The sequence below is a fragment of the Triticum aestivum genome, chromosome 1D (assembly GCF_018294505.1).
Source record: "Triticum aestivum cultivar Chinese Spring chromosome 1D, IWGSC CS RefSeq v2.1, whole genome shotgun sequence".
Classification (NCBI taxonomy): Eukaryota; Viridiplantae; Streptophyta; class Magnoliopsida; order Poales; family Poaceae; genus Triticum; species Triticum aestivum.
In genome coordinates this window covers 208,168,210-208,219,956 of record NC_057796.1, presented here as the reverse complement: position 1 = coordinate 208,219,956, position 51,747 = coordinate 208,168,210, and the positions used below count along the sequence as shown (strand labels likewise).

Sequence of the window (51,747 nt, the reverse complement as noted above, 5' to 3'; positions counted from 1 at the left end):
GGTGATGACGGCGTGGCGTGCCTTCGGCTCGCTTCAGTGATTGTAGTCGTCCCTAGATGGTCTACGGATTTGAATGTAATTTTTATTATTTCTGGTATTCGTTCTACTGTTATGATTGAAGATGAATAGATTGAAAGTTTTCTGTAAAAACATGACATTATTCCGATGAGTTTTTTCCCGGTGAGTTAAGTTTTTTTTAGGAAAAAGGGTAGTGATAATATGGAGGGTTAAATTTTACAACTTTTTTTGAAGGGAAAAACCTCTTGGCACTTTATTGCGAAAATGACAGAGTTACATCATTCAGTACATGGGTAATCAAAAACGTAGGTGGATCATTATCCCACAAATACATTGTATTATTGTCATAAGCATATCTAGCTAAAAAAATATGCCAAGCCATTGGCTTCCCTAGGACAATATTGAAATCGAATCGATGATATTCCATGAGTAATTTGGAAGCAATCTGCCATGATGGCTAAATATGGTGCCAAAACATTATTGACTCCATTACATGCATTGATGATCTCCAAACTATCAGCTTCCACGATAACTCTGGAGTAAGCAATATCCTGTAATAGTTGGAGGCCCCTCCGAATTCGCCATAGCCTCCGCCGCTGCAGGGTTAGATGCGTGATCAAACACTTCGGCTACCCCCGCCAAAGCTTCTCCCCTACTGTTCCGAAGAACAGCCGCAATGGCCCCGGTGCCATCTTCAAAGTACGCAGCATCTGTGTTCATTTTGTACGTGCCTACAGGAGGTTTCTCCAAATGGAATTTGCACTCCTAATGGTGAGGGGTCTTCACAGCGGAATTTGCTGTTATCACACTGATTGCAAAAGCTGTGCTTGATGGAGGTTTAACCCTAATTCCCTTCTTTATCTCTCTTCTCTCCCACCAAATATACCATGCAGCGACCGCCACAGTTTCTTGTAGCCCCAACTGCCCCAGCACCAGCGATTTCTGTCTAGGCCATCTTAGAATCTCTTCTAGGACAACTGACCCTCACCAATCAACTAGCAAAGCTTTCTGTATTTCATGTTCTAATCCCAGTGCTTTCCAAACACTTCTTGCTGTCACATGTAAACAATAAGTGGCGCATATCTTCAGTCCCAGAAGTACAGACCGGACAGTGTGACGACACCTTGATGTGTCTGTTAGCTAGTACACACGTACCAGGAACAACCCCTCGCAGTGCACGCCACACATATATCTTGATCTTACTTGGCACTTCGAGCTTCCATAGTGCAGACCAAACATGGTTTATATTAGATGTTCCTTCCTCTACAATAATTCTTGCACCGAATTGATGCTCCCATTCAGAATAATAAGCTGATCGGATTAAGAACACATATGTTTTTGTTTTATGCCACGCCATGAAATCCTCAGTAAGATGTTCAGAGAGGGGTATTGCCAGAATCCTCAGTAATATGTTTTTGTTTTACACGTTAAATTTAGCAGAAGGGCCCAAAGATGCTCTTACCGTCTCAAACTAAAGATCTTCTGTTCATCCTCGATCCAACGGCGGTGGTCAGTCCTTATTTTAAAGCTTACTAACCCCACACCACCACTCTCCATCCCCCAGGTCTCCGGCGAAGTCTCCTCGCCCCTCGCGCTCTGCATCTCGTCGGCGACGAACCCAAAACCCTCACAAATCCTTTCCTGATGTGCGGTTCACAGTCCGAATCCCCTGTCGTGTAGCAACTCCGATCGAAGCGGCGGGAGGGCCTCGGGTCGAAGCGCGCCTCCCCCATGGCGACGGCAGGAGGGTCCCGATCTGGGGTTTCGCGGGCGGCGTTCGCTCTGGTAGCGGTGGTGCTCGTGGGATGCCTCGGTGGGGGCGTCTCGGTTGCCGAGATCAGGCGACAGAAGAACGTGCAGGTGGCGCTCCGGGCCAAGTGGGCCGGCACACCGCTGCTGCTCGAAGCCAGGTGAGTGGTTTCCGGCACGATATGTTGGTATACTTGTCCTTGTTTGATGGAGATTTTTCGTTTTGCACCGATTTAGTAGTCCTCAGTAAGTTCACTCTGTGGTTTACTGGTTCCACTGGGACCTGTCGATCCTGGAAACTGGTAGCGAGCCATTCTGCCGATGCCTAGTCAATATGTTTAGCTAATTGTGCTAAGAATTCAGTCGTTTCCTTCTAATTGCTAGAAACTGATTAGTATAGTATGTTGTCGAACAGTCATGCACACTATGCAACACACTAGAATTACCGAAAAAGGCTTTCGCTCCGCTTTATAAATAAAGCAAATGGCCAAGAGCACATACAAGGACTAGTTCAGAACACACACACCCAAGTCTCACAACCATAAATCCAGAGGTACTGCTGAGGGCACAGCTCAACAAGCCCAAAACACACACGAAATAAGAGACAGGCTCAGCCGGGGCCAAGGCCGGAGAGCAAACAGACGACTAATCAGGCTCAGGCGGCGGCGCCGGTGGTGGCGGCGACAGGCGGACGGCCATCGAGCGGAGGTCGGCGATGAAGGCGGAGATGGCGTCCCGGTCCCACTCACCAGAATACCACTAGAATACCACTCACCAGTCAGTAATATGCACTCGTGGTTCAGTAACACACATTCACCAGATGAATTATGGTGTTTATAATAAACCGGATCCTACCAAATTACAAAATTATTGCAGTGAGAGATGAATGAGGTTTTATGTTTCATAAACTATTAGACTCTAATGTGACAGATAAGAGAATCATGTCTCTTCTGTTCACTTGAAGGCTGACACATTTGCTTTCGCTGCGACACTTGAAGGCTGGTAGTAAATTTATTTTATCGTTCTTGACTCAAGACTATCTTTGTGTGCTATTGTAGCCAAATTTATTATATGTAGCCAGATGCTGTACTGGTACATTTTAGATCTAATCGAGAAATATCTTTCCATGAGGAAACAGAGATAAATGTAGTACATGCTAATGAATATTTGCACCACTGTTGTTGTTGGCCAATGTTACTTGTTATTTTTTCTGGAAATACCTAATCCTGTCCGTTTACTACTTTGATTAGTGAACTGCTTTCAAAAGAACGGAGGGATTATTTTTGGGAGTTTATTGGCCATTGGAAGGAACTGGACAAAGGATCTGAATGTCTGACAGCTAAATGTTGTGCCCAGAAGATTGTTGAGGATGTTCGCTCATTTCTCAGCGAGCCACTGGCTTCAATTTTTGAGTTTTCTCTTACACTTAGATCAGCATCGCCAAGATTAGTGCTTTATAAGCAGCTTGCAGAGGAATCTTTATCTTCAGTTCCTGTCAAAGATGATGCACTAGAGCAAATTTCTGGCAGCGGTGCTGTGGAAGGAACTTGCTGCTGGGTAGATACAGGAAACACTCTGTTTTTCAACTCAGATGATCTACATAAATGGCTCGAGGGATCAGGCAAAGGGTAAGCATCTTCATCTTTTATTTCTTAGTCACTTTGTTTAGGGCTTCTGGCTACAGGGTTGAAACTCAGAACTTATGTTGAACAGAGCTACGGACTCCACTGGACAACCTGAACTATTTGACTTTGACCATGTATATCCTCGCTCAAATATTACTGCTCCAGTTGCTATATTTTATGGCGCTGTTGGGACAAAATGCTTCAAAGAGTTGCATGTTCATCTGGCAGAAGCATCAAAGCAGGTGACATACTCTTGACTTGTTTTCTAGTATATTTCAAGGCATCCGAGGTCTTGAGAAAACAATGAACCATGGAAAGTAAGATACAAGGTCTTATACAGGGGCATTGTATATCAAATACCCATCAATATATATGGTGTTAGAGCTATACTTTTAATGAGTGCTTAGCTACCATGTCAACATATGGACTTTTTGGATTGGAGCCCAAGTGCGCTATGCTAGATTTTGGTATTACCAGCCACTTTTTGCTAGGTTTTGCTCTTAAGTCATCATTCAAGCCGAATATTTAATTGTGCAGCTTCAGTTGAATCAAGGAACAGAGAATTATCTTCCACCAGCCTTTTTTTGCTTCCATGTCGGACCTTAAATTCCTTTCCACCTTCTCTTTAATTTGCTCTGTAGCTTCAGATGTAGCTGCCATTCTTTTAGTTGCATGTACCTCGTTGATTTCCTTGCTATTCACACATCACTAACATAGATAATAGAGAGTAGAGAATAACTGTGGTTGTTTTAAGTCCCAGAGTATCTTCGGCTCGTTCATGATTCTATGTTGTAACATGCATGTTGATGCATGGAAATGTTTGTAATCTATTGCTTTCCAAACCAGTAGCCTATGCAACTTTGCCAAGTACATCTAATTACCAAAATACATGGCTTGCCAATAGTTTGTCATGGCAACTTGGGGGTGAACAAACCAAACAGCCTCGTAATCACTGATAGCCTATTGCTTCTTGCTGTTTCTAGTTGATAGTCCTAATAACTGGAAGTTCATCTTCCACATGGTAATAGAACTTAGATGAATGTAGTCATATCAATTGTAATATTTGTGAGCAACTGAACATATATTGTTTTAATGAATCATGTCAAACCTCTGCGTGATAGTACTTGGTTACCCTACTATTTGGATCCTGTATAATTTGTATATGTATTAACCTCTTCATGGACAGCAACCACATATGTAATGGTTTTAACTTTGAACATGTCTGTATATAGTCAAATGTGTCTTATTCTAATGGTGAAATTGATTCTGTTTTTATTAATCTAGTTTTCTTTGCCATCATATTACATTTTATGTCTTCTTTTGCTTCTCTAATTTTGCTGCATTGGCTGTAAGCTGCAAATGTCTAATATAGTATATGTTGTATTCAGGGAAAAGTCAGATATGCACTGCGCCCTGTTCTGCCATCTGGATGTCAGGCTACATCTAGCTTTTGTGGTTCCATTGGTGCTGCAGATGCAGTCACTTTGAGTGGTTATGGGGTGGAACTCGCCCTAAAAAACATGGAATACAAAGCCATGGATGACACTGCTATAAAGAAGGGTAACTCTGCTTGTGCTAGGTGTTTTATTTGCACCGAACATGCACTCATCTCCACTCAGCTCTTAATAAGCAAGAATTCCAATATGTGATTCTAGTAAATCTGCTGCATCCCCTTGAAAATGACCAAGTAAAAATAACTTACACACACCTCTTTGTCTGAAATAAATCAGTTGGGAAGACGAGTTCAACCCTTTTGTCTTTTGGCTGCTTGATGCTGTGTGCGTACGGGTGGGTGGCTGAGCTGGGCATCGTAGCTGGCAGCTATATATGTTCTCTCTTCTTGTAAGGTGTGAGATTCAGCATGTAGGAGTAACTACACCGGGTTAAAACCTTTGTCCTACAACCGAGTGTAGGTACTCCCACATGCCAAACCTTAGGGAGTAACTACACTCCATTGAAACCTTTTTCCTACAACCAGGTGTAGTTATATTGACATGCTGAATGTCACAACTTAGAGAGTCTGTAGCGGTTGTATGTAAGATCACCTAACCACACTCATTTGTAAGTGCATTTTCCGTATATGTTCGAACATAAAAAGGAGTATGTCCAAAAGAATGCATACCACTTAACTATATACTACCTAGGTGGCCTTACATACTTTGTATTGTGGCCCGCACTCCACAGTGTGCTATATACTCTCTAGTCTCTACATTGTTAGAGTCGTATCGTGGGCGCGCACTCTACAGTGCGCTATATACTCTCTACATTGTTAGAGTTGGCACGTGAGAGTAGGCACACCTGGCTGTAGAAAAAACATTTCATATATATGTATACATATTTCAAATCTTAATGATCTTTATTATGTTCTTCCGTAATACACACACACACACACACTCACAAATTTCATACCTTAATGATCCTTACTATGTTTTTCCAGGTGTTGCACTGGAAGATCCTAAAACTGAGGACCTCAGTCAAGAAGTCAGAGGGTTCATATTTTCCAAGATTTTGGTTCGTTTAGTTTAGTCATAACAATAACTATGGTGACTATTTATTGCATACGGAGAAAGTATTCATCTTTTTTTATCCTCGTCTGTTGTTCTCTAGGAACGCAAGCCAGAGCTAAATGCTGAGATAATGTCCTTCAGGGATTATCTATTGTCATCAACAGTATCAGACACACTTGAAGTTTGGGAACTCAAAGGTATTGTTGGCCATTGTCTTGATTCTATCTGTCCTACAAGTTATAACTGTGCATCATGTGATGACATAGAAGCACCTCTTTTATATATGTTCTTCTCCACACTACAGATTTGGGTCATCAAACAGCACAGAGGATCCTTCATGCATCAGATCCTTTACAGTCAATGCAGGAAATCAATCAAAATTTCCCAAGTGTAGTTTCTTCACTATCACGAATGAAGGTAAGTGCCATATCTCGAGCTCCCTTTTAACCTTCAGCTATGCACACAAGTAATGGCATTGCAAGAAAGTGAGTTTGTAAAGGTGTTGTTTGTAAGGAAGTTCATATGAACTACTTCCACTGTTCCAGGTTTAGATTATTAACAACTTTTTAATATTGTACAGGTTGACGATTCAATCAAAGATGAAATCATAGCAAACCAGCGAATGGTGCCACCTGGCAAGTCATTGATGGCTTTGAACGGTGCTTTGATTAATATCGAGGATCTTGATCTCTACCTGTATGTTCTACCATACTTCCTGGATAATGGTGTTTCTGATTATTTAATTTGTTTCCTCACCTTGATGAGCTAACGTCAACTTAATTTGCCTTTGTGTTACGCCCAACGTGGATTTTAATCAGTGTATCCTGACAACAACTGGCAACTAATTTTTTGCTTCTACTTGTCATTAGAAACCTGGCAACAGAGCATGCATTATCACAAGTGACAGTTTCGAAATCATAATGAAAGAAGATTGTACAAATAATAGTGTCTTGGCTCTTCAAGCTACTCAAAGAGAAAAATGTCGTGTTTTCTCCCAAAGCGTGGCATACACCATTTATCCTGTGTTTGATAAGCCCCTCGCCAACTGCAAAAACACTCAGCTATAACCAAACAAGAAAGAAAGAGCACGCGCGCAACCAACTGATTAGAGAATTAAACCAACTGATTAGAGAATTTTAGTCAAGAAGATTATAACAAATATCGCCAACTGCAACAACACTCAGCTATAACCAAACAAGAAAGAAAGAGCAAGTGCGCAACCAACTGATTAGAGAATTGAACCAACTGATTAGAGAATTTTAGTCAAGAAGATCATAACAAATATGGCTTTTATTCCTATGATTTTGGGAGTATATGAAGACAATGTGATTTGCTAGTTGCAATTCCGGTTCACTTATGTAGCATATAGGGATTTGCTAGGTTTTGCAGTGGGGTTGGCATAACCGTATAATAGTTATTATTATTGAAGCAGATCAATTTGGGATTCATTTCATTTCTCTACTGGTCTACTTCCTTCTCCATCAGCTCTTTGTATTTCCTAACTCTGGTCCTTTCTCTTTCTTTCTTTGCTCTGGTTTTGGGCTCTAATTGACATTACATCACTAGCTTCAAAAGTTTGTTTGTGTTAGAATGCTCATTGATTTTACAGTTTGACATAAATATATTATATATAATAACTAGCAAAATAGATATTTAACTATGATTTATCTGGCAGGTTAATGGACATGGTCCGTGAGGAATTGTCTTTAGCTGATCAGTTCATCCGATTAAAGGTGAATTTTATTTAAATATACTATTAAATGTGTTACCTGGCTAGTTCTTTTTGTTTGTTAGTATTAGTAATGGAGAGCGCATCAGCACCTATCTGTATATTATTAGAGAAGCTAGTTGAATCTCGTTGTTGAAAAAAGGAAATCTAGTTTGGGCAACTTGATTAGGGCATCTCCAACGTTATCCCCCAGCAGACAACCCCTAATTGTCTACGGACACGTCAACTGCTAGGAGTGCAGTTACCCAACGCTAAACCAATTTTTTTTACCCGGTATCCGGACATTTAAACGATTTCAAACTAGATTCAGACATAGTTCGGATATCTTACATCAAACTTAGTTCAAATTTACATAAAACTTAGCTAAGCCACTCTAATCTACCTAATGAACTGAACTTGGATCTCCAACACCATCTGGGTTCTACCGTTGCCGCCAACGCTGCCGTCGTCGTTGCTCCAGTCGCTGCAGCATCCGTCCTGGGCTGCGGCGACACGCTCGTGGCGGAGCGCCTTGGCTTTCTCCTCCGTCCGCCGGCCGGCCTCGCGCTCGGAGATGAGGATCCCCTCCCGCAGCGCCTCGGTGTTGAGCCGCCGGTGGCGACGTGCGTCCTATTCCTTGGTCATCTTCGAGTGGTCGAGCGCCCACTCGATAGCACGCTGCGGGTCGGCGAGGATGTACGGCGGCGCTACCTGCCACATCGCTAAGGATATCGAGCGTTGCGAGGATGACACCGCTCCGCGCGACGAGTTGCTTGAGCCGTCGAGGACTAGCTCGCGGCGGCGGGGAGGGTAGGCGCTGACTCCGAGGAGGTGGGGGGCGTGGCGGCTGGGACGACAACGCACGAGAGGAGCCGCGGCCCTATGGGGGCGGCGTGTTGAGCAGTGAGGCCTGTAGCGCCTCCGAGAGCTGCTCGCTGACCTCCCTCTCGATGTCCGACCAGTTGATGTTGTCCTCCTCCTCGCCGGAGCTTGATTCAGCCCCGTCCAGGGACGCGGGCGCCACCTGGAGGAGGATGCCTGCGGGATAAGGACAACGATCGTGCGGACGAGAAGGGTCCCGGCGACGGGCGGCGGCGTAGGGGCGCGGACAGGGCCAACCATGTTGGGAGCCCGATCCGCTGTCGCGTCGGGGCGGCAGCTGATCGGACGGGAAGGTGCCGAGCAGCCACGCCATCCGGCAGCGCTCCCGCAACTCCTTGGTTATCCGGCGGCCCATCGCAGCGGTACACGGGGTGGTGGTTGGCCGCTAGGGTTTGGGTGGGCGGTGGAGAGTTGAGAATGGGAGTGAGGGAGAGGGGCCGGGTTAAAGAAAGGGGGGAGGGGACTGTGCTTTGAATGTCATTTTTTGTCCGGACCGGGCAAATAGGGGCGGAATGGGGGAGCCTGTTGGAGATGCTCTTATAGTTTTCTTGTGACTTGTGAAGCCTTCACATGAGATGCCGAGTAGAAATGCAGAATGAAATATGTGGGTTATATACTTACACCTTTGTTGCTCATTCTAGAACCTTTATACCACAAATACTTTTTAGCATTGCTGTTTATATACATTTTCTTATCGTAGCTTCTGGCTTTTGATTTTGAGTTTTTGACTAAATAAAAGGCTATCAGAGCATTTCTGCTCCACAGTTAGGTTGTATGGAGTATTTCTTGGCGATATCCGAATGACACTTTTATTTCAGCAGCTGTCCTTTCATAACCAATATTTACCAAATGCTAATACATTCAACTTTTTAGATTATTACCATGTTATGGGTCAACAGAATTATATTATCTAGCTAATGATTAAATAGATGTGCCATATCCCTCTATTCTGAACATGTGATTGTTCGGCTGGTGCCTGGGGACTCCGTGAGCTGGGCATGTATATTTGTGTGTGTGTGACAATCCTTTACTAGCTTATTTCAGTATGTGTGGGTGTGGCGTGTGTGTTTGAGGCGAGGGTCTTTATGCCCTCTCCTCTGTACATTTCCTTCAACTTATGAAATAACAGGCAGCTCTCCTGCATGTTCTATTATTTACTTTGCTATTGTTATCAAATGCCTGCCAGTTGCCTCAAAGTGCTGCCCACAAGATCCTGTCAGCAGCGCCACCAGCAGAATCTAATTCATTCCGCGTTGACTTCCGGTCTTCACATGTTCACTACCTTAATAACTTGGAGGAAGATGCCTTGTATAAAAGGTGGCGAAGCAACCTCAATGAGGTCTGTTCACTTATCTTTTATCAACATATTGAACGGAGATTGTCATTTGACCGTTGCTTCCGTGGCAAGTCAAATGAGGAACTTGAACTCAAATATATTATTTTCATGCTTTAGGGGCATAAGGGAATTGCATGTATGTCTTTAAATCTTGTCCATAAGATATCTTAAACAGCAGTATCGCCATGGTTTCACTTATTGTCATTTTTTTCTAGCATGGTTGCTATTGGTTTGTTGCAATGCTGTTACTTTTTTAGTTTTCTCTATCATCTATGGAAAAGTTCATTGACCATCTCTGTTGGGGGTCTAACTATGCAATACACCATTTATTTGGCTGTTCCTCTCCATACCCTGGTTAAATTGTATCACATAACTACTTGCAATCTTTAATGATTATCTCTCCTTTTTTACTTCTTTCTTTGTAGCTATTGATGCCAGTGTACCCTGGTCAGATGCGTTACATCCGTAAAAATTTGTTCCATGCTGTGTATGTGTTCGATCCAGCTTCAGCCTGTGGTGCAGAGGCTAGTCTCTTTCTTACCTTTTCTCTTAGTATGCATTTGTTTTTCACACACTCTTTATGCTGTGCTCATTTATTGGCTTGGTATTTCCATTTCACTTGAAACTTTACAGACCATTGACACAATCCTGTCTCTACACCAAGATAGTGTCCCTGTAAGGTTTGGTATCATAATGTACTCTTCTAGACTCATAAATGTTATTGAAGAAAATGATGGATCCAAGAGCGATGAAGACACTTCCACTTTGGTAATCATGTTTTCTGTATTTCATTACTGTGATTTGTTGGGAGCTCTTTGCTTGGATGTATACAACAGCAAACTGGTTTTACATCATTGCTACCTATGTCTGGGACAATTTCTACCTCTCTTTTTCTAGCCCTTGTCATTACTAGTGCTTTTTGGGTACATGAAATAATAGAAGCACATAATTACACTCAATTGCATATTATCATCATGATGTCCAGCTTTTTGACAGCAAGGATTTGTATCATACTCCCTCCGTCCGGAATTACTTGTCACTCAAACGGATGTATCGATACATCCGTTTGAGTGACAAGTAATTCCGGACGGAGGAAGTACTATATATTAAAGCAACATTAATATGGTCTTCCAGCTTCACATAGGTTCCTTTCTTACACTGGTAGGGTGATACTAGTGTAAACTTGATATTTGGGATAACTACCTTGCAGAGGATGGCTACACACCCTCATAGAATGATGATATAGACTAAACTGGGATGATGAAATTTAGATGGGATATGGATAATTCTTTTTGCTTGATCTTGTAAGTTACCATAGCCATTATAGGCATGCTTGATTTATCCCTTAGGACTGAACTTGATCTCACTCAAAACTCTCAAGCACAACTTTGTAACCAACTAATAACCTATCCCTTTAACCATCTAATCAACTAACTAATCTACCCCATTTCCGTGCATGCTATTTTCACATGTGCAGCACATGGCACATGCTGGACTTAGCACGTAACTAGAAAGGAAGAACATTGGGCCAGTGTAAAACTTATTAATCTATGTTATATTCCTGTGACATAATTCTCTAAAACTTACACTGGATTATGACTACTTAATTGCATAGCGTCATTATTCCTGTGACATAGTTCTCTAAAACTTGCTCTCCTATCCATTGATACCGCGCCCCCAACTAATGTATTTTCTTTTGTACAGATAATGAGGCTTTTCTTGTACATCAAGGAGACATACTCGACACAATTGGCATTCCAATTCCTAAGCGATGTGAGTGAGCTCACCAAATTTGAATCAGTTATAAACTTAAAGATTCTAGCCTGTCTGTTGATAATCTTTTGCGTTGCTGGGTTATGTGCATTTTTATTATTCGCAGCGCTGCTATCTGTTAGACGCGTGTATATTAGCTGTGTGATCACCATTGTATAAGGGGTTTCTTGCATACATGCCTTGTGTCATTTATACATTTTGGTCTAGAGCTACATAATGGATGAAAGTGCTATTCATAAGTTATAACATGGTATTGTAGAAATGTAGAATTGCATGTGTTAGATGTGTATTGTTCCGTTCTGTACATCCCCATTGTATAAGGGGCTTTTCTGCACTTTATCACACATGTATATGTTCTGGCCTTTGGCCCTCAGTAAAGCAAGTTGCTCATTATCCAACATGGTATCAGATGCTAGGTTACCCTCGCTCTCCTGCACGCTGCAACTCCGTGCTCCCCCCTCCTAGCCTACCTCGTCTTCGGCCACTTCTGCTCAATTCCGGTCGCCCCGGCTCGATTCCGGCTGCCCCGGATCGATTCCTGCCTGCCTCAGCTTGCCTTGCCTCAAGCCGCCGCCGCCGCATCCGTCCCGTCCGGATCCGCCGCCCACGGCCGTTCCATTCGGCCTCGTCTTCCCCGTCCAGCGCATCTCGGCCTGCGCGCTGCTCCTCCTCTCGAGCCGGGCTGCTGCGCCGCTCCTCCCTTGCGCGAGCATCGGCCGGTCTTGGGCCCGACTCCTCTGCCCGATCCCGTTCGGGAGCTGGCCACTGCTCCCTCCGCTCGAGCCGGGCTGCCGCGCCGCTCCTTCCCTTGCGCGAGCATCGGCCGGCCTCGGGCCCGCCTGCGCTGCCCGATCCTGTTCGGGAGCTGGGTGCTGCTTCTCCTCTCGAGCCGGGCCACGCGCTGAGTTCTCCTCGTCCGGTCGCCTGCATGCATCGAGCGAGTCTCTGCCTCAGCGTGCTCTGCTCGATCCAGATTTATCTCTATTCGTTGACTTCCAAAAAAAAAGGGAGTGATACAAAGGGGATATCTCAGTATGTCATCTTCGGGCTATGTAGTTGTTCCTCAATGCTCAGTGATCTTTGATGGCACCAACTATGCTGAGTTTGCGGGCTTCATGCGTATCCATATGCGCGGTCTTCTTCTGTGGGGTGTTCTCTCTGGCGAGGTCCCCTGTCCGCCATGCCCCGTTGCTCCCGTGGCTCCTATCCCGCCGGTGCCGCCAGTCCTTGCTGCTGATGCTTCTCAGGCTGATCGTGATGAAGCCAAGGCTCTTGATGCTGCTGCAGTTGATGCTTATGATCAACAGATGTCTGCTTATTCAGATGCTCTTCCTGTGTACCGCGATGATCTGTCTGCTTACACTCAGTGGTGCAATGATGATGCTCGTGTTGCTGCTGTTCTCACTACGAGTGTTCTCCCTCAGTTTGCTTCGGAGTTCATGGGACTTGGCACAGTTGCAGCGATGTGGTCTTATCTCTGTCAGCGCTATCGGCCCTCTGGTGATGCTCTCTACCTATCGGTGGTGCGTCAGGAGCACGCACTCCAGCAAGGTGATTCCTCTGTCGATGAGTTCTATTCACAGTGCTCTGCCATCTGGCGTCAGCTTGACTCTCTTCGGACAGTCGTTTGTGGAACTTGCCGTTGCTGTCAGACTACTCGGTCCGATTTGGATTTTCAGCGGGTTCATGAGTTCCTATCTCGTCTTCGCTCTGAGTTCGAGCCTCGACGTGCTCACTTGCTTGCTCGTGGTCGGGTTCCTATCTCGGAGGTGCTTGCTGAGCTTCGTGCTGAGGAGACCCGCCTTCGCTCTGCTGGGTTACTTGTGGTTCCATCAGTTTTGGCCGCCTGAGCTCCTGTGTCATCTGCTCGCCTCACCGCTCCTGCAGGGGGGGGGTGAGTCGCCCTCCTTATGCTGAGAAGGGTACGCCGCGCCGTGACACCTTGTGTGGTTACTGCTCCCGGTCAGGTCACCCAGAGTCTGATTGTTGCCAGAAGAAGCGAGACCAGAGGCGCTCCTCTCCCAGCGGGACTCCAGCGTCCTCTTCGACTCCGTCACTCACTGACCAGGATATTATACGCCTCAAGCGTCTACTTGCTTCCTCCGGCTCCTCGTCGACTGGTTCCGCTGCTGCTGTGACTGCATCCACTTCTCCATCACCGCAGGCATCTACACCGTCAGGTACATCTTCATGGGTTCTGGATTCTGGAGCCTCTTTTCATGTCTTCTGATTCTTCCGTGCTGTCTTCTCTCCGACCTCTTGATTCGCCTGTTAATGTTCTTACCGCCGATGGCACACCTCTTCCTGTTGCTAGTCGTGGCATTCTTTCCACTCCATCCTTTTCTGTTCCTAGTGTTTCACATGTTCCTCGCCTTACCATGAATCTTTTTTTCCGCTGCCCAACTGACTGATTCTGGTTGTCGTGTCATTCTTGATATTGGTGCTGGCCCCCGGCGCCGTGAGTCAAAGGGCCTTTGGAAGGTTGACTGGCTTTGTGTTCCTTCCGTTGTCACCACTTCTGCCAGCTCTCATGCTCTTGCTGCCTCTTCGTCTGCGTCCTTCCAACAGTGGCATCATCGTCTTGGTCACATCTGTGGCTCTCGCCTGTCATCATTAGTGCGTCAGGGCCTCTTAGGGTCTGTATCCGGAGATGTTTCTTTACATTGTAATGGTTGTAGACTTGGCAAACAGACCCAGTTACCTTATCCTACCAGTGAGTCGGTATCTCAGCGCCCTTTTGACTTAGTTCATTTTGATGTCTGGGGTCCCGCTCCCTTTGATTCGAAAGGTGGTCATCGTTATTATGTGTTGTTTATTGATGATTTCTCTCGCTACACTTGGTTCTACTCCATGAAATCTCGTAGCGAGGTTCTCTCTATATACAAACATTTTGCTGCCATGGTTCATACCCAGTTTTCCACGCCTATTCGTACTTTTCGTGCTGACTCTGCTGGAGAGTATATCTCTCAGCTGTTGCATGGTTTTCTCGCGGAACAGGGCACTCTTGCCCAGTTCTCATGTCCTGGTGCTCATGCTTAGAATGGCGTTGCCGAACGCAAGCATCGTCATCTGCTTGAGACGGCTCGTGCGTTGATGATTGCCGCTTCCCTTCCATCCCACTTTTGGGCTGAGGCTGTTTCTGCATCCACCTATCTCATCAACATTCAGCCCTCGACTGCACTGCAGGGTGGTATTCCTATGGAGTGTCTCACTGGTCGTTCTCCTGACTACTCATCTCTCCGTATGTTTGGATGTGTGTGCTATGTTCTTCTTGCCCCGCGAGAACGTACCAAACTGACTGCTCAGTCGGTTGAGTGTGTTTTCCTTGGCTACAGTGATGAGCACAAGGGCTATCGCTGTTGGGATCCTGTTGGGCGTCGCTTGCGCATCTCGCGTGATGTGACTTTTGACGAGTCTCGTTCTTACTACCCACGGCCTTCTTCCTCGAGCTTCTCTCTCGACGATATTTCTTTTCTTCTCCTTCCCGGTACACCCTGCTATGTGCCACCTGTTTCACCTCTTCCTTCGGCATCCCTCATTCACTCTCCTTCACCACCGACACCCTCTTCCCCATACTCCTCCGCCTCTCCACCATCATCTCCAGTCCGTCGCCCTCTCTCACCTTTTCCTCTCCACTATACTCGCCGCCCTCGTACTGAGGATGCTTCCCTTGATGCACCTTCTCCCTCTGGTGCACCTCCACTCACGCCTTCCCCGGTTCATAACCTCCGTGCTCGGCCTCGCCCCCCGCCTGATCGCTATTCTCCTGATCGGTACGGTCTCTCTGTCATTGCTGAGCCCACTTCCTATCGGACTGCCATGACTCAACCTGAATGGCAGCTTGCGATGGCCGAAGAGCTTGCTGCCCTTGAGCGCTCTGGCACATGGGATCTGGTTTCTCTCCCTTCCGGTGTTCGTCCCATCACTTGCAAGTGGGTCTACAAGATTAAGACTCGCTCCGATGGTTCTCTTGAGCGTTACAAAGCTCGTCTTGTGGCCCGTGGTTTTCAACAGGAGCAGGGCCGCGATTATGATGAGACATTCGCTCCTGTGGCCCACATGACCACTGTCCGCACTCTCCTTGCTGTGGCTTCGGTTCGTCATTGGTCCATCTCTCAACTTGATGTTCAGAACGCTTTTCTCAATGGCGAGTTGCGTGAGGAGGTTTATATGCAGCCACCACCAGGGTACTATGCTCCTGATGGTATGGTCTGTAGACTTCGCCGCTCCCTCTATGGCCTTAAACAGGCCCCTCGCGCCTGGTTTGAGCCTTTGCCTCTGTGGTGACTGCCGCTGGGTTCTTGCCCAGTGATCATGATCCCGCGTTGTTTGTTCACACGTCTCCTCGTGGTCGGACTCTTCTCCTTCTCTATGTTGATGACATGATCATCACTGGTGACGACTCTGACTACATTGCGTTTGTTAAGGCTCGCCTTCGCGATCAGTTCCTCATGACTGATCTTGGTCCACTTCGCTATTTTCTTGGGATTGAGATCTCCTCGACCTCTGATGGATTCTACATCTCCCAAGAAAAATATATTCAGGATCTTCTTGCTCGCGCTGCTCTTGGTGATGAGCGCACAGTTGTGACTCCCATGGAGCTCAACGTTCAGCTTCGTGCCTCTGATGGTGACCCTCTTCCTAATCCCACTCGCTATCGTCACCTTGTTGGCAGCCTTGTCTATCTTGCTGTTACACGTCCTGACATCTCCTATCCTGTCCACATCCTGAGTCAGTTTGTTTCAGCTCCCACCTCTGTCCACTATAGTCACCTCCTCCGCGTTCTACGATATCTTCGTGGCACGATCTCTCAGCGACTTTTCTTTCCCCGCTCCAGCTCTCTTGAGCTCCAGGCCTATTCTGATGCTACCTGGGCCAGTGATCCCTCTGATCGACGCTTGCTGTCTGCTTACTGTGTCTTTCTTGGTGGCTCTCTTATTGCCCGGAAGACAAAGAAACAGACTGCAGTTTCTCGCTCGAGTACAGAGGCTGAGTTGCGAGCCATGGCTATGTTGACGGCTGAGGTGATCTGGTTACGGTGGTTACTTGAGGATTTTGGTGTGTCTGCTACTACCTCGACTCCCTTACTGTCAGGCAGTACCGGTGCTATCAGTATTGCGCGTGACCCGGTGAAGCATGAGCTCACCAAGCACATCGGTGTGGATGCTCACTTTGTGCGGGCTGCTGTGCAGGATCAGACTCTCGCTCTTCACTATGTGCCCTCTGAGTTACAGTTGTTAGACTTCTTCACGAAGGCACAAACTCGAGCGCAGCATAGCTTTCTTCTCTCCAAACTCAGTGTCGTTGATCCACCATGAGTTTGAGGGGGGGTGTTAGATGTGTATTGTTCCGTTCTGTACATCCCCATTGTATAAGGGGCTTTTCTGCACTTTATCACACATGTATATGTTCTGGCCTTTGGCCCTCAGTAAAGCAAGTTGCTCATTATCCAACAGCATGCACCAACCAGTTCACCCAAAAGTTCAAGCTGATGGTAAAAGGTGGGCGCTGCGCTTATACTTCAACATCCCCTCTCATGTGTGGCTATGTCAGGTCTAAACGCGGGTACCAGCCAGTTCACCCAAAAGCTCAGGCTGAATAACTGATGGGAAAAAGTGCGCAATGTACTTATCCTTTAACAGGTATACGAGGGAAACTAGGGCTTTCTCCCGGCCTAAGGTTTCCTGATGCCAGCAATGGATGCTCCTCCCACCACCATCATCATTGCATGTGCGCCGCTTGTTTTTTCGGCCACTATCATCTGATTGATCTCCGCCGTCTTCTTTGTTTTAGCCTCGCCAATCTCTGCTGGCTTTGTCTTGCTAGGCTCATCCCCAGCTGGTGCTCTCCCGGTCTCCCCCCCCCCCCCCCCCTCTCACTAGCTTCGTCCTTGCTTGCTAGCTCCAGCTCCTAGGGTTTTCATTGCTAGCTTTGTTCTCACCCCCACTGGCTGCTTCCATCAGTCCGTGCCACCTGCTGCCTCCTTCTCAACGGAATACATCTTTTGTTGTATTACTAGATCAGTGCTTGTTTTGAGCACGCCACGCTACTGTTTGTAGTGGTTTCATTCCATATCTTTAGGCTTGCAAATTTGGAACCTTTAGGGTACCCTTCGACCCTACTTAGTTCAATCAAATGAACTAAAATTTAAAAAATATGTGAATTCTGAAAATTTAATTTATTTAGTTGAACTAAGGAGGGTTGGAGGGTACCCTCAAGGATCCAAATTTGCATCATTACATATCTTCCTACGAGTACTGAAACCAGCATTAATATTGCAGATTCTCGATCTCATTAGGCTGAAATGGCAAAGCTAAAAAATGTAGACCAGGCTCCTGCATTGCGTTGATTTATTTTGCTGACATAGTTCTTTCCTGATTTTATCGCTGAAACTAAAAGTTGAGATTTGTTCCATATATCCTGTCAATGATTCCTTTGCATAGCTATATATTTGTTTCTTCAGAATTTTTTGCGATGGGTGATGGACTTATGTCAGGCATAGCTTCTTAGAAATTAGAATATAATGGCATAACTTTAGGGTCATGTTGGATGTTTTTCGTTGTTCCCTTCAACAAGGTAACTGAAGCGTGTTACAACTTGAAACTTGTCGTTATATGGTTAAAATTACCATGATCATAACCTTTGTATCCTTTTTGGTTAATAATCTGGCCGCCAAACGATACTCTGTCTGTAGATATCCTGAATTTTATATAGCTGAAGTGCAGTGATGTTTTCTTGTTCAGATACATAGATTGAGGAATGGTGGCGATGACTATAGTGAAGAGCCCGTAGAAGTTCATCATGTGGAGGAAGCATTTGTTGATTCATTATTGTAAGCATGTTCACTAAATTTTATATATTGTTGGTTCTAAATGCCCAAACAGAATCAGTGTATTTTACTTATGTTACTTGTATTTTGTAATGTGCAGGTCAGGTGCAAAATCTCACCCTCAGGATGTGCTGCTAAAGTTGCAAAAGGAGAACTTGTACAAGCAAGAGGCTGACGAAAATTCTCGTTTTGTTCACAAACTGGGCTTGTATAAGCTCCAGTGTTGTTTATTGATGAATGGACTCGTTCATGAACCTAATGAGGTAATAATTGGCTATATAACTTAAAAATTGTCAAAATTGGAGAAGCGTCAAGCCTATAATATATAAATTTAAGACGGTAAATTCATCTTTTCTACATTAGAATGTTTCTTTAACAGCAGTAAATTCGTTGGTACTACGGAAATTACACAAAAATGCTGAAGCAATAGCTAGTAGCTAATGTGGTGCCTTTTTACTACTCTTATATTCTAAAGGACGCGACCATGAATGCTATGAACGATGAGCTTCCTAGGATACAAGAACAGGTCTATTATGGGCATATACAGTCCCATACAGATGTTTTGGAGAAATTTTTGTCGGAAAGTAGTTACAAGCGGTACAACCCATCGGTAAGTACCAATATTCCTAAAAAACTGTGGCGGCATTGGCTCTCGATTTACTTAACCATATAATATTTACCCTCAGATTACTGGCAAGAGCACAGAGAAGAAGAGATTTGTCTCGCTATTTGCATCGTATCACCAGGAAGATTCTGTACTTCATGATATCAGCTACTTACATTCCCATGGAAGTATGCTTCCTACTATTCTGTGCCTGTACCTTGTCATCTATTGTCAAAGTTCGCTGGTGTTGAAATGTATTTGTTAAATCTATTTGCAGCCAGAGATGATGCGAAGCCCGTAACTCATCTACTTGCTGTTGATCTTTCTTCGGTGACCGGGACCAAGTTGCTTCACGAAGCCATACGTTATCTGGTAGATGAAGCAATTGCCTATCATGCCTATTCTAACATGCTATTTATATTGTTTTCTTCTGATTATGTCTTTTTATTCAACATGATGCAGATGGACGGGTCTAATAGAGCTCGTGTTGGTCTACTACTTTATGCCTGCAGTGATAGTGTTTCCACTATTTTACTTATGAAGGATATCATTGATAGAACCATTTCTTCTTTCAGGTTTGTTCCTCTTTTTTCTTTCCTTCTTTTTTTCCATTTTCAAGTAGAGATTCAGAATGGTATAGTCTATCACCTTTTCTTTCCTCTCATCATTGAATACATCAAGCTTGTCTCTGATCTTGTGAGTCATCTTGTTCTAGTGGCAAGGAAAAGGTACTGGACTTCCTATATGGGCTCTGCAAATATTATGAAGGTCAACATATGGTTGCTTCTTCTGCGGCTGGTGATACGCTTAGCTCTATTAAGGACAAGGTGTATAGCTTAGCTGCTGAGACTGCCTTGCCTGTTGATGATTATAAAGCATGGCTTACAAGTTTTTCTGCTGATACAATTCTCAAAGGGATTGATAAGGTCTGCATCTGAGGACTGAGCTTTCTTGACCTCTTTGTGAAATTCTCTCTCTGTACTGTTAGTATGTGTACTTGTAGTTTTAGCCTTAAAGTGTCTTTGAAACTTAACATACATTAAGGGACTGAGCTGGGTTCAAGCAAACCCTATCAAGACTTGATTTTTATTCTGCTCATTTCATATCTCAGTTTAATTCGTCTATGAGATTGATTGATCATGTCAAGCTCACCATTATGGAAATTGGAGGTAGCTAGAGTTTGGCTTGAACGAGCATATCAGCTGTAGAATTTCCAGAAGTTTTAGCCATCATAACTTAATACTATTAGCTTGGCTAACATAGTAACATTGTGCTTGGCTTTTAGCTTAAGAGCCCCTAGAAACTGCAATGCATATGTACTTGTTGGTTGTAGGTATCTATTTAAGTTAAGCTTGAGTTGAAATTGATGTTGGCCCCAGTATGAACTCAATTTCTGTAAGAGACGAGCCCAAATTTGAGCAGAAACCAGACTAAATTTTAGTACTCCCTTCGCCTGGAATTACTTGTCGTAGAAATGGATGTATCTAGATGTATTTTAGTTCTAGATACATCCATTTCTATCCATTTCTGCGACAAGTAATTCCGGACGGAGGGAGTATTAATCTTGTCGATCCTGTTTACATAGCATCCTCTCAGGACTCATGGCAAGCATACTAGGTCATCACTACTTGCTTTGTGCCAGTTGCCCACTGTCTCACTCATTGTTCAAGACGAGTTTAGCCTTTCATATGAAAACCACTGTTTATTTTTTCCCATTTCTTTATACCTTAACACACACACACATGCAGCGCTCCTGCATGCTCTAAAAAATAATAATAGACAAAACAGTACAAGGTAACCTACTGTAAACAGGCAATTTTTCGGTAAGAACCACAAAAATGATTCACAATCTTTTCCTATGTTCAGTTTTCAAGTCAATACTTTTCTGCCAGTTTCCTAACAAATTTGTTCAGAACTTCTCACACATATTTATTTGGTTGTGCAGTTGTCAGACTTTTTATTTGGGCAACTGGGGCTTGAATTCGGTAGCAATGCTGTGATCACCAATGGACGAGTAAGAATATGTTTCCCTCATTTTGTTTCTGTTCATGTCCAAACTAGTTCCATGGTCTTTGTCCTTTTGGTGTCTGGCAATGCATAAATACTCACTCTTTGTCTCAATATAAGTCATCAGCACGGTCTCCAACTTGACTCTTTCACCCATCAATTTCTTTGATGTTGCTTCAAATAAAATTTGTTATATTTTTAGTAGGGGGGAGCCTGACTAACCATATATATATATTAAATAAAGAGACAGAAAACGTATTTTGATGCGTAGAAGTAAGTGTGAGCTCGACTGAGCATGCATCAAATAAGGAAAACAGGAACAAATCCATAAACAATTATACATTATGAAAGTATATTTTTTATATAATATATAAGCAATATTTCTCATGCATGTTGAGAAAATAGTATAAGTAGCATTTTTCATGTGTGCATGTTGAGATAAATAGAAGTAGTGGGGATCAACTACTTATAAGTATACTAGATGATAAGAATGTTTGTGTCCTCAAGGTTATTTCCACCTGATTTCTAAGCTTCTTCTGTAGTTTATGACTGTTATTCCGCCTTGCAGATTTTTGTTGTGGATGATGGTGACTCGTTTTTAAACGAAGATTTAGGTCTCCTTGAGTCTATGGAGTATGAGTTGCGAACAAAATACATACATGAAATAATTGAGGAGGTTGAATGGGCAGGAGTTGACCCTGATTACCTGACAAGGTAAGATTATTTACACTTGAATGATTAGTGTGAGGTACATATTTGCACTAGTAGTAGTACCTTTATCTGTTCATCCCTTTTAATATATTAGATGACAAGCTCTGGATAAGCACATTTTTTAGATGACAGCTAAATACGGATATATATTTAAAAGTTAACAGGTTATGCGTCTGAAGTAGTAATATTTTTCGACTAAACCCGAAAAGCTTTGCATCTCAATGTATTGATAGAAGAAAAGTTATGTACAAGCCCAAGGAAGGGCGGAATCCATAATTACAACGCTACACTAGTGCTAGGCGCCACTAGGAGCAACACCAGTAGACCCACCGCCCCTGTTTTCGCCCGCAATCGAGCTTCGGCCTGATTGTGTCGTGCAAGCTTGCAATGTTGGGCTGCACGTCGTCGAAGACGGCAGCATTGCGCTGCTTCCAGATACACATTGCCTCAGCTCTGATATGTGCCTGAAGGAATAGTTATATCCAAAAGGCTTATAATAAAGATATAATGCTAAAACCTTCCATTTTTATTTAAAAATCCTAACTTTTGCATCCTATTTGCAGCAAATTCTACAGCGATATTACCATGTTGGTCTCATCATCAATGTCTATACGTGAAAGGCCATCTGAAAGAGCCCATTTTGAAATTTTAAATGCGGAATACAGGTAAACTACCTCTTCTTTTACATGTATAAACATTCTGCTGGAATATATGTTGCTATGAGGTACTAGGCACATTACACATTCTGGCCATTGTTCTGCACTACAACTGACCTTCTATTGACTAAAACTACACTTTAGGAAGGAACTTATAACTTGGCTACAGATAGTTTCTGACTAACTCTGGAATCGTCAGTGAGAAATTTACCTCGTCATGGATCATTTTAGCTTGGAGTAATAATCCTACTTTAAAGTCTTAAACTATCTCGTTTGAAATTACTGGGTGTAAGTATTTCTTGCTGCCTGCAGTTTAATGTGCATGCCAGAAGAAATAATGTGTGCGAACACAAGTTTCATCTATCCTGTTTCATATTTTAACTAATCCATCCCATTCATTTGTCAATATCATGGCCAGATATTATGCTGTCATGCTGGGTTTTGCAACTTCGTTGTTTTAATAATAATATATGCTGATGCTATGATTTGAAAGGCTAGGAGTATGTTCAAACTTTATTCAACTGTTTTGAGCTTGGGTCTTAATTCTTAAGTCACCCATCACATTTATGATTTATCTATATATGCAAGGAATTTTCAACTTGAAAGCAATGAAGACAAACACAAAATGTTGGGTCTTAATTCTTAAGTCACCCATCGCATTTATGATTTATAGATATATGCAAGGAGCTTTCAACTTGAAAGCTATGAAGATAAACACAAAGTAGTCACACACACTAGGCTCAAATGCATGTCGCGTCCCTGTTTAGCTAACTGCAAATTGCAAGAACTGAGTTTTCACTTGAACCTACTTAAAACTTGGACTATTCTTGGATTTATGATAAATAACTTCAGACAGTTTGATCTCATTTTGTTCTCTATCATGCAGTGCAATTAAGCTGAATAGTATGAATTCAAGTGTTCACATTGATGCTGTCATTGATCCTCTAAGTCCTGCTGGGCAAAAACTTTCTCCACTTCTACGCATTCTCTCTCAACAGATTCAGCCGAGCATGAGAATTGTCCTTAATCCAATTGTATGTATATTTTATCGTTGTTATCAGTTAGCATATGTTCTGCATCTAAAATTAATTGATATCTGTACCCACTGCTGCTGGGTAATTTTATTGTTTTGAAGTTCTGAAATATCAGTATGAGAAATGAACCAACTAGTCTAACAGGGCATCTGATCTTTTTCTACCTGTCGAGGCTACTGAACACATTTAGTCTTTTAACTAATTATAGTCATTTAAATGACTCAGTTGTTGCCAAGGTTAGATGATGCACCTTAATAGTCCAGAGGCCTATCTCTGTTCTTGAGCTATCTGGCTGTGGTCATACTTGCAATCAATTGATTCAGTTCAACAATTGGAACATTTTAACCAACTTCACTAGCTAGAGATTTGCTGGCATGATTCGTTCATCATTGTACGTAATCATATTTTTATAAGATGCACAATTTCATGTTATTGCAATGACATGCCTCAACTATAGCAAAAATTAGTCTGGTATGCATCTGTAGTGACTACAGCCCTGTAAAACAATTGTTTTTATCCTGTTAATTATTCAGTTCTTTGTGCGTCTTGACTTCATTAAATCATGATCAGTTCATCTCCATGAGCAATTTTTTTCTCATGTTTTTTGTTTATCCTATTAATCGTAAAGTATGATTTACCATCTCTATTTGAAATTTAAGTATATGAGTAGAGAAACTATTGTGTGCTGTATTGTTTGAAGCCTTATTAGTATGTCTAGGTGGATCATGGATGGAAATGCTTCTATTCTTGAGCTTGTGCTAGCTGCAATCCTACAAATTTCATGCTAACATTTTCTGATTATTTTCAGAGTTCTCTTGCGGATCTTCCTTTAAAGAACTACTACAGATTTGTTCTTCCGTCGATGGTAAGAGTACACATATTTACTAGCCAGAACGTCCCCACTGCCTACAATGATGCTTGACCATTTGATATGCAGGATGATTTTAGCAGTACAGATTTTTCTGTACATGGACCTAAAGCTTTCTTCTCAAACATGCCACTATCTAAAACACTTACAATGAACATCGATGTTCCTGAGCCCTGGCTTGTTGAGCCTGTCGTTGCCATGTAAGCCAGCCACCAAGTATTAAGAAAATATGAGAATTTATATTCTACAGTAGAGTCTAATCACATTATTGTGGTCGTTTTCTGTGTTTCAGCCATGATCTGGATAACATTCTATTGGAGAATCTCGGTGATGTTAGGACATTGCAAGCAGTATATGAACTTGAAGCACTTCTTCTTACAGGTATGATCATTTAATAATCATCTCTTTGATTGTGGTGGATTATTTAGTGAACATAATTTGTTTTTCAGGTCATTGCATGGAAAAGGATCGAGAACCTCCTCGTGGTCTGCAGTTTATCCTTGGCACCAAACAAAGACCACACCTGGTAGACACACTTGTCATGTCCAACTTGGGATATTGGCAGATGAAAGTCTCCCCGGGGGTGTGGTACCTACAACTCGCTCCTGGGCGCAGTGCTGATTTGTATGAGTTACCTTCGAAACTCATTGCCATAGATAGCCTGAGGGGCAAACTTTTACATATTGAAGTGCAAAAGAAAAAGGGCAAGGAGCATGAGGACTTGCTAAATGCTGATGATGACAACCATGTCCAGGAAAAGACGGTCTGTTTTTATTAATTTAGTTGTAAAACATATCAATTCTAGACATTCTTTTTTCCTAAATGCTTTTTAATGCAGGATAATAAAGGGTGGAATACCAACCTTTTGAAATGGGCTTCTAGTTTCATTAGTGGGGATGCCTCATTAAAAAAGAAAGCTGAGAAAAACACTGTTAGTATTTCTTCTGTGAGTTATTTAATTCCACTGCATGTTATTCCGATCAGGCTACAGAAACAAGCTTTGGTCTAGGAAAATTTGATTGTCCAATTTTTCATGATTTTCTTGCTGGGGTGCACCCAAAACTTCCAGGAATATTGTGTAGAGTTCTACTCTAGTGTTATGTATGGAAGTACTTTGCTAGGGATTCTAGACCAGCCTATAAACTGTACAGTGATTCCTTGGGGAAAAACACGACTGAAAGAATGAGATAGTTTCTGAAAACATAGATTATGTTGCACATTTGATTTTACTGAAAGGGAATTACACTGCGCATACCAACACCTAAAACACTTGGGAAAACTGAACTTTGTTAGGAAGTCTGACTATCTGTTTGATGAAAGGTATCATGGAACTGTTCCTAGTTACACCTTTGCTCTTGCTAATGCCGATGAAGATATTTTCTGTAATACGCATATGTAGGAATTTGAGTAGAATAATGATTCCACATGTAAAAGTTACAGGCTAGTTCATGCATGTTTGTATCTTATGTTACTGGTTACATACTCCACATTTGTTGCTTAGAGAAAATCCAACAGTTTTGCTTTGCACTTCTATTCAGGACCTTAAGGATGCAAGACAAGGGGAGACAATTAACATTTTTTCTGTTGCTTCTGGTCATCTGTAAGTGCCCATTTCGTGAAAATATGAATTGCATTCTCTGTGGATGCCTATGCTGTTCATTGTTGGTTATAGTTTATCGTGCTGACACTTCTCACTTATGCGATTAACGTTGAGAGCCATGTTGTGTGTTAGTTGCTAGCACTGTTGCCTTTCTTTTCCTTGAACTACTTGCTGTCGTTATTAGAATAACACATGCTTTTTGCAGTATTCTGTATACTGCACAAACAGCTATTCTTGCACTCTATTCTAATGTTGCTGCAGCAAATCCTAGTTACACATCATACACCATTTTACTCTTGGAAGAATATCATACCGAAAGGTATTGACTTGAGAACATGTGATTTAGCTGCAAATTTTCATGTTGCAGGTACGAGCGTTTCCTAAAAATTATGATCTTGAGTGTTTTAAAGAAAACAGAAAGGCCAGTGAAATTTTGGTTCATAAAGAATTATCTATCTCCACAATTCAAGGTAAATGAGCTGCTTTTGAGTCGATTAATTAATGAGCAGATGGAAGGTGTCTTTGCTGTTATCTAACCAGTAATCCTGCCAGGATGTCATACCCCACATGGCTCTGGAATATGGATTCGAGTATGAGCTTATCACGTATAAATGGCCAACATGGTTGCACAAACAGAAAGAGAAGCAACGAATTATATGGGCATATAAAATCTTGTTTCTGGATGTTATATTTCCACTTTCGCTGAGGAAGGTACTTTTGTCTATATTACAATTACCTTATGATCCTGCTTCATGTAACCATGTTCTTCAGTAGGTAGAAGCAGTTATAGCCTGATTGAGTTCTAACGATATTCTTTTTCTGATGCTTTGTAAATAGGTTATTTTTGTTGATGCTGATCAAATTGTGAGAACAGACATGGGAGAACTGTATGACATGGATCTGAAGGGCCGTCCCCTTGCGTATACTCCGTTCTGTGATAACAACAAGGAGATGGATGGCTACCGATTTTGGAAACAAGTTAGTTACCAACTTAGCACAAACAATACTACTGCTGTAGATCAGATTATATTCATGGCAGGTTGAAGATGTTCTCAAGTTGTCTGCTGACTCCTGTTCTTTTCCCCGTGTGTTTGAAGGGTTTCTGGAAAGATCATTTGCGAGGAAGGCCATACCATATCAGGTTGGTGACCTGTTGCGTCAAGTACGCTTAAATAGATTATTGCTGTTATTTTGTAACATGATCGTTGTTTCAGTGCCCTTTATGTTGTTGATTTGGCCAAGTTTCGACAAACTGCTGCTGGGGACAATCTACGGGTTGTTTATGAAACACTCAGCAAGGACCCCAATAGTCTCTCAAACCTTGATCAGGTACATCTATTTGTTCCCCTTTACGCGTAACATTTGATGGAGTGGGTCACAGCCTCACAGGCCAGTGCTGCATGATTAGTGGCTTCACTGCTACAGTCTACAGACCAGAGTTCAAGTTGCTGATGAACTGGATTTCTTGGAAAGGCCCAAGGCCCAATCTTGAAAGATATAACTTCATTATTTGATTCAAACATGATTTCGCGCAATATGTATATGTGCAATTATCGTTTTTTAATTGAATTTATATTGATAATTCAACAACAACAACAACAACAACAACAACAACGAAGCCTTTAGTCCCAAACAAGTTGGGTAGGCTAGAGGTGAAACCCATCAGATTTCGCAACCAACTCATGGTTCTGGCACATGGATAGTAAGCTTCCACGCCCCCCTGTTCATAGCTAGTTCTTTGGTGATACTCCAGTCCTTCTTTCTTCTTCTTCTAAGCCTTTTGTCCCAAACAAGTTGGGGTAGGCTAGATATGAAACCCTTTCACGAGGACTTCCCAGGAGGTCACCCATCCTAGTACTACTCTCGCCCAAATGGGTTTCATACCCAAAGGACTGGCTAGTTTTTACGTTGGCTCGCCAAGCCTATCACAACCCTTATATATGGAACCCTTTACGAGGACTTCCCAAGAGGTCGCCCATCCTAGTACTACTCTCGCTCAAATGGGTTTCATATTCAGATCAATTATTGATAATTCAAATATTTAATTTGAAAGTTAAAAAGCTGCATTGCAAGAGGCGAGTTCCGTAGCCATCTCAGTTCTTTCTATTCACGGAAGCTCGAATAATAATAATAATATAGGTGCAATATTTTTCTAGTGGTTACCATTTTCAACTTGCATCGGGATGAGCTGGTTTCTGTTTCCAACAGTAGAATGCTGTATGTAGAACCAAGCTCGAGACTACAAAATAGTCATACAAGTGAAGATGAGTGCAATGCTTACTTGTAGCACTTTTATCCAGGATCTCCCAAATTATGCTCAACATACTGTGCCCATATTCTCACTCCCGCAAGAATGGCTATGGTGTGAATCTTGGTGCGGAAATGCCACAAAGGCACAAGCAAAGACCATTGATCTTTGCAACAATCCAATGACAAAGGAACCAAAGCTTCAGGTAAAATTGTGATTTGCCATGATCTGTTCCCTATTGCTTTAGTGTAGCACTAAAGGTTTGGCTATTCATAATATTTTCCTCGCACTCTCCAGGGTGCTAAGAGAATAGTTCCAGAGTGGGTTGATTTTGATGCTGAAGCTAGGCACTTCACCGCGCGCATCTTGGGGGAGAATGTGGAGGAGATTGCAGAGGCCATTCCCCCATCCTCTGAGTCTGATGCACCAAAGCCTGACCATGACGACTCAAGCCAGGATGCGAAAGACGAGCTATGAGCACCAGCTGAAACCTAGCTTGATCATTTTCAGAACAGAACAAAAATATACTTGCTGGTCTGAATGCCCCAGCAGAAAACATGGTGCAGAGGATAACCAAGCACAGGCACAGGTACCAAACCAATTGTAGACGGGCCATACCCCAAAGGCCGGGGCATACTGACTGCGTCCCTGAAGAACTCTTCAACATCAGTAAAGCTTTTTGATACACCCGTAATCCCGTAGGGATAGGGGGTCTAGTAATCTACAGCAAGAAAGCATTGTAACAGTCAACAATTTATGTACTTTACGAGTATGTTTCCCATGAGGCGCCGTAAACTATTTTTGGCATCTGATTGATGGTCGAGAGAATGTACTTGGAAATTTTTGACATGATTGATCTTACGAGCCATTCTCCAAAGTGACTGCTGTTTTCAACTCTGCGTTCCATCTTATTTACATAATGAATTGCAGGAACATTTTAACGCAGGATAATGTCGTCTAGAATTTGAATAAACTGGACTGGTTTCATGGAATTTTACATTACACATCATAACTTGCAAACTGGGGTCTGCCTGACATTCGAGTCGAATGCAAGCTCTGCGGCGGCTGTTGAAGCTTAGCTAGTGCCACTCCATGCCGCCGAGCGTGATGGAGCCCATGCCTTCCCACATGTCCTCGGTCCACCCGACCTCCTCGCCGTCGACGCCCTCCTGCTCGCCCTGCCACAGACCGCCCCCGCTCGCGTCTGGCAGGCAACCAAAGGCAGCAATCAGCTCAGCTCATGGCTCCCCGCCGTGCGTTTACTGGATGCAGAATGAATTCGGCGAGAGATCTTACAGTGGTTGTACAGGCCACGGCTGCCCTCGCCGCGGCCAGCGAGCCTTCCCCTCCCCCTCCTCGTCGCCGGCGGCCTCGGCTTCGGGTTGTCCCCGAGCACCACCACGTGCCCGGCGTTGCTGCTCGTGCGCCCCTCGTTGCCTCCTAGGGAAGAGGCGAGTGAGATCAGTGCCGTGTCTCACAAACTAGTAGTAGCATGAAGAGCAACTCTGCAAATGGAGGGCGCACGCACCGAAGGGGCTCTTCCGCTTCCGTGACTCCCAGCGGCGGCCCCCCGCCGCGATGTCCTCGACGTCGAGCCGGACGCCGCCATCGCCGTCGTCCGCGTCGCCCCCCGCCTCCGCAGCAGCGGCGCCACCGCCGGCTCTCGCCGCTGGGGGCGACGAGCCGTTGAACCGCTTGAACACCGCCGGGTCCAGAGCGCCCGCGTCGGCCCCGCGCTTCGCCGAGGAGCCCACCGACGAGAACGCGCTCGCCTTCTCCTGCCAGGTCCCGCCGCCATCAAGAACGGAGAAGCGTGACGCAATGGGAAGAACAAGGGCAGATTGATTGGTACCCTGATGGTCTTGTTGGTGACCCTGACGATCTCCCGCTTCGGCGGCGCCGGCGGGGAGTTCGGAATCTCATCGTCCTCCGCTACCGGCGGGTAGGGATTTGGTTCCCCATCGGCGACTCTGGAGGATCCAAGAAACGAAGGCAAGGGTTGAGATCCAAGATGGAGCAAATTTCGGAAGAGGAAAAGATTCTCCTCCACCTGGGCTTGACGAGGAACGATTGTAGGGTGGTCTGGCCGCCGGACGATCGGATCCTGCTCGGGTACGTCTTCTTATTCTGCTTTCTCATTCCGCCTCCCCAAGATTTTGGTCCTCGTCTCTCTCCTTTCTCCTTTCTCTCGTAGAGTAGGAGTGCTGTACTGGACTGGACTAGACTAGACTAGAGTCCGCCCAAATTTGTTGGCGCCAAAGTTCTTAAAAATGCAAGCGCTCCCGCCAGAAATTTTGGGGATAAAATCACTAGGCGCAGCCCATTACCGTCTTCTTGCCAAAGGCCTGTTCTTACGAGTCAAGACTAATATCCACTAAAAAAAGGTTAAGACTAATACGACATAATGAGGCTACGATTAATCATACTCCTACATTACAAATCTTAAGAGATCAATCTGATGCAAAACCGCGAGGGCACAAGATAGTACTACTATTAGTATTTCTTGGCAGGAATGTGTTCATATTTTACTCTACAGACGCAGCAGCGTTGCGTGCTTTCAAGCAATTATTAAGCGAATTAGCGTGGTGCAGCCCCAACGGAGTTCAACACAAACAAGCAGAAAGCAAAAGATAACAACAAGTGAGACACTAGAAAGGAGCAAAGCATTAGCATTTCTTGGCAGGAATGTTACAAGTGCAGAGCTGGAGTTAACATGTTGGCCGCCTACTTTTGGTTCAGGAGCCTGCGGTACATCCAGATGATGAACAAAAGCTGGGCCACAGAGATGACAAGGAGGACGACCACCAAAACCGGGCTGATGCTCCACGTGTTCCCAGAGCCGTGCTTCGCCCTACGGCGGCGATGACGACGGCGGGAGGCCATCCTGTGGTGGTGCTGCATCGAGCTGAGGAACCGAGCTCGCAGGGTGTCCGTGTCGGTGTCTGCCCAAATGGCGGTGTACACCTTTGGTGCCTGATGCGAGTCGTCGGCCTTGATGTCGATGGAGAAATGAGCATTGTCATCGTCGGCGTGGCTGCTGGTGTGGTGTCTGTATGCCATGGTTGCTTCAGTTGTACCGATGGTACAAGAGGGTGTGCACGCGGGCTTCGAATGTGGATCGGTGTTCTTGGATGCTCCAGTAGATGGATGTTCCACTCGCCCAGCCTTGCTTTTGTAGGTAACTTTCTCCGAGGTTTCGTTTGCCATGCGAGGAATTTTCTCGATGGATGCGCCTATGCCACCGCCTGCGCCTGCGAAACTGGCTTCTTGCTTCTTCGGTCCCCGTTGCTTGCGCCAGGCTAAACTTGCAGGCAACATGCAAGGCTCTGAATCGCACGTGGTTTCAGTAGCGCTGCATGCTTTAGATTCTTCGTGATTTGGATTGGCTGGCAAACTGATGCTCCTGTCCTCCATATGACCACCAATGTTATCAACACCAGTACAAGTAGAATCTTTAGTAATACTTACTGTGTGATGAACTTCAAGGATTAAACTGCTATCAATAGTGCCAACAGATTTTGGTGCCACTTCTCTGTCTGATGGAATTTCTGGCATTGTTCTTGCATTTGTGCTTGCACTTGCAGAAGTTGTTGTCACTTTTACCTTGCCGACATTCTTCTGATTAATTGTGTTCGGTGAATGTACAGCGGCGTCAGCATGATCGTCTTCTCTTATGTTGAATGTTACTTGCCTGGAGCGAGCCATGATAGCAGGTGAACTATTTTCAGTTTTATCATTACCAAATACTTTAGAGTCACTGCCAACTACTTGTGTTGGCACCTTACTTGCAGTGTCATGAACTCTCCTGGTCTGTTTACTGATGTTAGCAAAGTCCTCTCCTTTATTCAATGTGCATTTCTCGCTTTGACGTACACTGATGTTTGAATTTTGATCAGTTTCAGTACTGTTGATTACTCGAGACCCTTCACGGACCAAGTTATGACCAACTGCAGCAGCAGATTTGCTAACAGAAGAATCCCCAGCAGCGCCAGCATCAGTATGAACATCCTCTCCCATCTTTGACCTTCTTCGCCTAGTTGCATCAGGACCAGTTTCTTGAGCGGTAACTTTTGACAGCAAGCCTGTATCGTTATTGCCACTACGATCATCTTTAACAACAGGACGCTGTTTATCCACTCGTAAATGGGCTTTAGTTGGATGAGCAGGAAACAGCACAGCTGAATCTGCATCTTCCTCAGTTTCACCCTCTTCAGGAATAACTTCTGCCAGCTTATGTATGCGACGTCGGCTATTTCTCCTTTCTGTGTTCCTATGGGTCACATTGCCTTCAGCCATGGGAGCTCCCTTTTTCACTGCTTTTGAGTCGAAGAAGCCACTGATGTGCATATAACCAGTACCTGAAGCTGCAACCCCAACATCTTGATTGGCATTTCTGTTTTCTGCCAACGCCTCATCAGCACTATCAGAAGCAGCAGTTTCAAGGTTTCCTTGAGCATTCACATTGCTATCAAAGATGTAAGGGCTCTTGGAATAGTATATGTAATCACCGGAACCAGTCGTCGACCCGTGAACCTGTACAATGTCCTTGATCAGGGGCCAGTCTGGGCCATCCACCAGGCTCCTTTTGAGCAGCTTGATCGTGCTTGTGACATCCAGCGAGCGCAGCGTCGCTGCAAGCGCCTTGATCCATCTTGGGATCTCCTGCAACTGATGATCAAATATGCGCACTGCTCGCAGGCTGTCGACGTTCTCCACAGTCTGCAGCACTGGGCAGTGGGATATGCTAAGGTCCTCAAGGGAAGGCATGTCTGATAACTTCTTCAGATCAGGTGCGTTCCAAACGCTCAATTCTCTCAGTGCAATAATGTCCTCCACAGCCTCGAGACTCGCCATGTCCACTATGCGCAGCTCCACCAGGGATGTCACGTGTCTGAGGCCGCCAGGCAGGCGTCGCAGCTCAGGGCAGCTCTCGAGTTGCATCGCCTGCAAAGAGGGCAACGCTCCTGCCTCGATATCCATCCATGTTTCAAGCTTACGTAATCCTTGCAAGCGCAGGTTCTCGAGCTTTGGAAAAGGTACCTCAGGGTGGTGGCATTTGCCCATGAACTCTGCATCGATTGACGTGAGAGCTGAAGAATCGACAATGCTCAACGATCTCAGCTCTGGCATCAGGCCTAGTGGAGGGAGGGACTGGCACAAGTTGCACCCGATGATGTGGAGGTGGCGAAGATTTGGGAGGGAAATGTCTGAGAGCCAGCTGGGGAACTTGGCCCCAAAATAGCCGGCAATCTTTAGCGACTCGAGGCACGGTGGAGGGTTGAGCTCTTCAAGCACATCCTCGATCTTCCTGACAGCCGTTGGTGTCTGCGGCTGACTCACAGTGTCGTCGCTGCATGACAGCGCGAGCTCCCTGAGGCTCATCTTGCTGGCAAGTGCCACTTCAGCTGCCTCAGACCGACCGGGGGACCTCTCGAGCTTGTGCACATGGAGTATCCTCAGCTGGCACAAGTGCTTGAGCTCAGCCAGAGGCCACCCGCCCCTGTCCTCTTTGCTGGCCACGGCGAAGCACTGGAGCGACGTGAGGCTTCTCAGCTGGCCTACCCTGAACGCCGCGGCGGCGATCGTCGTTCCAGCCAGGTCAAGGTCTCTGAGCCTCCTCAGGTGCTTCATGCCTTTGGGCAGAGCATGCAGTGACTTGCACTCCCTCAGCAGCAAGAAGTTCAGGCTCCACAGGTTGCCGATGGACTCTGGAACCGCCTGTATCCCCGTCCGGGACAGGTTGAGGAGCCTCAGGTGAACCATATTCCCCAGAGTCTCTGGGATGAGCTCAATTCCTGTTTCACTCAGGTCGAGGACTCGCAGCTGATGATGCAGCCTCGTGAAGATGTTTCCTTCGGTTGCCAGTGGGTTCCTGGGAAGCAGCAGCGTTCTTATCCTCTCCGAATTCAGGATGCTCTCTGGTATCGTAGCCATGTTTCTTCCTGGAAGGGAGACGCGCCGTGGCCTGAAGGAGGTGTCGCCGTCGTCGGGCAGCCGCTGGCCGTCGCCGGTGAAGCCCTCGCCTTGCAGGAGCAGCTGCGCCAGAGCATGCAGCGCTTCGTGCATCGTGCATCCGCGCACGTCTTCCTGCGTCGTCTGGAGAAGGTTCCTGCCGACGAGCTCATCGTAGTACCCCTCGGCTACCTCCTCGACGGAGGCGCCGCTCCTGGTCTGCACCAAGCGCTCGGCCATCCAGTGCTGCACGAGCACCTGCCTCTCGACGGTGTAGCCCGGGGGGGACAGCGGGCAGTACAGGAAGCATTGCTTCAGGTGGTGCGGCAGGTCATCGTAGCACAGGTACAGCGCCTTCATGGCGTCGTCCGGCAGCCCCTTCACCGACCACGCGGGGCTCGCGAGCACCTCGCCCCACACGTCGGCGCTGGCCTCCCGTGTTCTCAGCACGCCGGCGACCGCCTTGATGGCCAGAGGGATGCCGCCGCACTTCTCGACGAGCCTTTCGCCGACGCCCTCCAGCTGGCTCTCGTCGTCAGCCACGCACGCCGCCGTGCGGAGCAGCAGCCAGCCGTCGTCGGCGCTGAGCCTCTTCACCCGGTGGACAAGGCTGGCGCCCATCTCGCGGGCAGTGCTGCCGCGCCGCGCTGTGACCAGCACCTTGCCGCCGCGGCCCAGTGGGTTCTGCAGCACGTCCTCCCACACCCCGCCGTACCACACGTCGTCGACCACGAGCAGGAACCTCTTGTTCGCCACCAGGCCTGTCAGCATTGCCTGGAGGTCGGCGACGCTCTCGCCGCCCTTGGTGTCGCCCCCAAAGGCGTCGATGACCTGCGAGAGCAGGCCGGCCTCCGTGTACCCTCTGGAGAGGCGAACCCATGAGGTTGTCCCGAAGCTGCAACGCACCCTCGCGCTCTCGTACACCATCCTCGCGAGCCTGGTCTTGCCGAGGCCGTCCGGTCCGACGATGGCGACGACCTCGCATGTGGCTGGCCTGCCCGTCTGCGTCAGCCGATCGACGAGCAGGCGGGCGTCGTCTTCGATCCTTGTGCCGACGATGCCTGGATCAGTTGGCTGGCGCCTCAGCAACGTCCGCGTATGGACGGTGGGATCGGCCGTGTACGCCGCGTGGAGCTGCAGCCGCCGCTGCTTCCTCAGGACCGCCTGCAGGTTCCGGTCCACGCGCTTGAGGTCGGCGGCGATGTCGCCGTGGGGCTCGGCGTCCTCGCAGCAGGAGGATAGCAGCCAAGGCAGAGCCTGCACGCCATGACGAGAGCACAAGGTAATAATTAATTAACAAAACCTGCAATGCAATGCAACAGTGTGATCTTAGTTTGTTCAAGTCAGAGGCAGTAATCTCGCCTGCTGCTGCTGCGGCGGCTGCTTGGGTTCCCTGCCCCCGAGCCGGCGCGCGGCGACCCTGCACCGGTCGACGGCGCCGTCTGCCTCGTACGCCGCGGCGCGTACCTCGGCGAGCCACCGCGCGGTGGCCTCGTCCCCGCCCGCCGCCTGCGCCTCGGCGTCGCCCAGCACGGCGGCCACGCTCTCCAGCCTCGCCGCCAGCTTCCTCGCGGCCGCCGCGACGCCCAGCTCCTGCGCCACCTCCCGTTCCACCACGCCGCGCCACCGCGCCGCGGTGTCCGGCACGAACGCGCCGAGCACCACGGCCATGTCAACCGCCTCCGATCACGACGTCGTCTACCCTCGCCGAGACAATTGTTTCGTTCGTTTGTGTTTGTTTATGGAATTGATTTGTTCGTTGGATGGAAGAGAATAAAGAGGATCACCTACGCACGAAGTCAACTACTAGGAACTAATAATTCAGAATGTAATTGCGTCCCGGGGATCGCGTCATGATGAGCATACACTTGGAATAGTTCCAGCCTACTAAGATGAGGGCCACGCTGTATTAAGGAAATGACCTTTATATATTCCCTCGAAAAAAAGGAAATGACCTTTATATTAAGGCCCAGCTAACTGAATTTTAGAATCGGGTCAGTCGACAGAATTGTACAGAGGAAACAGAAATCGACTACCCCAAATTCAAAGTCAGTTGATCAAGCCTAGCTCAACTTCTGTGCCCTCTGACTTTTTTTTCTTTTGCGTTCCGGCTTTCTTCTGCCTTCTTCTTCTGAGTTAATGGGCTCGACCCGTTAGCCGACTTGGACCGGGAACTCAGCTCCAGCACCGCACACGCTTTCATTTCCGGACACGGTGTTTTGGCTCTTAGGTGCATATGCATTTATTGTCTAAATACATATTTTGAAAAGTTGAAATATTAGAAACAAAAATCCCGCGGGTATATCTGGACATTCTATGTGCATGCACAAAATTTCGGTGAAAAACGACGTCTTTTGTGACTTGTGTAAAAAAGATAAAGAAATGCCTCGTGAATAGTTATAATGAAGCATCAGAAATTGTCTTTTTTACACAAGCCACAAAAAACCTCGTTTTTCACCGAAAACTTTGTGCACGCACATAGAATGTCCGGGTATACATGCGGAATTTTTGTTCGGAATTTTTTAATTTTTCAAAATGTGTATTAGACAATGGGTGCATATGCACCTAGGAGCCATAGCCAATTTCCGTTCATTTCATTCCTTCTTTCACCTTCTTCCTCCTTCTACCCTAACAACGCCGCCATGGAGGAGAACTCAGATCCAAAATAGAAGAACAAGGAACTGAAGAAGAATTTTTTTCCCATTTGTTGTTTTCCTTTCTTGAGATCAATTTGGGCCAGGAAAAAAAGGTTTAGTTCAACTTTTTCAGATCTTGAAATAAAAAATATATAGGGTAATCCCTTGAATTTCACACATTATTAGACCAATAAAATCATTCACAACGACCCTAAAGACACAATCTAATTCTGAAACTAAAAAAAAGACAGAGATGTTTTAACATCCTAAGTACAAAAACAGTTACTGAATTCAGAAGACTGAAATTTTTTGTAGAGTTGAATGAATTATATGGTAACTTGTTACCCTTCCTAAGAACAAAAGCATAGACTGAAACTAACAAAAGACAGGGAAACCTGTTCAACAAAAGACAAAATAAATAACTAGAACTAAAATAAACATAAATGTTTTCAAGAGTAGAAATGATTTATCGAGTAGAATGAATAATAGGGAGACTAGTTACCCTACTTAAAACAAAATCCAGACTGAAACTAAATAGACAGAAATGTTTTCTAGATTTGAATGAATTAGAGGGAAACCTGTTACCACCTAAAGAAAAAAAATCAGTAACTGAAACTAAATAGTATAGCTACAAGAGGTGCTTACATGAATAGTGGCCAAATTTCCAGAAAGTGCAAAGCACAAAATTGCTCCAATGAAGTGCTCGCAAGCACACTGCAAAAAGAAAGCAAAATTATGCAACTCAACAATGAAAAACATTTGCAAAACAAAGCAATGATAGAAACTAGAGAAATAATATCATTTTACATTTTTTTACCTGTTATTGTAGAAATGTTATCATTTTTATTTGTGTCCCACTAAACCATATGTACTTGCATTGCTTAATTTGCAGATTCCAGATTTTGCAAAAACAAGGGACAAACAAGTAGCAGCATGACGTCAAGATTTGCATGATCAGACAAAGGTAATTTTTGCATGCAGAACCTCAAACACCTGCTATGAAAACAAAGGCATACTATCATGTGCATAAGTTGCTTCGTCGGATTTTTTGTAAACCCTGTTCAAGAATTCGTCCGATTAACCAGCTAACTTCCCAATTAATTCCTACTCATAGGGTTACCGAGTAGCCAATAAACTGACAAATGGCCGATTAACTTGCCGATTAGCCTATTAATCCCTTACTTGCCAGCCAACCGAGCAGCTACCAGTTAACGATTTCCTCAACAATAATGAAAAGTAAAAATTGCTTGGTCAAATAACAAAAGTTGTACACATTGGTCACCAGTGAGGACAACGTCAGCATGTAGGAAGACCACAACAAAGCATGGTAAGTAAACACTTTGCATTGAGGCACATTATACTTTCATTTAGGCGAAACATCATTTTTTTTGCAGGTGCCTAAAAATTGAGAAAAAGCATACAAGCAAGTGCATTATAAAAAAAATGCATTCGACCAAAGCATTCAGGTTAGTATAAATTCTGTGAATTGAATAAGTTCATTGAATATGTAATATATATATATATATATATATATATATATATATATATATATATATGTATGTATGTATATATATATATATAAAGTATCAAGTTTCCTTAATTTGCATAATTTCACTTGCAGGACACACTTCTTGCACATAAGAATGGCGAGCAAGAAGGTCAAGATTACATAGCAATGCACAATGAGCTCACCAAAGAGGTATGCTTAGACACATTCACATAACAACAAATGAAAAAAAACCTAAATCAGCTTTTCTTATTATGTTATCTATCTTACAGAATGTAAGTCAAGTTTAAGATGGAAAACACAATTATCAACTAATGTATGAGCAAGGACAAGCAGGGCTTCGGTCTTACACAACACTAATGCAACAAATGACTGTCATGATCCATCTTTAGAGTGACGACATGGGCCTATTCAAAGCTTCACTTCCCTGTTACAAGGAGGCTTATTATCACAGGTACGCAAAATTTGAAAACAAACTTACATACCAAGAAATAATCACTTGCTCATAACGTTTGGAAAACATTAATAAAAAATCAAAAGATAACCATTTTCAGGAGGACCATTGGATGGCATGACTACCAACAATAGAACACTATCACAAAGAAGAAACTCAGAATGCAGAAGAAGCCACCAGAAATGATCAGTGGGAAAACAATTCTATACCTGAAGAAGAAGATTTTGAAGTAGATTGTGATGAAGAACAGTCTGGTCCTGATGATGATACCGGTGAATCTGAAAGTGGTGGCAATGAAAGTGATGCGGGGGAAGAGTACGTGGAAGACATTGAAACTGGTGGCAATGAAAGTGATGCAGAGGAATAGTATATGCAAAACAATGCAACTGATGGTCATATGGATAGAGAATATCTTGATTTAAATTTGCAACAAACATAGCTAAATTGGAACAATATTGATTCACTCAGAGAACAAAAAATATATTATGTCGACTACACAAAGTGAAGATGTTTCGCACAACCAGCAGAATGCATTGCAAGGCCCTGACTATGTAGAAACAACACAACAGATACTAATGACACAAGTGGAAGTGATGAACCAGATTCTGAAAATGAGGCAAAGCATATTGCTCAAACAGAGAAAGTTAATGAACAAATCATCCGTACTGTTCTATTGACAGACTCTGATAGAGAGGATCAAGGGGAGGATGATTCAGAAAATATCATCAAACAGATTTCAGCTGAAGTAAACGGGACTGATAATATCGAAATAAATATCTCAGGAGGATATAGACATATTCTTGTAGAATGGAAGTATAGAGAAGGCATTGATACATAACCAAGAAGATGAGAGCAACCATATGCCATCTCTGGACATGACATTTGAAACTGATGTTCATGCACACATATTCTATAATGAGTATGCAACTATCACAAGATTTTTAGTACAGAAAGTTACAAACCATCACTGCGGGAAAAAAGTGCTGATAATAACAAAATGACAGGGATTACAATGAAGTGTAATAGGTATGGCGAGCCTAGAAACAGGAGGAAACCAACAACTAAAGGGTCTAAAATAAGGAAGTATAAAATGAGTAAGAATGCACCAACTGATCTAGAGAACACAACAGACAGAAGAAGGAACTACACAATCAAGACAGGGTGTCAAGCTCAGATGCTAGTTATCTGGAAAGTTAAAATTGGTCGGTGGGTAGTGACAAGGTTCATAATTAAGCACAATCATGAGTTTCATCCGCCAGGCGAAGTAAGGTTCCTACGATCACACTCATACAAGACCGTAGAGGAGAAAGAATTGATCAAAACATACAAAAGGGTCAACATACCAACAAGAAAAATAATGGCAATACTTGCATTCTTACGAGGTAGAGGACTGACATCATTGCCTTACATAGTAAAGCAAATAAGCAATATGGGCACAAAGATGAGAAGAGACTATGGAGTGAATGATATGATGTAGGTTGTTTCATTCTTTGAGAAGAAAAAAATAAGAAGATCCTTTATTCTTCTACTCATTCAAGGTAGACCTGGAAAAGAATGTGATACACATATTTTGGTCAGATGGAGCAGGCAGAAGGAACTATGATCTGTATGGAGATATTCTGAGCTTTGACACAATGTACAAAACAAACAAGTATGACCTAAGGTTCGCACCATTTGTAGGAATAAATGGACATGGCGCAACTGCTTATTTGCATGTGGTTTGATTCAAGATGAAAAGAGGGAAACATTTGAGTGGTTGTTCAATACATTCGTAAAGTGCATGGGAGGGAAAGCTCCAAAGTCAGTCATAACAAAACGAGATGTCGCGATGAAAAAGGGAGTACCTAAGTGCTTCCCAAATTGCAATCACAGAGATTGTTTGTTCCACATACTAACAAAGGCACAGAATAAATCTAGGAGGACTTTTGGAACAAATGAGCATTTGAAAGCATAGTTCCATGACATAATCCTAAACTCACAGACCATAGAGGAGTTTGAGCAACTCTGGCCAGAAATGATTGAACATCACAAGGTACAACATATCAAATACTTCAGTATAATGTGAAAGAACAGAAGGAGATTTGTACATGTCTACTTCAAGAACCATTCCTATCCATTCATCCAGACAACAACAAGAAGCGAAGGAACAAATGTTGTTTTCAAGGCAAATGTGGGTTCAAGTTACAGTGTTGTGGCTTTCATGACAGAGTATGGCAGAATTTCCCAATGTATCAAAGAGAAGAGGAAAGAAAATGATGCACTAACAAGAAGAAATTCACCAACAATGTGGGGTGATTGGCATTGGAAAAACAAGCATCCAAATTATATAACAGAGGCATTTTCTACAAATTTCAACAGGAGCTAATGAATGCAACTAAATTTCATATGGTAGAAGTGGAAAAGAACAGGTAGTATGAGGTATACAAGTCACCAACGCAAGCATTCTATGAATACAATCCTAGAACATTCATAGTCATGGTTGACAGAGATTATAATACCTTCACTTACATCTGTGCTAAGTTTGAAAAAGATGGGATGCTCTGTGATACGTCTCCGTAGTATCTATATTTTTTGATTGTTTCATGCCAATATTATACAACTTTTACATACTTTTGGCAACTTTTTATATGATTTATTGGACTAACCTATTGATCCAGTGCCCAGTGCCAGTTCCTGTTTTCTGCATGTTTTTTGTATCGCAGAGTATCCATATCAAACGAAGTCCAAATGCAATAAAATTTCATGGAGAATTATTTTGGAATATTTGTGATTTTTGGGGGTTGGAATCACCGCAAACGGAGGCCCACACAGCCCACAAGACACCAGGGCGCGCCAGAGGCCTCTGGCGCGCGGTGGTGGGTTCTGCCCTCCTCGAACGTCGGTTGGAGCTCTAGTTCGGGCGCAAGGAAGCTTATATCTGAAAAAAAATCATGTTAAAATCTCAGTGCAATCGGAGTTACGGATCTCCGGGAATATAAGAAACGGTTTTCGACCAGATCTGGGAACGCGAAACAGAAGAGAACAGAGAGGGAGATCCAATCTTGGAGGGGCTCCCGCCCCTCCGCCGCCATGGAGACCAAGGACCAGAGGGGGAACTCTCCTCCCCATCTAGGGGGGAGGCCAAGGATGAAGAAGAAGTAGGGGGGCTCTCTCTCCCCCTCGCTTCCGGTGGCGCCGGAGTGTAACCGGGGCAACGATCGGGAAGGCGATCTACATCAACAATCTTGGTACCGTCAACACCAACTTTCTCCCCCTCTATGCAGCGGTGTAACACCTCTTCCTCCCGCTGTAATCTCTACTTAAACATGGTGCTCAACTCCATATATTATTTCCCAATGATCTATGGTTATCCTATGATGTTTGAGTAGATCCATTTTGTCCTGTGGGTTAATTGTGATCTTGGTTGGTATGATTGTATATTTATGGTGCTGTCCTACGGTGCCCTTCGTTCTCGCGCAAACGTGAGGGGGCCCCGCTGTAGGGTGTTGCAATATGTTTATGGTTTGCTTATGGTGGGTTGCGAGAGTGACAGAAACTTAAACCCGAGTAGGTGGGGTATGACGTATGGGAATAAAGAGGACTTGATACTTAATGCTATGGTTGGGTTTCACGACCTTAATGATCTTTAATAGTTGCGGATGCTTGCTAGAGTTCCAATCATAAGTGCATATGATCCAAGTAGAGAAAGTATGTTAGCTCATGCCTCTCCCTCATATAAAATTACAAGAATGATTACCGGTACTTGTTATCGATTGCCTAGGGACAAATAAATTTCTTGTTGACACAAATACTTTTACTAAACACCTAACTTTTATTATCTTGCAAAGTACTTCTAGTTTTATTCTTGCAAAGTAGTTCTAGCATCACACCTACAAAATAGTTTCATACTTGTTTCCGGTAAAGCGAACGTCAAGTGTGCGTAGAGTTGTATCGGTGGTCGATAGAACTTGAGGGAATATTTGTTCTACCTTTAGCTCTTCGTTGGGTTCGACACTCTTATTTATCAAAAAAGGCTACAAACGACCCCCTATACTTGTGGGTTATCAAGACCTTTTTCTGGCACCGTTGCCGGGGAGCAATAGCGCGGGGTGAATATTCTCGTGTGTGCTTGTTTGCTTTATCACCAAGTAGTTTTTATTTCTTGTTCTAAGTTGTTCTCTATCTTTTGTTATGGATATGGAACACAAAACACCAAAAAAAATTAGTGGTACTTGCTACTCATGGAGATGGGGAACCTCCTAAAACTCTCGATGCTCGTTATGTGAGAGATATTATGCACTACTTTGATAATCCTGAGAAAACCCCATTCAACTATATAATGGGAGTAACGTTGGATCAACGTGAATACTTTAGGGATTATTGCTTGACTCATAAAGGGAAATTGTTATGGGATCAAATTCATATGTTGCATTGGTATGCTCGGGAGCTATGCTTGAGATATGATTATACTTGTTGCTCTAGGATGAATGCTCCACATCTTCCCTTTTCATGTGAATTTAATGATAATGAAACCTTAGCTTCTTATGCTAATGGTATATATGATTACTATGATGTGGAATGGATAGAAGAATTTGTTGCTTTTAAGGGTGCATACGAAATTGAATCTTTGTTTGAAAAGTTTGAAGATTTTGATGATTCAGTTTATAGACCTGAAAATCTTGATATCCTTAAATATTGCTATGATAATTATAAATACAATTATGATATTGATGTATTTGTTGAGAATAACTCCGCTGTCCAAGAAAAGACTAATATTTTCCAGGAGTCTATGGAAGAAGAAATTGATGAAACTGCGACCTCATTGGAGGAAAAAGATGATGAGGAGAGCGAAGAACAAATGGAGGAAGAACGGATTGATCACCCGTTCTCACCTTCTAATGAGAGTAACTCTTCAACTCATACATTGTTCAATGTCCCTTCGTTCTTACCGAAGGATGAATGCCATGATAATTGCTATGATCCCGTTGATTCGTTTGAAATATCCCTTTTTGATGAACTTGATGCTTGTTATGCTTGTTGCCAAGATGCCAATATGAATTATGCTTATGGAGATGAACTTGCTATAGTTCCTTATGTTAAGAATGAAATTGTTGCTATTGCACCCACACATGATAGTCCTATTATCTTTTTGAATTCTCCAAACTACACTATATCGAAGAAGTTTGCTCTTATTAAGGATTATGTTGATGGGCTGCATTTTGCTACTACACATGATGATTTTGATGAATATAATATGCATGTGCTTGCTGCTCCTACTTGCAATTATTATGAGAGAGGAACTATGTCTCCGTCTCTTTATGTTTCCGACACGAAAAAGTTGCAAGAAACTGCTTATGCTATGTATTGGCCTTTACTTGATGTGCATGAATTGTTCTTGTATGACATGCCGATGCATAGGAAGAGAGTTAGACTTCGTCATTGCTTGATATATGTTGCTTTGTGCTCACTACTAAATGCTAAATCATTGTTAATTAAAAATGGCTTTGATATACCTTAGGATCCGGGTGGATTCATTACTTGAGCACTTTATGCCTAGCTTAATGGCTTTAAAAAAAGCGCTGCCAGGGAGACAACCCGGAAGTTTTAGAGAGTCATTTATTTCTGTTGAGTGCTTTTATAAAGTTTAATAACAAAAAAATATAGAGGGGAACTTCAAACTTTTCACAAAAGAGAAGCGATTGGAAGTTATGCATTGGAGAAGTGAGGGTCGACCTTGAGCACTAGTGTTCATGCTCATGGAAAAATGTAGAATTTTTCATGAATATTCTCACAAAAATAATTATCCTCTTGTACAATTCCATTGTATTATGAAAATAATGTGCCAAGATTTGCCTTTAGGATGTTTATATAGATTGCTTGCTGGTTTGTGCGGTGCAAAACAGAAACTTTGGCTGTAGTGCGCGATTTTACATTTTTTACGGGAACATCAAACGGTTATGAAACTTTTTGCACTGTATTTATATACAAATTTTTTATTTTTACTATTTGTTTCAGAATTTTTGGAGTACCAGAAGTATGGTGAATGTTCAGATTACTACAGACTGTCCTGTTTAAGACAGATTCTGTTTTTGATGCATTGTTTTGCTCGTTTTGATGAAACTATCGATTCTACCAGTGGATTAAGCCATGAAAAAGTTATATTACAGTAGTTACAATGCAAAAACAAAATATGAATTGGTTTGCAACAGTACTTAGAGTAGTGATTTTCTTTATTATACTAACGGATCTTTCCGAACTTTCTGTTGAGTTTTGTGTGGATGAAGTGATCAAAGATTGAGGAGGTTTCGATATGAGGAGGAGGAGGAGAGGCAAGAGATCAAGCTTGGGGATGCCCAAGGAACCCCAAGTAAATATTCAAGGAGACTCAAGTGTCTAAGCTTGGGCATGCCCCGGAAGGCATCCCATCTTTCTTCAACAAGTATCGTTATGTTTTCGGTTTCGTTTCGTTCATGTGATATGTGCAAATCTTGGAGCGTCTTTTGCATTTAGTTTTTCCCTTTTTCTTTTATGCACCATGCTGGTATGAGATAGTCCATGGTTGATTTATAGAATGCTCATTGCACTTCACTTATATCTTTTGAGTATGGCTTTATAGAATGCTTCATGTGCTTCACTTATAACATTTGAAGTTTGGATTGCCTGTTTCTCTTGACATAGAAAACTGTTGTTTGAAGAATGCTCTTTTGCTTCACTTATATTTATTAAAGCATGGTCTTCTAGAGAAAGGATTAAACTCTCATGCTTCACTTAGATCTATTTAGAGAGTCAACAAGAATTGGTCAATTTTATGGTTAGTCATAAAATCCTACATAAAACTTATGGATCACTAAATATGATATGTTTGATTCCTTGCAATAGTTTTGCGATATAGAGATGATAATATGTGGGAGGTACTTGTAAATGGTTGTGTTTAGTAAGAATATTGGTGTTAAGGTTTGTGATTCCCAAAGCATGCACGTATAGTCTCTCGTTATGCTATGAAGTTGGAGCATGATTTATTATTGATTGTCCTCCTTATGAGTGACGGTCGGGGACGAGCGATGGTCTTTTCCTACCAATCTATCCCCCCAGGGGCATGCGTAGTAGTACTTTGCTTCGAGGGCTAACAAAATTTTGCAATAAGTATATGAGTTCTTTATGACTAATGTGAGTCCATGGATTATACGCACTCTTACATTTTCGCAATTTGCTAGCCTCTACGATACCGTACATTGCCCTTTCTCACATCGAGACGTGGTGCAAACTTCGCAGGTGCATCCAAACCCCGTGATATGATACGCCCTATCACACATAAGCCTTATTATATCTTCCTCAAAACAGCTACCATACCTACCTATTATGGCTTTTCCATGGCCATTCCAAGATATATTGCCATGCAACTTCCACCTCTTCCGTTTGATGACTTGAGCATTCATTGTCATATTGCTTTGCATGATCATATAAATAACATAGTAGTTGTGGCTCAGCTACCGTTCATCATTTTTTATACATGTTACGCTAGATCATTGCACATCCTGGTACATGCCAGAGGCATTCATAGAGTCATATTTTATCATAGGTATCGAGTTGTAATTTTTATTTCTTTTGAGTTATAAATAAATAGAAGTGTGATGATCATCATTATTCATTTTTAGAGCAGTGCCCCAGTGAGGAAAGGATGATGGAGACTATGATTCCCCCACAAGTCGGGATGAGACTCTGGACAATGAGAGAAAAAAAGAAAAAAAAGGAAAGGAAAAAAAGAAAAAGAAAAAAAGAGAAAAAAGAGAAAAAAGAAAATAAATAAATAAACAAAGAGAGAAGGGGCATTGTTAGTATCTTTTACCACACTTGTGCTTCAAAGTAGCACCATGTTTATCATATGGAGAGTCTCCTATGTTGTCACTTTCATATACTAGTGGGAATTTTTCATTATAGGATTAGATGCACACCCATTTAGTTTTCATATTGAGCTTTCATACACTTATAGCTCTTAGTGCATTCGTTGCATGACAATCTCTACTCCTCGCATTGATATCAATTGATGGGCATCTCCATAGCCCGTTGGTTAGCCGCATCGATGTGAGACTTTCTACTTTTTTGTCTTCTTTATATTTACCCCTATCATTATACTCTATTCCACCCATAGTGCTATATCCATGGCTTGCGCTCATGTATTGCGTGAGGGTTGAAAAAGCTGAAGCACGTTAAAAAGTATGAACCAATTGCTCGGCTTGTCATCGGGGTTGTGCATGATAAATACTTTGTGTTAAGAAGACAGAGCATGACAAGACTATATGATTTTGTAGGGATAACTTTCTTTGGCGTTGATATTTTGAAAGACATGATTGTTTGTTGGGATGCCTGAGTATTGATGTCTTTATGTCAAATTATAGACTATTGCTTTGAATCACTTATGTCTTAATATTCATTCCATGATTAGATATATGATCAAGTTTATGCTAGGTAGCATTCCACATCAAAAATTATCTTTTTTTATCATTTACCTGCTCGAGGACGAGCATGAATTAAGCTTGGGGATGCTGATACGTCTTCGTCGTATCTATAATTTTTGATTGTTTCATGCCAATATTATACAACTTTTACATACTTTTGGCAACTTTTTATATGATTTATTGGACTAACCTATTGATCTAGTGCCCAATGCCAGTTCCCGTTTTCTACATGTTTTTGTATCACATAGTATCCATATCAAACAAAGTCCAAATGCAATAAAATTTCATGAAGAATTATTTTGGAATATTCGTGATTTTTGGGAGTTGGAATCATCGCAAATGGAGGCCCACACAGCCCACAAGACACCAGGGCGCGCCAGAGGCCTCTGGCGCGCGGTGGTGGGTTCTGCCCTCCTCGAACGTCAGTTGGAGCTCTACTTCGGGCGCAAGGAAGCTTATATTCAGAAAAAAAATCGTGTTAAAATCTCAGCGCAATCGGAGTTACGGATCTCCGGGAATATAAGAAACGGTTTTCGACCAAATCTGGGAACGCGAAACAGAAGAGAACAGAGAGGGAGATCCAATCTCGGAGGGGCTCCCGCCCCTCCGCCGCCATGGAGACCAAGGACCAGAGGGGGAACTCTGCTCCCCATCTAGGGGGAGGCGAAGGATGAAGAATAAGTAGGGGGGCTCTCTCTCCCCCTCGCTTCTGGTGGCGCCGGAGTGTCATCGGGGCAACGATCGGGACGGCGATCTACATCAACAATCTTGCTACCGTCAACACCAACTTTCTCCCCCTCTATGCAGCGGTGTAACACCTCTTCCTCCCTCTGTAATCTCTACTTAAACATGGTGCTCAACTCCATATATTATTTCCCAATGATCTATGGTTAACTTATGATGTTTGAGTAGATCCGTTTTGTCCTGTGGGTTAATCGTGATCTTGGTTGGTATGATTGTATATTTTATTTATGGTGCTGTCCTACGGTGCCCTCCATTCTCGCGCAAACGTGAGGGGCCCCCGCTGTAGGGTGTTGCAATATGTTTATGGTTCGCTTATGGTGGGTTGCGAGAGTGACAGAAACTTAAACCCGAGTAGGTGGGGTATGACATATGGGAATAAAGAGGACTTGATACTTAATGCTATGGTTGGGTTTCACGACCTTAATGATCTTTAGTAGTTGCGGATGCTTGCTAGAGTTCCAATCATAAGTGCATATGATCCAAGTAGAGAAAGTATGTTAGCTCATGCCTCTCCCTCATATAAAATTACAAGAATGATTACCGGTACTTGTTATCGATTGCCTAGGGACAAATAACTTTCTTGTTGACACAAACCATTTTACTAAACACCTAACTTTTATTATCTTGCAAAGTACTTCTAGTTTTATTCTTGCAAAGTAGTTCTAGCATCACACCTACAGAAGAGTTTCATACTTGTTTCCCGTAAAGCGAACGTCAAGTGTGCGTAGAGTTGTACCGGTGGTTGATAGAACTTGAGGGAATATTTGTTCTACCTTTAGCTCCTCGTTGGGTTCGACACTCTTATTTATCAAAAAAGGCTACAAACGATCCCCTATACTTGTGGGTTACCACTCTGTTCCCATGCACTAAAGGTTATACACTGGCTAAACATAGATGAATTACTAGATAAATATTTCATTGATAGATGGAGACCTAAATAAAAGAGAGCAATGCAAGATACTGAAGGTGTGGGAAATCTAGAAGGTTGGGACGATCATATGGCATTCTTCTCAATGTCAAGGCGCCTTATTCAGTTAGCATCTGAAGCAACAAAGAATCCCGAAAGAAGAAAAGTGTTGAGTGAACACTTAGCTACACTAGAGAAGATAATCTTGGATATTCCATGCAATGAAGATTCCGAGCAGTCAAAATCTTCTCATTCAGAAAAACTACAAATGAAGGAGAAATTAGTTTGGGGAGTTATTCTGTTGGCACACTAAAGGATCCAACCTACACTAAACCAAAAGGAAGAATGAAGACAACAGTAAGGCAAAAAGGAATTGTCGGGAAAATAATCAACAAACAAAAGATCACCTGCTTAGGTTGCGGAAAACAAGGACACAACACATATGGATGCAAATATAGAAGAAGAGCTAGTGGATAGACCTAAGAAGAAGTCTAGAAAAAATGTTGAGCAGGTTGAGAAACCTAAGAAGAAAGGTAAAACAAATCGTCAGCAACCATAACCTAATCTTAAATACTTATGTTTGTCAACAAATGCATCATATAGTCCTCAAAAAATGCAGGAAGAAAGAAGACAAAGGAACATGCTCAGAGATTTAAATGAGGAACAAACATGGCGTCAAGAGGAACAAAAGAAAAAAGAACATGAAGCATACCACAAAGCCTACAACACTAATGAGAAACTGCATACTCTCAATAAATTGCTATTCGTGAATTTTTGTATTAGGTCTTTGAAAAGTTGTAAGTTAAATACTGCCGACACAATACTTAAAATTGTGTGGAATTATTTTTGTATTCCAACTATTTTCATCTTTTCTATGGTAAAATTACACAGTTCTAGTTTACTTGAATAGTTGAACAATCATCGGTAAGAAGTAAGAACACCCACGAAATATCTACTGCAGTTGCAGAACACTAGAACAAAACTTGCACAATGTTCATAAGAGCAACTACTACAAAAATAAGGTGCAAAAAGAGAATAAACCTGCACTAAAAGAGTAAACTTAGCACGATCTCACGCTTGAAACCTGAAACAAACTAGACATCAAAATTAGTTTCACAAAATGTATTCATTCGAGAAGATAGAAGCAAAATAAATCTCGCTCTTCAACAATAATGATGGTTAAAAACTTTACCTGAAATAATCACTACTATAAATAAAAAAGAAATAATTAACAACAAAAACAATCTTCAAAACACTAAGCAACTGATTTTAAAAATATAGAGAACAGATTTGTTCACAAGCACTTTGATAACATTTCAGACCCACTACATACAGAAAAGCAAATTTAGCCTAGCAAACTAAGAGGATAATGGTTCCAATACACAAGTAAATTTAGCCTAGCAAGCTAATTAAAGATAACATGACACTAGCAGCAAGCTCTAAAACACTAATCTTCAAGCACTCCTAAGACTTAGCAAGAAGCTCCCACACTTGCGCCAGCACCACCAAATCCACCAGAAAGGCCACCACCTGAGTAGTCATCTTCGGAAGGAGCATCATCAGGAGAAGCATCTTCACCTTCATCAGCAAACTCATCACCAGGAGCAGCGGCAATCATTGTTCTTGTGTGGAAGTAACCATCCCAATCGTGTACATATGGCTCTATGATAGTCTGCAAGAGGGTTTAGTTGTAGCCTTTTCGAAGTTAGAGTATTGATCCCATAGGGAGCACAGGAATCAGACTTTTGCCTCTTGTAATGAATTATGGATTTGTGTGTGCAAATATTTGTAGACTCCAAACAAAGTGAGGGCGGAGGTAAATTGTGATTGAATTGCGAAGCAAGCTTTAAAGTAAATAACATGAAAGTAATAAGAAAACAATAACTTGAGTAACTGATGGAATGGCAGAGGGTTAAGGCGTTCTCAGGGAGTCCAGAATCCCCATTGGTATGTTTCTAACGTGACCTATGCATGGGCGTATTTTGGTATGGGTACTTGAGACACTCTTGACGATTGTTGGGCAGAGCCGGGTACAGAACACGTTCTACTCAAAGTACACTTTGTGCCATGCACGCCAACAACATAGTCTCCCCAGAGGGTTACAACTATGATAATTAAGGGTTTACCCCATGGACGTGGCCTCTCTAAGGGTTCTCCATAATTCCCCTATCAATTACAAAGGTTAGGAATAAATGCTTTTACTGTCACCTCGAATTACCTTCACGTCCAACCCTTTACAATGACAGTGATATACTTCATGGCCGTAAGGCAATAATGCTGAGTGGGGTCCCTCCACAACATTCACGAAGTTATTAAACTAAGCATTCAACAGAGGATTTTATATCCATAATATTGATTCAAATCCTATACATACCATGGTTCATCCATATCCCCGAGAACTAGGGGTCTAACCACACATGGAGACAACATACATCATGATGGTCGTGATGGCAAACATGAGTGAATGATACAAGCAACACACAATACGATCCACTAGGGTTCTTGGTGTTATAATGATAAGGATGTGGATGATGATGACGATGGCAATGTTGATTGTTGTAGGGTGAAACCCTAAGAGGGATCTTTTCACACTTGGAGGGGAAAAGGGATGAACACCAAGAACACAAAGAGGAATTCACTCCAACAAAACCCAATTACACATCCACTAGAATAGAAAACACATAGATCCACAAGAATACAAGCACAATCCAAGAAAACAAGCACTAGGTAAAGTTCTTCCCACTCCTAGGGAGGTGAGATCTTGATGATAGTCTTCTCCTAAGAGGAGGTCTGGAAATCCACTTGGGGATCCTCTCCAAAGAGGCCTTGATCTCCAAGAGGAGGGGTAGAAGGAGCAAAGCTCTCTAGATATCTCTCATATACTTTGCTAACCTAAACATGACCCTAGGTACAGAATATATAGGTAGGTGGGCGAGGGAGGTGAAGTGGAGGCCCAA

At 43.4% G+C, this 51,747-nt stretch overlaps 3 protein-coding genes across 5 annotated transcripts; 1 reads left to right on the top strand and 2 right to left on the bottom strand.

The window, feature by feature from the left end:
* The first annotated feature begins 1,544 nt into the window (after positions 1-1,544).
* On the top strand, positions 1,545-29,049 carry LOC123181021 (UDP-glucose:glycoprotein glucosyltransferase). 3 transcript variants are annotated; one of them, XM_044593228.1, is made up of 37 exons: positions 1,545-1,928; positions 3,018-3,395; positions 3,481-3,634; positions 4,781-4,952; positions 5,830-5,903; positions 6,000-6,096; positions 6,204-6,316; positions 6,480-6,595; positions 7,575-7,632; positions 9,676-9,828; positions 10,251-10,349; positions 10,459-10,593; positions 11,530-11,598; positions 18,342-18,430; positions 18,528-18,690; positions 18,903-19,037; positions 19,114-19,219; positions 19,309-19,403; positions 19,494-19,606; positions 19,747-19,957; positions 20,977-21,045; positions 21,607-21,752; positions 22,313-22,414; positions 23,292-23,439; positions 24,248-24,304; positions 24,377-24,507; positions 24,600-24,688; positions 24,757-25,070; positions 25,146-25,253; positions 25,846-25,907; positions 26,275-26,377; positions 26,460-26,618; positions 26,745-26,885; positions 27,005-27,048; positions 27,122-27,236; positions 28,208-28,360; positions 28,453-29,049. In XM_044593228.1, exons 1-37 carry the CDS (start codon positions 1,750-1,752, stop codon positions 28,630-28,632), a joined length of 4,830 nt encoding a protein of 1,609 aa, XP_044449163.1. In that variant the 5' UTR covers positions 1,545-1,749; the 3' UTR covers positions 28,633-29,049. The 3 variants fall into 3 exon arrangements, with proteins under 3 accessions (XP_044449163.1, XP_044449166.1, XP_044449164.1); XM_044593229.1 differs by having other exon boundaries at positions 1,546-1,928; positions 25,146-25,238; XM_044593231.1 differs by lacking the exon at positions 25,146-25,253.
* On the bottom strand, positions 28,937-30,381 carry LOC123181022 (uncharacterized). The gene is made up of 5 exons (XM_044593232.1): positions 30,206-30,381; positions 30,008-30,125; positions 29,684-29,933; positions 29,452-29,595; positions 28,937-29,359 (listed from the first exon to the last, which is right to left on the bottom strand). Exons 1-5 carry the CDS (start codon positions 30,292-30,294, stop codon positions 29,235-29,237), a joined length of 726 nt encoding a protein of 241 aa, XP_044449167.1. The 5' UTR covers positions 30,295-30,381; the 3' UTR covers positions 28,937-29,234.
* A 429-nt stretch (positions 30,382-30,810) lies between these two features.
* On the bottom strand, positions 30,811-35,778 carry LOC123158452 (putative disease resistance protein RGA3). Its single transcript, XM_044576440.1, has 2 exons — positions 35,470-35,778; positions 30,811-35,364 (listed from the first exon to the last, which is right to left on the bottom strand). Exons 1-2 carry the CDS (start codon positions 35,776-35,778, stop codon positions 30,880-30,882), a joined length of 4,794 nt encoding a protein of 1,597 aa, XP_044432375.1. The 3' UTR covers positions 30,811-30,879.
* Between the last annotated feature and the right edge of the window lie 15,969 nt (positions 35,779-51,747).

Excerpts from the sequence above, each read along its gene's own strand:
- LOC123158452 (XM_044576440.1), bottom strand. The coding sequence starts at position 35,778 with ATGGCCGTGGTGCTCGGCGCGTTCGTGCCGGACACCGCGGCGCGGTGG. Across the intron at positions 35,365-35,469 it reads AGCCGCCGCAGCAGCAGCAG|GCTCTGCCTTGGCTGCTATC; the intron begins GCGAGATTACTG and ends CATGGCGTGCAG.
- LOC123181021 (XM_044593228.1), top strand. The coding sequence starts at position 1,750 with ATGGCGACGGCAGGAGGGTCCCGATCTGGGGTTTCGCGGGCGGCGTTC. Across the intron at positions 6,317-6,479 it reads CTTCACTATCACGAATGAAG|GTTGACGATTCAATCAAAGA; the intron begins GTAAGTGCCATA and ends AATATTGTACAG. Across the intron at positions 19,958-20,976 it reads TTCTCAAAGGGATTGATAAG|TTGTCAGACTTTTTATTTGG; the intron begins GTCTGCATCTGA and ends TTGGTTGTGCAG.
- LOC123181022 (XM_044593232.1), bottom strand. The coding sequence starts at position 30,294 with ATGAGAAAGCAGAATAAGAAGACGTACCCGAGCAGGATCCGATCGTCC. Across the intron at positions 30,126-30,205 it reads TCGTTCCTCGTCAAGCCCAG|AGTCGCCGATGGGGAACCAA; the intron begins GTGGAGGAGAAT and ends TGGATCCTCCAG. Across the intron at positions 29,360-29,451 it reads CCGTGGCCTGTACAACCACT|ACGCGAGCGGGGGCGGTCTG; the intron begins GTAAGATCTCTC and ends GTTGCCTGCCAG.